At 38.4% G+C, this 50,942-nt stretch overlaps 4 protein-coding genes across 4 annotated transcripts; all 4 read left to right on the top strand.

Moving 5' to 3' along the window:
- LOC100152013 (trace amine-associated receptor 9) lies at positions 20,274-21,320 on the top strand. Its single transcript, XM_001925050.1, has one exon. It carries the CDS (start codon positions 20,274-20,276, stop codon positions 21,318-21,320), a length of 1,047 nt encoding a protein of 348 aa, XP_001925085.1.
- LOC100153216 (trace amine-associated receptor 8a-like) lies at positions 31,910-32,945 on the top strand. Its single transcript, XM_013988172.2, has one exon. The coding sequence runs from the start codon at positions 31,910-31,912 to the stop codon at positions 32,936-32,938; it is 1,029 nt and encodes a 342-aa protein (XP_013843626.2). The 3' UTR covers positions 32,939-32,945.
- LOC100155663 (trace amine-associated receptor 6-like) lies at positions 41,073-42,105 on the top strand. The gene is given in 3 exon segments (XM_001924993.2): positions 41,073-41,541; positions 41,544-41,609; positions 41,612-42,105. Coding segments are annotated over 3 exon segments (1,029 nt in total).
- Positions 47,033-48,117, top strand: LOC100154406 (trace amine-associated receptor 7a-like). Its single transcript, XM_001926059.4, has one exon. The coding sequence runs from the start codon at positions 47,033-47,035 to the stop codon at positions 48,062-48,064; it is 1,032 nt and encodes a 343-aa protein (XP_001926094.2). The 3' UTR covers positions 48,065-48,117.

Below are 50,942 nucleotides of genomic sequence, written 5' to 3'. Positions count from 1 at the left end.
TTGAAATATGGGGTAGTGAGCTTTTATGGGTGTGGTAAGTTCATAGGCTATTGAGTGGGAGGGTTATTCCAACTATTTCAGGGGAAGGGGTGGGATTTCCAGAAAATAGGCCACTACCCACTTTTGGCCTCTCATGGTTGCCCTTGGAACTGTCCTGGCCTCTGTGGGCATGTCATTTAGCATGCTAATATATTACAATGAGCATATAATGAGGCTCAAAATCACGGGAAGTTGAATCTTCTGCCATCTTGGACCTAGTTGGTTCTAACTGGTTTTTGTCTTATCCTCAATGGCTATGTCATTCTTTGAAGGTTATGCCCTCCCTCCTTCCCTCTTGTTTCAGTTTCAGCCATAAAGTATGAAAGCTAGAGAAAGCCTAACAAAAAATCTAGCTCTACTTCTTCATTTGCTTCTCAAAAGTGTCCCAGTTCAGATGACATATTATATGGTCACAGTCACCTTGTACACAAGAACCTACATAATCTGTTTTGTTTTTAAGATCACACCTGCTGCATATGGAAGTTCCCAGATGAGGGGTGGAATTGGAGCTGCAGCTGCAGGCCTATGCCACAGTCACAGCAGCACCAGATCTGAGCTGCATTTGCAACCTGCCCAACACCAGATCCTTAACCCACTGAGTGAGGCCAGGGATCAAACCCACATCCTCGCAGAGATAGCATTGGGTCCTTAACCCACTAATCCACAGCAGGAACTCCCATACAAGAACCTACATAATCTGGATCCTGCCTTTCTGTGCACTCAAATTATGCTTTGGAATATGCCAGTTTAAAGAATTTCTCCATCTCTTTCTGCTTTCACCTCCCTCCCACCAGCTCACAAACTGCTCATCAAGGGTTTTCTTATTTCTGTGTGTTGCTCCATCAGTTCCCTTTAATTGGAATATGTTCTTTCTTCCTCCCACTTTTTAACATAAATTCTATTTTAGGATAATTATAGACTAATGGAAGGGTTGCAAATATAATACTGAGTTCTCATTACACCTCACATAGATTCAGCCAGTGTTAACATTTTACATAATCCTAATGCATTTATAATCCTAATGCTAATGCATTTGCCGAAGCTAAGAAATTAACATTAGTATAGCAGTGTTGACTAAACTGTTGACTTGATTTGGATTTCACCAATTTTCTGCTACTGTCCATTTTCTGTTCCAGGATCCAATCCCACACTGTATTTATACAGCATGTTTCTTTTGTCTCCTCCGATCTGTGATCGTTTTCTGCCTTTTCCTTTTTTATCATGACCTTGGCGCTTTAAGAGTACTGGAAGGCATTTTGTAGAATGTCCCTCAATTCAGGCATGCCTGATGTTTCACATGATTAGACTGAGTTATAGATTTTTACCATGGAGGCGAAGTGTCCTTATCATGTCCTTTCAGGGAGTACAGGACAGAAGCTGTTTACTGATGGTGTTCATCTTCACACCTTGGTTAAAGTGATGTCTGCGCATCACTCTTTTTCCATTCTTGTGCTATAAGAAGAGAACCACTAAATCCAGCCTACAATCAAGAGGAGGAGAACTGAATTCTATCTCCAAAAGCAAGGAATATTAAAAAATTATGGACATATATTGAAACTACCACAGTAACTTACAAATATTTGGACAAAGATGCTTTGAGGCTAAACCATCAGAGATCATTGTTATTACGATGGAAAGAAAAGATTTTCAAGTGAATAGTTAAGGAAAGTACCTCCTCACATCAGATACTTGATGCTAAGATAGATTCTCAGGCTCAACTCTACCTAGTTTCTTAGGTAGAAAAACTAGGAAATTGCTGTGATTTCTTTTCTCAGCTTTATTTTATGTACATAACTATTTTGTTTTTGTAATATGGAATTCTTTTTCCATAGGAAGATCCTGACCATGAATGTTCCATCTAGCTCTTTACAGCTTTGAACCTCGATTCTACGTTCTTCATGTATTCTTTCCTCGTATTGTCCACCTGCCTAATTGCAGTTATTCCGCTGTGTTGTAAAGGTGATTTTCTATTTCCTTCAGTTCTTCTATAAGGAATATCTGTCACTTCTCCCAAATTTCTTTCTTTCTTCAATCATTTATTTATATCAGTATGAATTTATGGATTTTTTTTTTTTTTTTTTTTGGTCTTTCTAGGCCCACACCCTTGGCATATGGAGGTTCCCAGGCTAGGGGTCAAATCAGAGCTGCAGCTGCTGGCTTATGCCACAACCACAGCAATGCCAGATCCAAGCTGCATCCTCAACCTATGCGAAGTTTGTGGCAACACTCTATCCTTAACCCACTGAGTGAGGCCAGGGATGGTACTTGCGTCCTTCTGTATACTAGTTAGGTTCTTAACCCGCTGAGCCACTAGGGGAATTCCAAATAAATGGATATTTACTTTATACTTTAGATTATACTTGAATTCCCTCTCCACCATTTCGGATTTTTTCAGGGTGGTTCCTCTGCATTTGGGCAGGCCCCAATTTCTTTTCCTTAGCACTGTCTTATTTGTTAGTATTACAAGATACCACAGTTTACCTTGTATATTCCTTGCTCCAGCTCTAAAACCAGTCATTTTACTATGGAGCCATTGTTCCTTTTACCAGAAAATGCTATTTAGAAACCAAGGTCTGGGTGCCAGCTCCTGGGGTGTCATCACTTCTGTACCCTCTCAATGGCCAGGACTAGGAAATAAATGTCTGCCTCTTAACTCATGTATGCACATGTATCTATAATATTATCTGACTTTATTTTACATAAATATAACATGAGTTCATATAGATATTTCCAACTCTAAACCAGCATCACAAGATTCATTCCAGCCTTCTCTGCTTCCTTATTGTTAACTTCTTTGACAAGGGGGAACCTAGTTCCCTTATCTGTAATTCAATTACTTATTGGTACAACATAGTTTCAGAACAGACTAACTCATACTCCTGTGAAGGAAAAACATGAGTAGTATCTAAGGACAATTCTTTTGTTTTTGGTCTTAGACTACTGAGTCAAAACTATGTTTTCCAAAATTACCAAATCAGCCCTTTTTCCTCATCCCCTTCCCTGAAAGTATATGTTTGGATTGTATTTTGGTTCCTTTGTCATGTGCCTGTGTTCCATTTGGGCATGCACTGAATTTTTTTTTTTTAATTTGAGCGAAGTTCACTCTTTTTTTGGTTTGTTTGTTTTTAAGGCCACACCTGTGGTACATGGAAGATCCCAGGCGAGGGGTTGAATGGAGCTGTAGTTGACAGCCTACCCACAGCCACGGGAACACTGGATCGAGCCACATCCATGACCTATGCCGAGACTTGCAGCAACACTGGATCCTTAACCCACTGAACAAGGCCAGGGAATGAACCCACATCTTCATAACACTGTGTTGGGCTCTTAATCTGCTGAGCCACGATGGGAACTCCCAGAAAAAAAGGTTTTGTTTTGTTTTGTTTTGTTTTTATGTACACTCTGTGGAATTTTGACAAATACATGGAGTCATGTACCAATCACCCCCAATACCATACTGAGCAGTTTAATCTCCCCTAAAAATTCCCTTTTGCAGTAACTTTTAGTCAATTCTCTTCCATCCTTATGTTTTCTCTCTCTATTAGCTTTTTCCCTTTTCCAGAATGTCATGAAAATGGAATTATGCAATGAATAAACTTTAGAGTTTTAATTCTTTCATTTAACGATATGCATTTAAAACACATCCACAATGCTGTATAAGTCATTGGTTTGTTCTTTTTTACAGCTGACTAGTATTCCGTGGTCAGGATATAATACCTTTATTTATTTATTTATTTTTGGCTTTTGTCTTTTTAGGGCTGCACGGTGGCTTATGGAGGTTCCCAGGCTAATAGGAGCTGTTGCTGCCAGCCTATGCCAAAGCCACAGCAACACCAGATCCAAGCTGCATCTGCGAACTACACCACAGCTCATGGCAACGCAGGATCCTTAACCTACTGAGCAAGGCCAGGAATCAAACCCAAAACCTCGTGGTTCCTGGTCAGATTCGTTTCTGCTGCACCACGAAGGGAACTCCCAGGATGTAAGACCTTTTACTTGTCCTTTCACCTATTGGTGTTTCAATTTTGGCAATGATTAATAAAGCTTCTATAAATATTTGCATACAAATTTTAATACAAGTATAAATTTTCAATTCACCTAGGTAAATATCTAAAAGTGTGATTGTTGGGTTGTGTATGTTTAATTCTAAAAGAAACTGCCAAAGGGTTTTCTAAAGTGCCTATATCATTTTCATTCTGCCAGCAATGAATGAGGGTTTATATTTCTCTAATTCTTTGTCAACATTTGATACTGTTGGATTTTCTTTTTAAATTTTATCTTCTAATAGGTATATAATGCAACTCAGGGTTTTATTTTAATTTTCTTAATGATATTAGACATCTTTTTAAATGCCTATTGAAATCCATATGACTTCTTTACTGAAATATCAAATCTTTTGTCCTTTTTCTTTTTTTTTGGTTAGACTATCTCCCTATTTGGAGAGTTTTAGCAGTTCTTTATCTATTCTGGTATTTTATCAAACATGTCATTTACACATGTTTCTCCCATGTTGCAGCTTGTCTTTTTATTTTCTTTTCAGAGAGCAAATGTTTTTCATTTTGATAAAATCCAATTTGCCAAATTTTTCCTTTTATGGACTGCTTTTATTGTTGAATCTTTTCATTACCAAACCCAGAGTTACATATTTTCTCTTACATTTTTGCTTAATGTTTTATAGTTTTACCTTTTACATTTATGTCTACAAAACATATTGAGTTAATTTTTTTATATGAAGTATACACCAAAGTTTGTTTGTTTTGCATCTGGATGTCTTATTATTCCAGCACCATTTGTAGAAAAGACTATTCTTTTTCCATTGCTTTGCCTTTGCATTCTTGTCAAAAATCAGTTGAGGAGAAAGCTTAAAAACTGAGACTTTCAATTCATAAACACAGTAGATCTCTACATTTATTTAGATTTTCTTTGGTTTATTTTCTTTTTTTTTTATTTATTTATTTATTTATTGGTTTTTAGGGCCATACCCACGGAATATGGAGGTTCCGGGGCTAGGGGTCGGGTCAAATCAGAGCTGCAGCTGCAGGCTTACACCACAGCCACAGCAATGCAGGATCCAAGCCGTGTCTGCAACACATAGCACGGTTCACGGCAATGCTAGATCATTAACCCACTGAGCAGTCCAGGGATCCTCATGGATGCTAGTCAGATTTGTTAACCACTGAGCCATGGCAGGATCTCCTTTTATTTATTTTTAATCACTGTTTTATAATTTTCAGTATACAAATCCTGCACATATTTTGTAAGTCATATGTAATGTATTCCTTTGTTTTGGTGCTATTATAAATGTATTTTTTATTTCAAATTCCACTTGATCTTAACAAATATGTATAGATCATCCACATTTAAAATACGTTTGAATTAAATCTATGATAGTTTTGATATATTTGAATTAAAATCTACCATCTTGCTAATTTTGTCTATTTTTTACACTTATTCTTTCTTTATTCTCCTTTTTCTTTCTTCCTTGGGTTTTAGATATTTTAAATGATTCTATTTTATCTCCTCTATTGACTTTTTATATGTATTACTTTTAGAAATATTTTATAACTCTTTTTAAAATGAATCTGAGGCTACCTTCAAGTAATGTATTTCTAGAGATATTATAAGGGTGTATTCCCAAGTTCCTCCTCTCGTTCCTGTGCTATTGTTGTCATATACTTCACTTTTACATATGCTATAAAACATAATATATTTTATTATTTTTATAGAAATAGTCATCTATATTTTAGAGCAATTTAAAATGAGTGAGAAATTTATTTTACTTTCATATATTCCATTTCTGAATCTCTTCATTCTTTAGTGTAGATCCAAGTTTATTGCCTGTGTCATATTCCACACACTTTGATGACTCTTCATCTTGGAGTGAAAAAGGCAAGGAAAGCAGAAACTTTAAATAGGATGATTTGTACTTACATGTAGCAGAGGAAAAAATAACTTTTTCTCTGCCCTCTTAGGTTCCATAGCTGAGCTTGTGAATTAAACCAACAACTGACAGATTAATAGGACAAAAAGGTTTGTTTTTACGTGCATATTCGAGTCAACGAAAGAAGTCCCTGGTTTGTTAAATAGGTAGAACCTAAGGCAAAATTTACATCTTAAACCTTTTTAAAAATTAAAATATGTTTGACATACAATATTGTGTAAGTTTAAGGTGCACAACGTGTTGATTTGATACATTTATGTATTGTACTATGATTGCCATGGTAGCATTGGCTAAGGCCTCTATCACGTTACCTAATCACCATTTTTTTTTGGTGGAAATAATTAAGATCTAATCTCTTAGCAATGTTGAGATCCTTTCTAGGCCCAAGATGGAGACATTCCTGCATAGGAGACCATATCAGCCAACCAAAATTTAGATAACTTTCATGTCCCTGTAAATGCTCCTCTTGACCAGAAAAGCAGTGTATCCACTCAGTCAATCCCCAAACACCAAGCCAAATATGGGCCTTCTCATCCCAAACAAGGTTAACTATGTGGCCCCAGCCAATCAGATATTTGATATTTTCCTTTTCCTTGTTCTTTACTTTTTAATATATAATAGTTTTCTTACATATACACAATGGAATATTACTCAGCCATTAAAAAGAACAAAATACCGGCATTTTTAGCAACATGGACCTAGAAATTATCATGCTAAGTGAAGTCAGCCATACAATGAGACAACAACATCAAATGCTTTCACTGACATGTGGAATCTGAAAAAAATGACAGACTGAACTTTGCAGAACAGATGCTGACTCACAGACATTGAAAAACTTATGGTCTCTGGAGGAGACAGTTTTGGGGGTGGGGGGATGTGCTTGGGCTGTGGGATGGAAATCCTGTGAAATCAGATTGTTATGATCATTATACAACTACAGAGGTGATAAATTCATTTGAGTAATTTAAATAAATAAATAAATAAATAAATTAAAAAATATATAATAGTTTTCTGTCTTTGGTCCCATCTTTCAGTTTTCTGAAAATAAACTGTCCACTTCATGGAGTGTTAAAGTTTGTTTCTATCACCTAAATTGTCTTTAATCAATTAGCAGCAAGTTTGATATTTATTGTACAGTATTGTTGTCTAAAATCAATATACTATGTATTTGCTATCCAGGATTTGTTTACCTACTAGTTGCAAGTTTGTACTCCTAAACATCTCTCCTATTCCCCTCGCTGCCTCCCCAATCCCCCTTCCTAAATCTTTAGAATAATCCTAGGGCAGCAAGAACAAGATAAAAGGGGAATTGAGGCAGGAAAGGGAGAAGAACAAATACAAAATGTCACATCACCAGGAAAACATGACTTAGTCGCTTGGAACCATAGACTTGGAGCATCTTCCACAGAGGCCTTGTAGAATCACTGTTGGAACAAAATTGAGAGTGTGCTGGAAAGGGGAGAAGGGAGAAGTAGTCACTTTAGCTTCACTTCCTTCTCGTGATTCTCATGGACCAAAGTGAAACTGACAGCACTAGCAGCCTGAACCCAGCCAGAACACAGACTGGGGCTTGAACCCCCGTACCGGGATGCGAACCCAGCCTAAACCCAGATTGGGACTTGAACCCACAGTTTTAAATTAGAATCATTCACCCGGTGTCTGGACTTAACTGTGCTTCACGCCTTCACATAGAAGGAATTCAGCGAGAGACAGGCGATAGGCAAGAAATAGATTTATTAGGATAGGACACTTGTGAGAGAAGCAAGTGGGCAGGCAAGGAGCCTCTGCCCGAGGACTACAGTTACAGTTTTATCATCCAAGGGGAGTGGGGGTTGAAAAATACAGCCTCTTCCTTTCTGGGAGTAGTAGCTCCTCCTTAGCATCTGGTTAGGTGTGTATTCAAACCAGTGGAAGGTGGTCCTCAAATTCCTGTTCTTGGTCTGAATCTGAATGCAGGCCTCATCCCATCTCCCACCCAACATCTCTCGCCTCCATTAGTCAAGCAAACCTGTCTCATTCTGATGGCTTTCTTGAGCAATAATTAACTTACAGTGATCTCCCAAAGTCCCGTTGATTTCCCTTTTTATCTATGATCCTTTATTGGGATTTCTACAACTACCTATGCCTACCCTATCCCTATCAAAAGTTAACCTCATGGGGCATCAAGTCCTACACATTCAGATTCTCCTACCCATGCTTCCTAGTCAGATCCAAAACCTAGAGCTGAATATTGTTTGAGGGGAAATGTGGGGGTAAAATCCATAGCCTCTGTGGCTTGGATTAGTCTGGAATTGTGCACTAGTAATGCTGTGGCTCACTCAGAACACGTAAGGGAGGCCCTGCAGAAACCCAGATTCATGGTAGGGAAGCTGAGAGACACAGTGTTGGACTGTCTCTGGTAGCTGGATTTCCTGGAAATAAATGGCTGAAATAACCTGGGACTGAGTATATCTGGGAAGGTGTAGGAGAAAATGTCCCAATAAAATGTAGAAAGGAGAGACCCCAGCCATGATGACTAAGCAAAGTCTAGCCAACTGCCCCAACCAGTCCTCCCCCATGCATCTGCTTCTGTAAATTTGTTTCCGCATCTACTACCTTGCCTGATGTCACACCAGTCCAACTAGCCAAGCTTGGACCCGGAAGACGTAGCCCATAAAAGCCTGTGAAACCCTTCTTCTGGGCTCAGACTCTGGAGAGCGATCTCATCTGAGCCCGCCGGCATAATAAACCTGAGTTCTCCAACTCTCCGAGTGCTCGCTTGGTTTCTCGCCGGGTAAAAGAGCTGATCCACTATGGCCACAGAGTTACTGGAGCTGGTATGCTACAGCCACGGGGCTGTCGCCAGAGCTGATACGCTGCAGCACAGGGCTGCTGGGTATCTGCTGTGACAAAGGTTTCTAATCTGCATGAGAAGAAATCAAAATAGGTAATAATTATACTTGAAAAGCAAACAAGAGTACACAAGGAAAAGCAAAAATAATACAAGCTGCTTTGTTGTTGTTTTGACTTGGCAAATAAAAAACCAATCTGGACTTAGTAAAAACAGATTTTATTTGGAGTTATTGCAATGAAGGGAAAGGAACTGCTGCAATGAGGAGAGCTCTGACTGTAAGAGCTGCAAAGGTCTCAGGTGTTAGGCAATAGGCTTTTTCTTTAATAGAGAGGAGAAAATAGGATGAGATGAACTGGGTATGGGAACTCAGAATGAATGGGAGTGACAAGATCAGAAAGCCTTTTGTCCTGTGGCCAGTCTATTCTCAGGAAAGACTGTTAAGGAGGGGCTGGGCATGCCTTGGCTAAGGCTGAGGATGAACCAAAGTTCAGGCACCTGGGAGAAAGACAGACTCTTAATGAACCTTTGAACAAAACAAGTATATTATTTTATTTTATTTCATTTTTTTGGTCTTTTTTTTTTTTGGTGGGGGGAGCGCACCGCAGCATATGGAATTTCCTAGAATCAGAACTATAGCTGCCGGCCTACACCACAGCCACAGCAACAACAGATCCAAGCTGCTTCTGTGAACTACACCACAGCTCACTGCAACACCAGATTCTTAACCCACTGAGTGAGGCCAGGGATCGAACCCATGTCCTCATGGACACTAGTCAGATTCATTTCAGCTGCACTACAATGGGAACTCCAAAACAAGTATTTTATTATAATTGATCTGTAGAGATTGGAAGTTCAACTAATTATATTTATGAGACAGAGAATGGGAATTTGGCCTAGTCTGTCTGGCCTTGTCATAGGTAAACAAGGAGGGCATCTATGGGTCTTATCTGCATAAAAAGTAGCTCAGGTAAAGTTCAACCTTGTCAGACATGACAGACTCAGAATATGAGAAAGATTTTGATACTACACAGTGCCGATGGCGGTAAATACAAGGGGATATTCTCATTCTCGTATAAGAGTGGCAGCTGTATAAGTTGACGCTGCTTTTCTGCCAACCTTTAAAGGCAGTGTATTAACTCTTTAGTTCATCAACCTCATGTTTAGAAATCTATACTGAGGAAATACCTGGATAAATGTGCTTAAATGACATATATCACAGTATTATTTTAAATATCAAGCATTTGGGAACAACATAAATATCCGTCAACTGGATTCACTAAGGATATTTGCACACACACAACAGTGTAGCTTTAACAAAGATAATTGAGAGGTAGAGCGTATTGTGGTGAATAAGAGCATGCTCTTTGGAGTCAGGCCACCTGGGTTCAAATCTCAGCTCTAGCACTTAGAGATGTGTAATCCTGGCAACTCACTTAACCTCTCTGTGCCTCAGTTTTCTCATCTGGAAGATGAAGATGTATCCACTTCAAAGGATTGTTGGGAGGATTAAATGAATTAATATATGATAGCATATAGTGCCTGTATTGTAATATAAATGAAATATATAGCTAGTAATTAATAGGTTTATATTATTGACATCCAAATGTGTCTGCCATTTATTAAATATAAAAGTGCATCTACAAAATGCATGAGACATGGTCTAATATGTGTTCTGAGACCCTTTTTCAAATAAAGATATAGAGAGAAAAGGAGAGAATGAAACAACATCTAGAAGGATATAAATGCAGAATTTAACTTTTAAAATTTTACTTTATATACTTCTGAGCTGTTCATTTTTTTCTTTTAAAAAGTCCATTTCTCTAGAATGCAGTCTTTAAAAGTTTAAATTTCAAACTATATTACAAAGTTATAATAACACAGTACGGTATCATCATAAAACAGACACATACACAATAGAGAGCCCAGAAACAAACCCATCCATGTACAGTCAATTAATTTACAGCAAAAGGTTCAAAAATATACAATGAGGAAAGGATAATCTCTTTAATAAATTATGTTGTGAAAACTGCACAGCCATATACAAAAAATTGAAATTAAGACCCAAATCCATAAAACATCTGGAAGAAAACATAGTGGGTAAGCTCCTTGACATTACCCTTGGCAATTAATTTTTTGACTTGACACACAAAGCAAAGGCACCAAAAACAAAAATAAACAAGTGGGACCACATTAAACAAAACAAAGCTTCTGTGCAGCAAAGGAAACCATCAGTAAAATGAAAAGGTGAATGGGAGAAGGTATTTGCAAACCACATACTTGATAAGGTGTTAATATCCAAAACATATAAAGAATTCATACAACTCAATAGCAAAAAAAAAAAAATTCAATTAAAGTACGGGCGGAAAATCTGCATACACATTTTTCACAAAGACACACACATAAAGACGCAGGTACATGAAAAGGTGTTCAAGATCAGTCACCATCAGGGAAATGAAAATCAAAATCACAATGAGATATCATTGTGATACCTGTCAGAATGACCATTATCAAAAAGACAAAAAATAGCAAGTGTTGGGGAGGTGGTGGAGAAAAGGAAATGCATGCGTGCTGTTGGTGAGAATGTAAATGGGTGCCGCCACTATAGAAAATAACATGGAGCTTCCTCAAAAAAATTAAAAACAGGGAGTTCAGTCGTGGTGCCGCAGAAACGACTCTGACTAGGAACCATGAGGTTGTGGGTTCGAGCCCTGGCTTCGTTCAGTGGGTTAAGGATCACGTGTTGCTGTGAGCTGTGGTATAGGTTGCAGATGCAGCTCAGATCTGGCATTGCTGTGGCTGTGGCGTAGGCCAATGGCTACAATTCTGATTAAATGTCTAGCTTGGGAACCTCCATGTGCCGCCGGTGCAGCCCTTAAAAAAGATAAATAGACCAAAAAAATAATAATAAAAAAAATAGGGCTACCATATGATCCAGCAATTCCATTTCTGGATATTTATCCAAAGGAAAAAAAAAATCACTGTCTCCAAAAGATATCTGCACCCCCTGTAAATTACAGCATTCTTTACACGAGCCTAGACATGGAAATAACCTAAGAGCCTATCGACAGATGAATGGATAAAGAAACTGTGGCATACGTATACAATGGGATATTATTCAGTCATAAAAAAGAAGGAAACCCTTCCATTTCCAACAACATGAATGGACCTTGAGACCATGGTGCCAAGTAAAATAAATCAGAGAAAGACAAATACTGTGTGATCTCATTTATATCTGGAATCTAAAAAAATAAATTGACAACAACCAAACTTACAGATACAGAGAACAGATTGGTGGTTGCCAGAGGAGGTGGGGGTGGGACTTGGGCAAAATGGGTGAAGGTGTCAAAAGATACAAACTTTCAGTTATAAAATAAAGTCTTGGAAATGTAGTGTACACGGTGACTATAATTGACAATACTGTACTGTATGTTTGATCTAAGAGTGTAGATCTTCAAAATACTCCTCACTGGAAAAAAATGATAAGGATGTGTGGTGATGATTGTTAACTAAACTTATTCTGATAGTTATTTCACAATCTATACATCAGATCATCATGTACACTTAAAACTAATAACATGTTATGTCAATTATATCTCAATTTTAAAAAGCTGTATTAACTGGAATTAAACATTACTGAAGATTTTTAAAAAGCAGTATAAATGTTGGGAGCTCCCGTGGTGGCTCAGTGGGTTAAGAACCCAACTAGTATCCATGAAAATGTGGGTTCAGTCCCTGGCCTTACTCAGTGGGTTAAGGATCTGGCCTTGCTGTGAGCTGCAGTGTAGATGGCTTGGATTCCTCATTATTGTGGCTGTGGCGTAGTAGGCCATAGGCTGGCAGCTGCAGTTCTGATTTGACCCCTAGCCTGGAACTTCCATATGCCACAGATGTGGCCGCAAACAAACAAACAAACAAAAACTGTAAAGGTTAAAAATACTGAAGAACTTCCTACAACAGTCAATCGGTTAATTCACAGTTTAGGAAATAAATCAGCTGAGTGTTGCTATTCATATTCCTAGTTATGAGCTTCAGTTGGTATCGGTCTTCTAAACTTGCTAAACCACTTCCCCTCCACCGTCTTTTTTTCTTGCTGAAGTCATCACTGTAATTCACTGGTACCTCACGTCTCACAAGCCATTGAATTAAGGAGGATAGAGAAAGAAGGGACTAAAAGGCTGTCTTGAGGTAGCATACAGAAAGAGAAGACAAAGTATGTTTGAATCCTAGTTCTACCAGGTTTTTTTTTTTTTTTCCTGTGAATTTGGATAAATTACTCAAAGTCTGTGCACCTCAGTGTTCACGTGTCAAGTGGAATTTGTTATATTACCTCATAGAGTTGTGATGATTAAATGAATTAACATTTGATCTGGGGTTAGTAGATGCAAACTATGGCATTTGGAGTGGATGAGATCCTGCTGTATGGCACAGGGAACTACATCTAGTCACTTGTGATGGAATATGATGGAGGATAATGTGAGAAAAATGAATGTGTGTATATATATATATGTATGTATGACTGAGTCACTTTGCTGTACAGCAGAAATTGACAGAACATTGTAAATCAATTATCATAGAAAAAATAAAAATCTTTAAAAAATAATAAATCTGCTTCTTCCACCTTAAAAAAAAAAAGTAAAACATTTGTGAGAGTTAGTGTTAGTTCTCACTATTACGTAGGAGTCATGGGCAAGATAAAAACACCATGTTTAGATGATGACTTTGCTTTAGGAAGGACCTTGGAGGACAAGGTTTTTGTGATGCTGGGCTGTAGAAGAGGAAGAATTATGGAAATGTGGAGGTGGGGCTGGGGAATCACTACTTGTTCTCAGTTTCCCGTCATCCTTCCTTTGGGCTTTCTGTCCTTTGCCTTTCACTCCATCTCGGTTGCTCCCATTCCCCTAGTCTCATGTTATCTCGTTCTATTTTCCATTTGGACCCTTGAGTTTTACCTGGAGTTCTATAATCAATGACAAGCTTAAAAAAATGCATTATAGGTTTCCGTTTGATAGATTATTGTGAATGATTAATGAAATACAATGAACGGTTAGGACCTTATCTGTTTTAGTTGGAGGAATAGCCAACAGCTCTTCCTAAGATATCTGGATGGCATATGTAAATGGGACCATAAAACTCTGGGTGGGAACTATATTTGGAGCTAGTGAATGACATCTTGAGGGCCAGCTACTGTACCTATTACAAACAGTGTGAGTGTAGAAGGCAAACACACTGTCAAGTAAAAGTTAAAAGCACCAGAAACAGCCAAACATGCCTCTAAGCAAGTGTATACATCTACATGTATATAATCTGTCTTTTTCTTACATAGACAACAAAGTGCAACTCAGAGAGTTTGAAAATATTTCAGGGTCAGAGAAATTAGAAACTTGAGTGCAATCTGTCCTTACTAACTTGTTTCAGAGTCTCTCTGGAGAACTTTCTACAATAAATACCATCAACCTGGCTCTCCCAACCTTCCTCTCTCCCTCAAAGGGCTCCTTCTCTCTCTCTCAAGTTCTTATCTCAGGGCGCTGTAATTGTTTGCTTGGCCCCTCCCAAACTAGACTCTGAACAGGCTAGGGATTGTGCTTCTGCATTCGCAGCACCCAGCATGGATGCCTGGCACTAGAAGGCTCTTAGCAAGTGTGAGGGAGGCTAAATGGACCGGATTTTTCTGTCTGGGTTTAGAGCTCTGTCCTTTCTAACAGTGCTGCTTCCCCTGGGGCAATATTTCTGAAAAAGTGGTCAATGGTATTCCGGAATCTCTTGCAGTGCTTGATTTAAAAAAGCACATTTCACCTCAGTCCTAGAAATCAGAACGTCTGAGTGCAGGGGCTGGAAATTTAAGGCATTTCATGATTCTAATGAAGACAGCTTCAAAAACCTTGCTTTGACTAGTTTGCATGGAGGGGTAGCGTGAAGAGGGAGGAAAGTCACCTAACTGGCATGCTTTCAAAGGGTGAGATATGGGGCTCATTTTGGAAGAGTGGTGGGATGTTGGCTTTTTAAAAATTTTATTTTTATTTACTTTTTTGTTTTTTGTTTTTTTTTTTTTCTTTTTGTGGTCTCTTTAGAGCCACACCTGCGGCATATGGAGGTTCCCAGGCTAGGGGTCCAATCAGAGCTATAACATCTCGCCTACACTACAGCCACAGCAATGCCGGATACAAACCACTCTGTGGCCCACGCCACAGCTCAGGCAATGCCTGATCCTTAACCCACTGAGTGAGGCCAGGGGTCGAACCCGCGTCCTCATGGATGCTAGTCTTCATGGATGCTAGTCCTCATGGATGCTAGCTCGTTAACCTCTGAACCACCAGGAGAACTCCAGTGGCTTTTTAAAAAATGCAGTTTCCTTCTGGGCTTTCACCTAATTAGCTTTTGTTGGGTCAGCCCAGTATTGCTCAGAGTGACCACTAAGGGGCAGCAGAGCATGGAGAAAAATGAGAGGCTCATAAAACAGAATGGAGACAGTCTTACCTTTGAAAAGATCAGTAAGAAAAAAGGTGTTAAGATGCCCCAGTCCCTTTTGTACTTTTATCTCATATGTTAGGGTGATCCTAGATAGCTGAGGAAATTAAAAGGGAAAAGAAAATGAACAAGAGAAATAAACAGGGTAACTAACCCAAGAAAGAACAGCAAATAATGTAAAGAACATAAGACATCCATCTTTAAATAATTCTTGTTATTAGTCATAGAGAGATTCAAGTGTGGACTGCATAAACGGAATGAGTGAGCTGCAATTAACGATGGTAAAATCAGGTAACACAGGAAAGTGCTTTGACAGTAACATGACTGCTGTGTTTCTGTGAGTCACTGGGTAAGAACAACTATAAAATTTGGACATAATCAAAAAGCAGCTACCTGAAGGCAGTGGAGGGTGACCAGAAACAGGTTTTGATGGGAAGGACATGGCTTGGCACGGGAACTTACAGGAAAACCCAGTCCTTCTGGCCTGGAGATCCAGGGTAACTGTGGTCACTGGGGAGAATGTGGGAATCTCAGAAAGAAAAAAGCCAGATTGGGGGATCTTTAAATTCTGTCCACCCACAGCTCTGGCAGGTGCCTAAATGACATGTGTGCCAAGCAAATTAAAATAGGTTAGATAGAGACACTGGATCTGAATTAAGACGAGCTACCATCCAGGAAATAGTCTACTAAAACGAAAGTGCTAATACTCATCAGAGAAAACAACTCAGTCTTAAAAACAAACAAAAAATGGAGACCAACCCTGAAAATTCCCCGAGAAGACAAAACCAGTTTAGTTATACAAACTAACTTGACCTGGGTTTTTCTTCCTTATGCCTCTGGGAAATCATAAGCAAGCAAACTTGAACTGGTTCCAAAGTTGATAATGTGGTAACTGCTAACCACTTCCCTGTCGTTTCAGAAAATTCTACTATCAAAACCAATCACTCTGAAGAATAAAGTCACTGCCTTCTCCAAAAGCTGCTTCATAACAATATATTCCTGAGCCTTATGCCAAGTTGTGGTTTGAGTTCCTGGCTCATCAACTGTTCTTGGGTATGGCCACAATAAATTCTTACTAACCACTGCTTTGGTGATTTGTTGATGGTTTGACTTCTGCTATTTCTAAAGTTGTGACAAGGGTCTCCAGAACTTAATATTCATAATGTCTAGAATACAATCCAAAATTATCCGACATACAAAAAGCCAGAAACATGAGACCTGTTTTCAAGAACAAAGAAAACCAACCGTGTGATTGTTGTACAACTATAAATGTAATAAAATTCATCGTGTAATAATAATAATAATAATAATAAAAAGAAAACCAACTGAAACCAATCCTGAGACAACAAACATGAACTGGGAGATAAGGATTGTAAGGCAGTTGTTTTAACTACCCTCCATGAAGTAGAACAAAATATGTTACCCATGAATGAAACATGGGAACTCTTAGCAGAGAATTGAAAACAGTAAAACACTAAATGACAATTCTAGAACTGGCAAAACTATAATATTTGAAATAAGAGATTACTAGATGGACTTAACCAAAGGGAAGTTACAGAGAAAACTGCAGTGAAGTTGAAGACAGTTCATGAAAAAATTATTCATTATTAAGAATAGAGAGGGAAAACATATTGGAAAAAAGAATGTGGCCTCAGAGAATGGTTATATAATCTCTAATGGCTTAATGTGGTGTAACTGCAGCCCCAGAAAGGAAGGAGTAAGATTACAGAGAAGAAACAAATATGTGAAAAAATAATGGCCAACTATTTCTCCCCATGCTAATTTAGGATAGCTAAGTTTCTAAAAACTGAGATTCTGAATAATTAAGTGCTACTATTTGAGTTTTCCTAAACTCGAGGTCTGTATTCTGCACCCACCTCCCGCCCCCAGGTCTGTGTTCTTAATTACCCCATTAGTCTGCCTTAATAGTAGGTGGTTATTAAATTAACAAATAAAGTAAACTCTGAAAAGCAGAACAAAATAACCAACATGGTTTTCAGGGCAAGAAATTCAGTTTTGCTAGAAAAATTCACCTAAATACAGATCATATGATGAAACTGATCTGTTTAAATTAAACCAAAGAGCTAAAATAGATCTTTTTTTTTTTTTTGTCCTTTAATTGTTGACCTAATTTGTGGAATATATTTGCAACTGTCCATGTATGAAGAGTTTAACCTAAATTTATTAAAATTAACTTTAAAACTCAGTTTCTCAATCACTAACTGATCACATTTCAAATGTTCAATGACCCCATGTAGCTAGTTGCTATCAAATTGGGTAGTGCAGATTAGAAAATGTTTCTTTCATCACAGGAAGTTTTATTGGATAGCTAGCTCTCTACTAGACTATTTGCTTTTTTTTTGTTTGTTTGTTTTGGTTTTGGTTTTTTTTTGCCTTTTCTAGGGCCGCACCTGCGGGCATACGGAGGTTCCGGGCTAGGGGTCGAATCGGAGCTGTAGCCACCGGCCTATGCCACTGCCACAGCAACGTGGGATCCCAGCTGCATCTGTGACCTACACCACAGCTCACGGCAACGCCGGATCGTTAACCCACTGAGCAAGGCCAGGGACCGAACCCGCAACCTCATGGTTCCTAGTCGGATTCGTTAACCACTGCGCCACGACGGGAACTCCTACTAGACTATTTCTGATTCAACTAAACCATGTCTTCTTCAAGAGCATTGAATCAAGAAGGGCACAGAATCTCGTCTCCTTTGATCTAAAGCTTCAAAAATTGTCCAAGACAAAACTCTACTTAAAAGAGACACATGCACCCGCATGTTCATTGCAGCACTATTCACAATAGCCAGGACATGGAAACAACCCAAATGTCCATCGACAGATGACTGGATTCGGAAGATGTGGTATATATACACAATGGAATACTACTCAGCCATAAAAAGAATGACATAATGCCATTTGCAGCAACATGGATGGAACTAGAGAATCTCATCCTGAGTGAAATGAGCCAGAAAGACAAAGACAAATACCATATGATATCACTTATAACTGGAATCTAATATCCAGCACAAATGAACATCTCAGAAAAGAAAATCATGGACTTGGAGAAGAGACTTGTGGCTGCCTGATGGGAGGGGAGGGAGTGGGAGGGATCGGGAGCTTGGGTTTATCAGACACAACTTAGAATAGATTTACAAGGAGATCCTGCTGAATAGCATTGAGAACTATGTCTAGATACTCATGTTGCAACAGAAGAAAGGGTGGGGGAAAAATGTAATTGTAATGTATACATGTAAGGATAACCTGACCCCTTTGCTGTACAGTGGGAAAATAAAAAAAAATTAAAAAAAAATTGTCCAAGAATATTTTAGGGAATCATTAAGATTTTTAAGCAAATTTTTAAAAATAGTGTAACAATATGGACCTGAGCAATACGGCATCCCTCCTCTTAGGGACACACAGTGTTTGTGTGCTGGCCTCTAACTGCTTTATGTTTCAGGGCTACTCAACAAACATCTGGCTTTCCTCGACTTTCTGTTATGCAATGAACATGTCCAATTTCTCACGCAGTCCCTATGCTAGTCAAGAATGGATTGTCTATGGAGGTAATGTGATACTAAATGTGAAAAATATTCTATTACATTGCTCCTCACACTTAAAAGACACTTTCCAGAGAGCTTTGCTGAAAATTTCCAGCATCCTGGAAAGTCAGAAAGAGTTTAAAGGAGCTTTTTATCACATCTTGTCAAGGGGGACTTGGTGGTATTACAGTGTCTGTGCTTTTCCTAATTAATGATTCCTATCTGTAGATAATTGTTCTCTTACAAATGTAACAGTTCAAAGTCCCATTTTTTTTTGGCCACGCTCACAGCTCCTAGTAGCTCCTGAGCCAGGGATGCAACTTGAGCCACAGCAGTGATCACACCAAATCCTTAACTGGTAGGCCACCAGGGAACTCCAAAACTATATCCATTTACCTAAAAAAAAATTATGTTAGAATATAGTTGACCCACAAATCTGTGTTAATTTCACATGTACAGCAAAGTAAATCATATTCGTATATATATATCCATTCCTTTTCAGATTCTGTGTATAGATTATTACACGCTATTGAATAAATTTCCCTGTGCTAAACAGTAGGTTCTTATTACTAGTTTATGTATAGTAGTGTGTATACTGTTTTTTAAGGATAGGAAAGAGAGATGCAGATGAGCTATTGCTTATTTTAGTAAATCTTGCTGATTTCAGACATCTAAAACTGGCTACTCACCAGGAAAATACTTACACACTGATTATATATTAGTGTCAATTTGGTAACAATAGTTCTCCAAATCATCTCAAGCTATCCAAACCACGAAGGAATACAAAAAACAAACAAACAAAAAACCCACAAACTCTGAAAATACAAACAATAGAAGATATATATTCCCCAAATAGGTTTAGCAAGATACTGAGAGTGTTTCCTCAGTCTTAATAGTCTATACTATAGGGACCTTCGAGGCTATAATTTGAAGGAGATGTAATTTATTTCTTCCGTCTTGAAAAAAATGAAGTACCATTTGTCATTACCACTGAAGTGACTACTCAGGGGAGATAACTTAGTAAATAAAACTCAGCCTTTGATAGCCTAATTATTTCTTAACAGAGGTGGTTACAGGTGAGATTTCAAAAGGTAAAGTATCACAAAAAGGGTTTTCTAGCGATCGGCTAATTACATTCTATAAAATATATCATTGGACTAAGTATATTGCCAGCCCTTTATTTATACTAAACATGACTACAATTTCAATAACTTTCTGCCACAAGTTCCCACTCTATGTTAAAAGCTTGGGAAATACTTTTTGGAAAGACCAAGAGCTTATAGTAAATAGCTCCCCTCCACCCCCCACCCCAATGGGAGAAGAGTTACTATCTTTTATTTTAACTAAAGATTTTGTTTCTCTTCCAGAAGCTTTTGAAATTGCCAGCTCCTCGTTGCTTTAAATTGCTGAAAAGAGGGAATTTGAGAACTTTTAAAGTAATTTGGAAAACAAAAATGGTGGATAATTTCTCCCAAGCTGAAGCTGTGGAGTTCTGCTACGAGAATGTGAATGGCTCCTGCATTAAAACCCCTTACTCACCGGGTCCCCGGGCAATTCTGTACACAGTCCTCGGTCTGGGCGCCGTGCTGGCGGTGTTCGGAAACTTACTGGTCATTATCTCTATTCTTCACTTCAAACAGCTGCACACACCCACGAACTTCCTGATCGCATCCCTGGCCTGTGCGGACTTCTTGGTTGGAGTGACAGTGATGCCCTTCAGCACAGTGAGGTCTGTGGAGAGCTGCTGGTACTTTGGGGAGCGTTACTGTAAATTTCATACATGTTTCGATACTTCCTTCTGTTTTGCTTCTTTATTTCATTTATGCTGCATCTCTATTGATAGGTATGTTGCTGTTACTGATCCTCTGACCTACCCAACCAAATTTACTATCTCGGTTTCAGGAATATGCATTGTTCTCTCCTGGTTCTTCTCTGTCACTTACAGTTTTTCTATCTTTTACACGGGAGCCAACGAGGAAGGGATTGAGGAGCTAGTCGTTGCTCTCACGTGTGTAGGAGGCTGTCAGGCACCATTGAATCAAAGTTGGGTTCTCCTTTGTTTTCTTCTGTTCTTTATACCCACGGTTGCCATGGTGTTTCTATATGGTAAGATATTTTTGGTGGCTAAATATCAGGCCAGGAAGATAGAAAGTACAGCCAGCCAAGCTCAGTCCTCCTCCGAAAGTTACAAGGAAAGAGTGGCGAAGAGAGAGAGAAAAGCTGCTAAAACACTGGGTATTGCCGTGGCAGCTTTTCTGGTCTCTTGGCTCCCATACATCATTGATGCTGTGATTGACGCTTATATGAATTTTATAACTCCTGCTTATGTTTATGAGATTTTAGTGTGGTGTGTTTATTATAATTCAGCGATGAACCCCTTGATATATGCTTTCTTTTATCCTTGGTTTTGGAAAGCAATAAAACTTATTGTGAGCGGCAAAGTCTTAAAAAGTAATTCATCAACAATTAATTTATTTTCTGAGGAAGCAGACGTAGATTGACGAGATTACTGCAGGGACTTTTACATGGAATTAAGGTCAAGTGCAAAATTAAACACTTGAATCTAGAGAGGCAAGTGTAATCATTTGCCATCTAGGAGGAATATTATGTTCAATAGTAGTTCTAAAGCATTTGTTATTTTCATGTATTTTGGCTTTTTTTTTATAATTTACCAAGAGATGAGTAAGATTTACTGATTACTCCTCATTTGATATTCTTTTATGCTTTTATGATTCTCCACCTTTGTCTCTGAAACTTCTCATTGTTTCTTCAAATAATTTGGGTTTGTAGATCTTTTGTATAGTATCAGTGTTCAGTTGTCTAAAATATATGGGGGGGATCTTCTGCCTATCTTGCAGTTAAATTCTTTGGGGACAAAAATCTTCCTTAAAATATATTTTGTTTGAGAAGTTAATTTAAGATCATAAATTTTTGAAACTTTGGTTAATCTAAAAGGACTTTAGTAAAAGCTGCAATGTGAAACCTCCCAGTGAATTAAAGATTAAAAACACTAAAGCTCTTGTGTTTTCCAAATCTGACAATGCTTCCTCTCCATTTTATGGACACTGTGTTCACACAGAATGTATACAGAGATTCTATGATTTCACTGCATTTTTCTTTTGGAAAACAAAATTTATTACCGTCAAATAAGCCTGTGGACAAGAAGATGGTTTCTTACTGCTTTTTGCTTTTACCAATTTAAAGTAAAATAAGAATTTTACTAAAAAGCTATTTCACATTAACATTTTTTTCACTTTCGTGTTCATTTTATGTATCAGACACTGTATTTGGCGTTGGAAATAGAAGGCTGAATGACCCTAATATAACCAAGGATTATTTTTCAAAATAGCAAGTACCCAAACTGGTATATACTCTAGGAAGAGCTTGTTTTCTCATCTGATAACATTTCTTAATCACATGAATTTTAATTCATTTTAATTGAAAATATATCTTGAGTGTTTAAGATAGAGTAAAAATTTGAAAAAAACTAATAGGGTGATTGGCCTTTTAAGTCTTTGAATCACAGTCTTAAATCTTTGTTTAGGTTGCTGGTTTTCACAGACTATTCTATAATAAACTTGTTTTATGAAATGAAAAAAAGTAAGTAAATAGAGTTCCATAAACATTATGTGCTATATGTTTTATAAATGAACCAGTTTGGAAATATTTCACCCAAGATTAAGCCATTTCGCATTAATACTTTTCAAATGGAGCTGACGATATTTAGGAGGAAAAAAGTGTAAAGATAAAAGAGGATGAAAGACACATGGAAGCCTTTGCAGCAGAATACCTGTGGGGTTCAGACCAAAGTGTACGGAATGGGTCTCCGGCCACCTTTCTACTGGAGTTAAGGTCACTCCCTAAGAAGAGCAAAAAACGTGTGTCCCTTTGACGGTGAGTCAGTAATGTTGTCTTCAAAGAAATGTGTGTGTTCCTTCCCTAATTGCAAGTGTAAACGACACTAACACTCGTAAATAATAAGGAAAACCATCGGGGAGACTTTATATATGTCCTATTTCTGTTCACCTCCACTGTGTAGTGTGTACTCTTTAGACGAACTGGTTGCGGAAATAAATACTGACCAGTGGTGTTTTTCAGCTCTTATTCACATCCACAAGTGGAGAATACACTTTGAATGCACTTTCCTGTTTATTTTTCTACTCTCCTAGAAGTGCTTCATAAAAGAAGGCTTTTGATTAAAAAAAGCATACCACTTGGCTATTCCCTGCAAATTGTCTAAGTGATGGTTACGGCACCACTCTTTTCTTTTAAGTCTCACTTATTTAGAAAAGGATCAGTCAACTCCTTAGCTAGATGCACACTAAATTGCTGCTGAGCCATGGGTATATTTGGAACAAGACACACTGAAGATGGAAGTAGGCCACTAATGCAAAGATGTAATTAATCCATTCGTGCCCTGGGTTGTAGACTTTATGAATACTATGTCTCTTACATATATGTACTATTATTAGAAATATTTATTTATTTATTTTCTTTTTAATTTTATAATGATTTTTATTTTTTCCATTATAGCTGGTTTACAGTGTTCTGTCAATTTTCTACCAGACAGCAATGTGACCCAGTCACACATACATGTATACATTCTTTTTTTCTCACATTGTCATGCTCCATCATAAGTGACTAGATATAGCGCTCAGTGCTATACAGCGGGATCTCATTGCTTATCCATTCTGAAGGCAATAGTTTGCATCTATTACCCCAAATTCCCAATCCATTCCCCTCCCCCCTCCCCTTCCCCCTTGGCAACCACAATCTATTCTCCAAGTCCATGATTTTCTTTTCTGTGGAAAGGTTCATTGGTGCCATATATTATATTACAGATATAAGTGATATCATGTGGCATTTGTCTTTTCCCTTTTTCTTCTTATTAATTTTTATTTATTTTTATCAATGAAACATTTAATTAAAAGCATTACTGAATTCATAATTGCTCTTGTCCAACATGTATTTTTTCTTTTTTTTGGCCATGCTCTGGACATGCAGAAGTTCCCAGAACAGGGATGGAACCCATGTCACAGCAGTGACCTGAACCACAGCAGCAATCAGGCCAGATCCTCAACTGCTGAACCACCAGGGAACTTCAACATGTATTTTTTTCATCAGTTGATACTAAAAGTACAACTACTACTTTAAAAAATATGTTGCATATTTTTTAAAAGTATGGAAAAGAAGTGTTCAGATATAGAAAGGTAAAAAGCAATTGCTGTCATTTGCCAGTTTTGGTTAGGATTAGAGCAAATTTATCATTTAGTGGCATTGCTGTGAATAATACATCACTGACAAATTATGAAGACAGAATTAGACCATTGTTAATACCCAGGTCCTCCTGGAGAGCTACCAATATCACTGGACATTGCTGTAACAGCGTTTCTTCATTTATTACTGATGTCATAATTGATGCTTACCTGAATTTCACATATTCCCCATATGTTTACAAACTTTAAGATGCTACTTTTATTTTTCTTCAGCTATAATGCTCTTGACATATTTTCACTCTTCATTTTTGACATATTACTATCTACTTAAACATCAGTCTTAAATAATGAATTTTTTTTTTTTTTTTGTCTTTTTAGGGCTGCACCCGTGTCACGTGGATATTCTAAGGCTAGGGGTCAAATTGGAGCTATACCTGCCAGCCCACACCACAGCCCCAGCGATTCAGGATCCAAGCTGCATCTGTGACCTACACCACAGCTCACAGCAACACTGGATCCTTAACCCACTGAGCAAGGCCAGGGATCGAACCTGAGTCCTCATGGATACTAGTTGGGTTTGTTATCGCTGAGTATTACATTTGAATTTGTGTTTTTTGCTTCTTTGGGGTTTTTGGTTTGTTCATTTGTTTTGCTTTTTAGGCCCACACCCTTGGCATATGGAAGTTCCCAGGCTAGGGTTTGAATCAGAGCTACAGCTGCTGGCCTACACCACAGCCACAGCAGTGCCAGATCCAAGCCTCGATTATGACCTACACCACAGCTCATGGCAATGCCGGATCCCTGACCCACTGAGCGAAGCCAGGGATTGAACCCAAGTCCTCATGAATGCTAGTCAGATTCATTTCCCATGCACCATGACAGGAACTCCCTGCATTTGCTAAAAACAGAAATCCACTTGTAATATTACCTTAAAAATCAAATTAATTGAAAGTGGGCCTTAAAGGGCAATTGTCCTTTGACACACATGAGATTTATTGATTACTATATTTTAAAAGTAAGTTTATTACAGTGTATTAGCGATAATGTGTAGATATTTTCAGCCTTTAGATGGATGTATTCTTATACTTATTACATATCAAGTAATTTGATGTTTACTAATGACACTGAATTGTTATGTACTTTTTACTGGCTGGTGACTATTTTTCCACATTATTACAATACCTATGACAGTGAAGCGCCCCCAAAATATTTTTAAGCAAATGATTAACTCTTTATTTTCAACCATCAAATAATTGTCTATTAAATATTCTTTTACATTAAAAATCTACCTCCTCCTTTAAAATTTGGTTTCCCAAAGTAGAAAGCTTTTAGTTATCAATGATTAGGAAAAATCCAGCTTTAGGCTATTGATAGGGTTTGTACAACCCAGTCATTTAAAAAAATTATATTTAGTGAGAAAAAGGCTAATACACATAAACTTTGATGATACCGAATCTCCTTACCTACAGTTGGGAATATATAAGGTGAAATCTCCGAGGTTTACTGTGAGAATTGCAAATGTCTAGTTGTTTTTGGAAACGTGCACTTTCTTTCATCTGTAAGACCTACATATAATAGCAGGGTCCAGAGAGACTAAAGCCAGGCTGCCCAGATTTGAATCCCATTTCCTAGTTTTAACCTTGGTTAAGTCACTTACCCATTGTGTATCTTTGTTGCTTACCTATAAAATGAAAATGATAATAGATCAGTCTCCCTGAGGTCTTGTGTAAAATTAGCATGATTTAAAATAAATCTGTAGATTTTGGATATCAAATAGCTAGTAAACACACCCCTATCACATCAGTATTTTGTGTTTCTTATTTTATAAATGATCTCAGTAGAAAGAATTTTATTATTAGGCTGTTTTATTTGAGACAGTTTCAGAATATGCCTTTATAAGATTGATTCTCTGAAGTCATACATTAAGCCTTTTAAGCAAAAGGGCACTTGGCTATTGTACACAGTGTTGGAAAAAACCAGATTATTTTATAATTAGTTCAGAAAAACCAACAGCATTTCTCAGAAATGAAAAGGCAGAGACTGCACTCCCAGGTATTACATAGCAGCTGACATTTATATTTTATTCTGTTCAAACACACACACACACACACACACACACACACACACACGTTATAAAGAAAAGTACTCAATTGTGTCTAATGTCAAAGGGCAATATTTCATCTGTTTCTAAGGACGATACAAAGCTAAGCAGTATAGACTATTCTAAAGATAACATATAAGGTTTCTGTTATGACTCATCTTTGTTAAATTTATGAGGTAGGCAAAATCCTCTTAGAGTCTCTCACCTGCCCTGTCTTTACTCCCTACCATCTGCTAGGAACTCCATCTCCTTTATATGAGCAGCTAAACAATAACTATTGGATGAACGGAAGCATTAACAATAAAACATCCCATTCTCAGAGGGTTTTCCCTGTTGAGTTGGTATGGATGAAGGCACTTGAGAAATTTTAGGGAGCATTCACAGAGAAGTAATTCATAAAAATGATAAAATGCCAATAACAAGTTTAAGAAGAGAAAATTATTCAGTTGGGATAACTTACTGGTGTCCCTCAATTAGTATCAATCAGTTGAAATTCAAGAACCTCTTATGGAGAAGAGTTCTGCTCCATTCTCATCCAAGGTCAATGCTGGCAAGTCTGTAGTGAAACGCCTATCCATTTTTTGTTTGCACCATATACTGGCCTGAGTCTGCTGGATAAATATTGGTACCTACTTCCCTAAGTATTAAATGGGAGATAGGATGCTGTCTTCCATGATGATTACATTTCAAAGGGATGGCTCTCAGGTACTTGAGAAAGACAGTCCTGGGATGTAAAACTGGCAAGAGGCTTTTTAAAAGATTTATATGTAAAAGATCTATATCAGCGGAAGCTCCTGCTGTGGCACAGCAGGTTGAGGATCCTGCATTTTTCTCTGCAGCTGGGGTTGCTGCTAAGGTGATGGTTGGATCCCCAGCCTGGTGCAGTGAGTTAAAAGGATCTGATATTGGAGTTCCCTTCATGGCTCAGCAGTTAATGAATCTGACTAGAATCCATGAGGATGCGAGTTCGATCCCTCGCCTCACTTAGTAGGTTAAGGATCTGGCATTGCGGTGAGATATGGTATAGTTCACAGATGCGGCTCGGATCCTGAGCTGTTGTGGCTATGGCTGTGGCTAGCAGCTACAACTCGATTTGACCCCTAGCCTGGGAACCTCCACATGGGTTTGGCCCTAAAAAGAAAAAAAAAAAAAATCTGGGATCTGGTGTTCTGGAAGTTGTGGCATAGGTCATAGTTCAATCCCTGGCCCAGGAACTTCCAAATGTTGTGAATTCAGCCAAAAAAAAAAAGATTCATATCTCAAAGGAACAGAGAAAGAACTTATAAGCTTTCTGAGGTAAATGATCTAAGAAAAGGGAGATTGGGGACCTAGAGTCAGGAAGAAGACTACTTAAAATTTAGTCAAGCTAAGGAGACCACTAAGGCCATCTTGATCTATTGTAATAATTATTAATATAAAGCAAAGATATCATTTTCATTGAGCCTCTGTGTTGACATCCCAAATCACCTCCAGTCTACTCTATTGTGAAGTACACATGTGTCTTAGCTCAGGCTGCTATTAAAAAAAAAAAAACCTTCCATTGATTTGTTGGCTTATAAACCACAGAAATTTATTTCCCACAATTCTGGAGGCTGGGAAGTCCAAGATCAAGATGCTGGCAGATTCAGGTCTGATGAGAATTTGTTCTTTCTGGGGCTTCTTTCATAAGAGCACCAATCTCATCCATGTGGGCTTCATCCTCATGACTCCTAGAGGCCTACCTCCAAATACCATCACATTGGAGATGAGGTTTCTACATATGAATTTCAAGGGGACACAAACCTTCAGTTTATAGCACTATGTTACCATGGATATGAAGTGAAAAGTATTGGGAGCAGAGACTCAAATCAAGGTGCTAAGAAATTATTTCCCAGAAGGAAACAACAGGTTCTAGTTATGGAAGTGTCTATACATTCCATCATGATTTAAAGGTTTCCCCTCTTCATCATATCAGGAGGTTACAGGTAGTTTCTCTGTACTTCCACAATCAACAAGCCTGTTTTCTCACTGAAATTTTCATGAGAACGAACTTCTTTGCTTGTGTACTGACTTATTTTTTGTCATGATTTGTAGCAGGAAATAGAGTTATGGACTAGATCCCAAAGCAAACCCAGACACCATTAGCCAATTAGTAGCACTCAGAGAATTTGCTTTCCTAGTATAGGGCAGTTCATAGCCCTTTGGCTTTAAGAAAACTCACCTATGTCTACTCCCTTGACCCTAATCTCCCAGAGCCTAGATTTCTGTTTTTTTTGCTTCCCTGCTTCTCAGTAAAGCTTTTCCAATCAGACCTCATTCTGTGGTCTCATAGTCTTCATTAGCTTTTCTTTAGCATCCCCAAATAAAAAAACAAATAAACCACATCAAGATAAAAATAAGTAGCAGCATTTTTGAATCTGTGTCTCTTGAAAGCCAATAGATGTCTCTTTTCCTCTTTACAGTTAACATTAAAATACCAATCATGGGAGTTCCTGTCGTTGTGGCTCAGTGGTAGGGAACATGACTAGTATCCATGAGGATGTAGGTTTGACCCCTGGCCTGGCCCAGTGGGTTAAGGATCCGGTATTGCCGAGAGCTGTAGTGTTTGTTGCAGATGCAGTTCTGGTGTGCCCCTTAAAAGAAAAAAAAAAACAAAACACAAACAAAAAAAACCCCAGTCATTGCCCATGGTTTCCTTGGCTTTCCTACACATTCCCATTCATTCTCAATCCACTGCGATCTGGATTCTATCTCCAACAGAAGAGATGGAATCATGCTCTTCGGCGATCTGGTTGTGAATGCTGAAAAAGGGTTCTCAGTTTTTATTTAACCTCACCCATCATCAACCTATGACACTATTGGTACACTCTCATTCGTAAACCTCTTTCATTCCTTGGGGGACTGTGGGACCACTTTTTCCTGTTTCCATCTATATTTCTGTCTACTATTTCCTTGCAGGTACAACTTTGGAGTTGGTGCATCTCCAGTTCCTTCTATTTTCACTGTATACCTTCTAAACCAGTCAACAAATACTTATTGAGTGTCTGATATATCCTAGGCATTATGGCACGTGTGTACCTGTCAATCACATTTACTCCTACGGCCTCAAAAATGTCATTAGACTAAGGAATCCCAAATGATTATATCTGGCACAATTTCTTTCCTGAATTAAAAATGTATCGGCTTGGAGTTCCTGTCGTGGCTCAATGGTTAACAAATCCGACTAGGAACCATGAGGTTTCGGGTTCGATCCCTGGCCTTGCTCAGTGGGTTAAGGATCCGGCATTGCCTTGAGCTGTGGTGTAGGTTGCAGACACGGCTCGGATCCCACGTTGCTGTGGCTCTGATGTAGGCCGGCGGCTACAGCTCTGATTTGACCCCTAGCCTGGGAACCTCCACATGCTGTGGGAGCAGCCCAAAAAATGGCAAAGACAAAAAAAAAAAAAAAGTATCGGCTTAACTACTCATTGAAGAACTACAGTTTTATGTCCCTCCAACCAATCTTAACTCATCATCTCCCTCCCACCACCCCCAGTGTACTCTCTTTCTTTAAAAACTGTATCTTCCTCGTTGGCAAGCTAGAAACCTGGGAATCATCTTTGACTTTTTTTCTGTTATGCAACCCTAAACTTCTACATCCTTTCAGTCTTTAAATTGTGAATGTCATATTTTCAGAAAAAAGTGAGGCAAGGTTACTGAATACAGGGTGGGGTGAAATCAAGTTAGGTTTGAGAAAGGAAAGAGGGGAAATGACAGCACTGTCATGAATTTGGTAGCTGGTTAACTGAATAATTGTCTTCAGGGCATATCTTTAATATCTGTTCTACTTTTATTTCAGGGTATATTCAATATCTTTATCTTAAATGATAGATTATACTTCTGTTTTCAAATGCTGAATATATTGTAATTTTTATCACTTCTTATTTAGTTTGTAGGATCACTTCCTATTTGCTTTAAAGCATCAAAGGTGGCTAGTTCCCTCAGACCTGAAATGCTTTAATGGGGCTTTTAGTGTTTAATCTGCCTCTCTAATTCTCTGAATTTCTGTTACTATTGCAAGGGCAAAACCGTGCATCAGGAAAGGCTGGTACTGTTGGAATGGATGGCCCTCAGCTCCCACACTCACCCATCAGGCAGTGTTACAGTTGCCTCCACTTGAGTTTCTTTGCTTCATCATTTTCTTGCTGTTGCGAAGAGATAACCTAACCTCTGAAGTGAACTAAGCAGGGCCTCCCATGGGCTTGGGACTAGTCCAGAGGCAAAGAATCCTGCTATTGGGCCTTGATGCCTGTAGTTGTAGTTGTGGAATTCTAAGTAATTCTATCTTTGAATTTGTGTTTTGTGTGTGAATTGTGAAGGGACATGGAGCGTGATCAGGAGGCTTGGAACCTGGAATCACATGACCTGGGACTGTCTTACATGAATTCACATTCTCCCTGTGATGGGGTCTCAGCTGGCCTACCCCCCACACATTGGCAATTTGGGTTCAGTCCAGCATCCCCTTCTCACCCTGACCTGCTACACTGCCATCCTTCCCCACTCTGTCCAAGCACTGGATGTGAGTCAGGGAGGGTTGAAGTCAGGTGCACACTCAGCAGTCTTGGCACAAGCCTGGCAGCCATCATCCCACAGCTGTAGGGCTACAGCATAAGCCATGGACTCAGCAGGTCCAAGTCTCTCACTCACCTCCAGTTCAAGTCTGAGTGGGTCCCAATGTGGAGGCTGTGATCCCAGGGGATTGCCTATCTGCCTTTGTGTGAGGGGGAGGCAGAGGAGATGGGCAGAGCCTGGCTTAGCTTCCTCAGCCCCATCTCAACATGGAATATTGTTTCAGTGATTGGAGGGAGGCAGAGGCTGGCAGTGCGTGGGCCACTGAGTCACAGGGCAAGGTCTCCAGTTCCCCTGCTAATATCTCCATGCCCAAGGGAGTAAGGCATCCCATAGCAAACTCAAACACCACTGCAGATGGAGAGAGACTACAGAGAAAGGACAAAGCTTGATACTCAAGGGCCATTTTTTCCATTTTTGAACTAAGATCTCCACAACTTTATTTTTCCCTGGACCCTGAAAATTAGGCAGCCAGTCTTGTAAGTGGGGAAGAGGTAATATTACCGTCAAATACTGAATGAGACTAGTTCAGGACAGGGGAACTTAAGCAATCTCTTGGTTGTGAAAATTCTAAGTGTTTCTACAAAGTAACAGAGCTCAGAGAAAAATATTGTGTAGAAGAACTTTTGAATTATCATTATCAGAAGTAAGTCCCTTTTAGGAGTCACACCTTACACTATAGGGAATGCTTGTGAAGAATTTATAATGGGCACCGTTTATTGGCTGGCTTCCTAAAGCATCTAGGTGTTAGCTTCTGAGATAAAGTGAAGGTAGAAGTCTTTGAAGAAGTGCCCTTTCAAGTGTGTAGTTATGATTTGTGATTATCCTTTAGAAAGAAGAAATCCAGAGGTGTAAGGGGCCAGGTATTTAAATTAAATTTCTTGAATTACTCAGATAAGGTGATTTCTGGGCTGATGCAAAGTCATAGGAGATTTGCTTAGAGTTAACGATCTATCAAATTCAGTCATGGCTATGGAAATAATTGTATAAACCCAGAAAGATACATTTCTGAGTTTTAAAAACTCTTTTCATCTCTCCTCATGATAAAAGGGGAAATGGATGTACTGGGAGGCAGTTTTTAAAAGTAGGACTCAAGTATGCCATTTTGCTTGACTTTTTGAAGTTTCAGAATGGAAACCCATTTTTCTGAAGGGCAGCAACACAGCAAGCATCAAAGTGCAGCACCATGACCAGCAGCAATCTTTCCCAAGCTGATGTTGTGCAGCTTTGCTTCGAGAATGTGACTAGATCTTGTCTTAAAACTCCCTACTCATCTAGATCGCGCGTGATCCTGTACCTAGTGCTTGGCTTTGGGTCTTTATTGGCCGTATTTGGAAACGTCTTGGTCATGACTTCAGTTCTTCACTTCAAGCAGCTGCATTCTCCAGCCAATTTCCTCATCGCCTCTCTGGCCTGCACTGACTTTCTGGTGGGAGTGACTGTGATGCCCTTCAGCATGGTCAGGTCCGTGGAGAGCTGCTGGTACTTTGGAGCCACTTTTTGTGCCCTTCACAGCTGCTGTGATGCAGCGTTTTGCTACTCTTCCCTCTTCCACCTGTGCTTCATCTCCATCGACAGGTACGTGGCTGTCACCGACCCTCTGGTCTATCCCACCAAGTTCACGGCGTCTGTGTCAGGGCTATGCATCAGCATCTCCTGGGTCCTGCTGCTTGTCTACAGCGGTGCTGTGTTCTACACAGGAGTCAGTGACGATGGGGTGGAGGAATTCGTAAGTGCTCTCAACTGTGTAGGTGGTTGTCAGATTGTTGTAAATCAAGACTGGGTTTTGATAGATTTTCTGTTATTCTTCATACCTACCCTCGTCATGATAACTCTTTACAGTAAGATCTTTCTTGTAGCTAAACAACAAGCTATAAAAATTGAACATACTGGCCGCAGAGCAGAATCTGAGAGTTACAAAGCCAGAGTGGCCAAGCGAGAGAGAAAAGCAGCCAAAACCCTGGGTATTACAGTCATGGCATTTATGATTTCATGGTTGCCGTATACAATTGATACATTAATTGATGCTTACATGGGCTTCATAACGCCTGCCTATATTTATGAGATTTGCTGTTGGTGTGCGTATTATAACTCAGCCATAAACCCCTTGATCTATGCTTCATTTTACCCATGGTTTAGGAAAGCCATAAAAGTTATTTTCAGTGGGGGTCTTTTTCAGAATAGTTCATCAACCATGAGTTTATTTTCAGAATAAATATGAGCACTAAGTTGAGAGATTCGAGGATATGTTCAACATTATAAATTTATAATGAAATGAGATATAAGAAATGAAGAAAGCCTTTCAAATTGGGGGAACATATTATTTTTTCAAATTATCCAGGAACAATGTCACGTAAAAGTCCTTTCATCATAAGATAGTGGAAAGACATATACATTGTAAAGACATTTACTGCACTAAATAAACAAATAATAAAGTGGTTTACCTTTGTCACCTGTCTCAATGCTCTGTACACATCCTGACCACATGCCCTTGTTTCCTCCAGTTTCATTGAATTCCGAATCTTGCTTTTGGCTGTGAAATCTGTAATCATTTTCTTATTTACACTCGACTCTCATTTGTCTTTGAATGGCTGTTCTTTCTCAGCCTTTTGTGACCTTACAGTATTTCACTAGGACTGTCATAACAAAGTGTCACAGAGTGGGTGGCTTAATCAACAGAAATTATTTTCTCCTAATTTTAGAGGTTAGAATTGCAAGGTCAAGGCATCAGCAGGGTTGGTTTCTTCTGAGGACCTTTCTCCTTGGATTCCAGATGGCTGTCTCCTCTCTGTGTCACTACATGGTCTTTGCTATATGGGAATCTATGTCCTAATCGCCTCTTCTAGGAAGAGCAGTCATATTGCATTAGGGCTCACCCTTCAAAGTTCACTTTAACTTAGGTAGCTTTTTTTTTTTTTTAAGATCTTGTGTCCAAATACAGCTGTACTACCAACTGCTAGGAGATAGAATTTTAAAATATGAATTTTTTTGGGGGGGGCATGATTCAGTCCCTAACAGACAGTCCAGGCTTGATGACATTACCTAAAAGTCTGTTTATTTGCTGTTCTCCTGGGACTATATCTCCCTGTACCTTCCTGGAGCTTCTGGATTAGCAGGTAAGCCTCTCCTGCTTAGTGGCTGGGCAGGATCTTTAAATGTTCACAGGTAATATTGTGGGACCAGTAAGTGTGCCTTGGGATCAAGAATTTGCTACAGACATTACACAGAGGTAGAAAATTGTGGAGAAATTTTACCATAAAAAGTCTGGCATAATGACCGTTAGCTGGCAGGAAACCTGCATAGGAAAGAATGATCAGTTATCACTAGCAGTGGTCATTTCTGCACCAGTTTTTCTCACTTGAAAAGAATGTGTAACTCACATCCCCATTTTTCCTCAGAAGTTTTCTGACTTAAATAAACCCTACTGTAGGGTGTGTTTACTTCCCCAGCATGTTTTACGGTAAAAAAAATGTGATGCTTTTACTGCAAAAATCCTCATATTAAAAAGTGTAGATTGGAGTTCCCGTTGTGGCTCATCAGGGTACGTACCTGACTAGTACCCATGAGGATGTGGGTCTGGTCCTTGGCCTCACTCAGTGGGTTAAGGATCCAGCATTGCCATGAGCTGTGGTGTAGGTCACAGACATGGCTGGATTGGTGTGCTGAGGCTGTGATGTAGGCCAGCAGCTATAGCTTGGATTAGACCCCAAGCCTGGGAACTTCCACATGCTGCAGATCAGGCCCTAAAAAAGGACGTTCTAGATCCCCAAAATACTGGTCTCTGGTTCCCAAGTCACAAGGAATCCAGACCTTGGTTACATGGGAGTCTACTGAGCTACACAAAAATAGGACCTATGGGCTGGCTGCCCTTGGCTACTGTCTCCCCAGGTCAAAATCCAAACCACGGAATGTCTACTCCTAAAACCCTCAAATTATCTTCATTGGTCCACTTCAGTAGGCTTTGAGCGAGTGAGTTCCCACCTTGAGTTTGGAAATGATGGGAGATGCTAGAGATGCTTGGCAACGACCTCAGACAGTAGGACCCCAGGGCACTAAGGCATCTGGTGGCCTTAGTGGTGGCTTAGGCAGAATAAGTGGTCAAGGGTGAGACGAATCTGAGGCTGCACACAATATGCCTCAACACAACATCCCATGGACAAGAAAGGAATTAAAGTGAAAAACAGAGAATATTATGAACTAAATAATGACAAAACAATACAATTAAAACAAATTTAAAATATTGTGAGAGGCAAGGGGGACATCTTTGGATGTTGACCATGATGAAACAGCTTATATCAAACCATTTCTCCCAACCAGAACAATTATAAGACCTCAGAGGAACACATAGAACAACTGCAGCATTGGAGAGCAGGCAAGACACTTTGGAATGGCTAGAACGAGATTACAGAGAGAAAGGAAAGACATTGAGGTGAGATGGGTCCTTTCCAGAGATCTTTGTATTTGCAACATCGGTTCCTGCTGTGAGACATAGAAGCTAGCAGAAAGTGGTGGCCTAAAGGCATCAATAGCCTCAGGTTGATGTTGGGGAAAAGTGCAATTTAGGGACCAAGGAAGCCAGTGTGTGAGGGGTCAAGAGCCAGAAGAAATGAGACTAGCAGGAAAGTGGGCCCAGCACACCGTGTTGTGTTTGTACTTGAGATTTTTTTCTGAGTTCTAGACTTCTCTGTGGCTAGAGTGTGAGAAGCAAAGAAGAAAGTAATTGCTAAGAAACTAACCAGAGCTTTGACAGTCTGGCAGACCTGGCAAGGCAAATATTAGAGGTCGTGGTTTTCCAAGGAGGAAAGATTGAGATATACAGCTCAGGATTACGGTTGAACCCCATAGAGGAAGGAAAATCAGAAATGGGACCAGGCTTCCCAAGTCTGAAATCTGAACTGGACCTATCACATTTCCTGATCTGCTTTTACTCTGCTTGGCAGAAGAAAACTAAATCCTGTTTGGAAGAAAACATCATCTATAATTTTATGTCCTATGACATAGAACTGAGTACTAACATCTAATAAAACATAAAACTTACCAGGATTTCATGTTATAGGATCTAAATAACTCAATAAAAATTTCCCCAAATAATGCACAGGTAATATAGATACTGGAAATACTGCATGTGGATTTAAAAAAAATTTTGTTTCTACTATTTTCAACAAAATAAAAGAGAAAGTTAAAAATCTCATCGGAAACTGGAATTATTTAAATAAAATGAAAATTCTGGGATTGAAATATATAACATTAAAATAATCAAGCACTTAATTACAGTCTAACAGCATATTAACAGTTGCTAAAGGCTGCAAAAGAAAGGATTCTTGAAAAAAGCAGGTAAGTAAAAAGTAGGTAAGTAGAACATATACAGAGTAAAGATCTAGGAATACATAGTTTGGAAAATACATAAAGAGCATGAGTCATATGGGATGTAAAGATCTAAAATTAGTACAATGTAAATTCCAAAAATATAGGGTAGAGTGAATAAATCAGCAACAATATTTAAAGATACTTCGGCTGACAATTTTCCAAAATTTATTTAAGATATCAAGTCGGTTTTAAGAAATTCTACCAAAACAAAGGAGAGTTCCTTTCAAGTGCACAAAGAAACACACACTCAGTGTACATGCGGAAAACAAAAGACAAGTAAAACATTTAAAAGCAGTCATAGAAAGAAAACACATGACCTGCAAAGGAGCAAAAATAAGATGCTGATCCGAATTTTCAACAGAAATGAGGGGAGCTTAAATACATTGGAAGAATACCGCTAATGTGTTCATATAAAATAACTGACAACCTTCTGGAGTCAGCAAATATACCACTCAAAATTAAAGGCAAAATAAACTAAAAATATTTTTGAGAGTCTTCACTGCCAGCACATGAGCATACAAAGGAAGGAAAGCGAGTACTCTGTGGAGAAGCAAACCACTTCCAGACTGAACACTGTAATGTAGGAGGTAAGGAAGGATATCACAAAGTATAAATACGAGAAAAAAATAAATGAATGCCAAAATAAAAATAAATGTATTTTGAAGCTTATAAATGCAAGATTTAAAAAAATGACAACAGTATCAAAAGAGAGATAAGGGAGCTTGGGCTTATCAGACACAGCTTAGAATAGATTTACAAGGAGATCCTGCTGAATAGCATTGAGAATTTTGTCTAGATACTCATGTTGCAACAGAAGAAAGGGTGGGGGAAAAATGTAATTGTAATGTATACATGTAAAGATAACCTGACCCCCTTGCTGTACAGTGGGAAAATAAAAAAAAAAAAAGAGAGAGAGAGAGATAAGGGAATTTAAGCATTTAATTGTGACCCCTAGCAATTTTTTGCATTGCATAGAATTGGTAAAATCATTAATTTATTGAAGAATTTAATTAATCAGGGATACAAAGTAAAATTCTAGGGGACCTGCCAACAGAATACTAAAAGTGATCAATTTGTAATGTACAGAAGGGAATAATTGAATCATTTAAAAAATCTAATTACAATCAGTCAAGAAGGCTAAAACGAACAAAGAAAAAACATGATAAATAGAAAAAACAGTAATACGGTCAATTTAAACCTAATAGATCAACAATCATATTACATATAAACACACTAATTATTCAAATTGACAACAAACTTGTTGGACTGGGTTTAAAAACTCAGCTCTAAATTCTCTGTTTTAGTTTACCCTTGGTTAGGACAGAATTATAACTTCATATAACTGGCCAAGAATTAAAGGACAGTTTCTCAGCAGAAATTTGTTTTCAGGACAAGACCTACATTTAAATGAAGAAATTGTGCTGTGTGGGGCAGTTTCTGTTTCTTATGGCGTGGAATACAGCATGGAGTATGATATCCAATTTGGAGACAGGTGTTCCCCAGGTTCAATAGTACAAACATTGTTTACAGTGAGCTTCCTCAAGCATCAGCTACAAACATGTTTACAAAAGCAGTGAAACAAGGTTCTATGTCCTTACTGTTAGGATTTTTCAGTTTTCTATTTCCCAGCCTTCTGTGGGTAAATTTTTTTTTTTTTTTTTTTTTTGGGCATTTTCAAGGTTCACACTCACCTCCTGTTATTTTCGATGCACAGTTTCTTCTTCCCACTTTCTGTTAATGTCATGTGCTTTGGGTCGTTCCCTAGATCTTGTTTTCTCAACTTTCATTTCCGTGTCTTTGGCTGGGGCTCTGTTTTCTTAAATCTCCTCGGCTTCCACTGCTTCTATTCCATAGCAAGGAGTTTAGTCCTTCTTGGTCACCAATAGTCCTTCAACAATAAGGAATCAGGCCTTATTTTCAGATCTTGCATAAGCCGAAAATTGGCATTTAGGGGACATTCTCCTGGTGTAGTAATGACCATGACAAAATAGTATATTAACCACAATAATTTTCTTTCCAGCATGATTACTTCCATGGGGCATGTCACTTCACCACTTAAACACACAATGGGGAAATAGTTACTTGACTGTCATGATATGTCGCAGACACTGCTGATCATAATGCAACTTATGATGTCACGAGCTTATAGCAGAAGATGATATGTTCAAGAAATTGTGTTTGGACATTTAGCTGTCTATTTGGAAAAAGAAATTGTTAGATTCCTGCTCCCTCCTCTTTCTCTACGCGTATACACACACACACACACACACACACACACAGACACACATTGCTTCAGGGTAGATTGTAAAATACAAAACCATAACAATTTAGAAGAAAATACTGGAGACTATTTTCATAGATTCTCATGGAAAGATCGACAGATTAACTACAAATTTAAAATTTCTACATAACAAAAAAATGAAGTTGCAGATCAGATGAACTTGAAAAAACACTTTAGAACATCTATTCTAATTACTTAAGTTGAAATGAGGAAGAATTAGGATTATTTTTCTAATGCTTGAGACTCAAAAGGCCAGGCCTTGTTAGGACAGGAAGAGCTGATATTCAATAGCTTTGGGGGAGTTCTGGGCAATAGGAAAACTTCCCTGCATCCCAGAGTAAGAGTAGGACAAATAATTGGAGAATAAAAATAAAAATAAGTGAGAAAATAGCAAAGGTCTCTAGGAAAGCGTATCCCATCTCTCCCTGCATATGGTATGGGTTGGACAGGGGCTCTCCAAAGAGATCTACATCCTAAACCCTAGAACCTATAAATGCTAATCTTACTTGAAAAAGGAAATATTGGTGGATGTGATTAAGAATCTTAAAATGAAGAAACTATCCTGGATTATCCAGGTGGGTACTAAATGCCAGCACTGTGCATGTTCTTACAAGAAAGAGGCACAAGGCAACTACACACAGAGAAAAAAGGCAATGTGGCCCCAGAAGCAGAGATTGGAGTGATGCGACCACAAGCCAAAGAACACCGACAGCCAGGAGAAGGTCAAAGAGGCTGGGGTTCCCCCTAGACCCTCCAAAGACCCTAGTAATACTTTGATTTTGGATTCCATACTTTGGCCTCCAGAACTATAGGGAATACCCTTCTGTTGCTTCAAGCCACCAAGTTCATGGCCATTTGTGGTAGCAGTGACAAAATGAATTTAGTCAAGATGTTTGAAGGGAGAAGGCCCAGGTGTAGAGGGAAGTCATTCTCCCTTTCCTGGGCAGAACGCACTGAATATGAAGGCCACAGTGCAGAAATGGACACATAGGATGTCTCAGCATGTAGTGTGGGACAGCCTCACAGCGCATCTCACAGCTCTGCCACAGTGCAGGGACGGGAAAAGATTCCTGAGTCTCTGAGGGCAGCATTGAGTCATGATAGGTCCTAGAAATCCCCACCCAACCTTCCATGGTCCTGTGTGGCACCAGCACAGCTGAAGGATCCCTTGCTCTGAGAAGCAGTGTTCCCAACACCACTTATTGCAGAGACTGTTTTTCCCACATTTGGGTCATAGATTGCTGCTTTTGTCACAGATGGATTGACCATAAGTGTGGGGGTTTATTTCTGGGCTCTCTGTTTTGGGTCATACTGTACTGTTTTGATCACTATAGCTTTGTAGTATAGTTTAAAGCCAGGGAGCATAATTTTTCTTTATTCTTATTACTTTATACTTTTCATGTGTGTTAATTTTAGCTTGAAGCCCATTGTTGCTATTGCTGTCTTATGTCTGTCTCTCATATAACATGAAGACCCCCTTAGGGGCAGGCAATGTTTCTTGTTTACCCATATCTTAAAGACCCTGACAGAAATAGATGCTTAATGAATAAGCGAATATCAGTATTGTATACATGATTGACTGGTATACAGCTGAATTTACGGATGTCTTAAGATGACTTACACCCCATAAATCTTCTAATGCTTTGAAGCATCTCTGCCTTTTTCCTCGTCTTAAGGAGAATTCTCTCCACTTTCACTGTTGAGGATATCATATGAGGTAGGCCCTTTGTGTAGAGACCTTTACAGGTATAAACAATCACTTACCTTTTTAGTTAGTTAAGAGCTTTTGCTTTCAGTAATGATTCAAATTTGAAATTTGTCAAATACATTTTGGCATTTCATCAGATGGTCATAGAAGTTTAATCTGTTAAAATGGTGCATTATAGTAATACGCTGTCCATGGTTAAAGAAAATGTCCGTTCTGGGCATGGACTCTAATCAAAATGTATGTGTTTGTATATGCTGTGGGTGTTCGTTTGCAAAAGTTTACTGTTTTTGCATCTTTGTTTATGAGTGAGAGTGTTCTTTCATTTTCCTTGCGTTCCATGCTATTCTCCCTCAAAGAAGAACTTTTAACTAGAGATTGTCTTCTCCCTGTTCACACCCTGTCCTATAGGGACTCCGCTGTACATGATTTTGGACATGGGATTTGGCTGTGCCTCCTGGGGATAGTTGTATCCTGACCTTTTCAGACAGTCTTGTGGGGTGGGGAGTATGCGAGGGTGGGTAGTAAAGGTAACCAATGAATAGCAAATAACACACGTCTCACTAACTTGGACAAAGAGGACTCTCCCCCATATCCATATGTAAGCCAAGAAACAACAGAGTATGGATAAATTGTAAGGCAAGACATATTTTGTGGCTAAAGCAAATGTGCAAGCGATTTATTTGAAGTGAAGTTCTTAGCTGACTTCAAAAACCATGTGCAATTATATTCCAAAGTGTAAGAAAAATAACGGTAATCATAGCTAAGATCTCCTGGGTATTTAAACTGAAGCTATTGTTATTTCACACGTTCAGAAATTAAAACGAATATGGTTTGTAACAGGTCATGGAGATAATATTTGGGAACTCTGACAAAGGTAATGAGTTCAAAGAAATCTTTTCTCTCCCTTCAGGCAATAGCAAACTGCTCTATCTGGTGTGATTGACAAAGGGGCAGGTGTTGTCCACGGGTTAACGCGCTCTTTACAGCAGCAGCATGAACAGCCTCTCACCTTCTGCAGCTGTGCAGCTCTGCTACGAGAACGTGAACGGATCCTGCGTGAAAGCCCCCTACTCGCCTGGCTCCCGGCTGGTTCTGTACACAGTGTTTGGCTGTGGGGCTCTGCTGGCCATGCTGGGCAACCTCCTGGTGATGATTGCCATCCTTCACTTCAAGCAGCTGCACTCGCCCACCAACTTCCTCATCGCCTCTCTGGCCTGCGCTGACTTTCTGGTGGGAGTGACTGTGATGCCCTTCAGCATGGTCAGGTCCGTGGAGAGCTGCTGGTACTTTGGGCGAAGCTTCTGTACTTTCCACACGTGCTGTGATGTGGCCTTTTGTTACTCGTCTCTCTTCCACCTGTGCTTCATCTCCATCGACAGGTACATTGCTGTCACCGACCCTCTGGTCTATCCCACCAAGTTCACGGTGTCTGTGTCAGGGCTATGCATCAGCATCTCCTGGGTCCTGCCCTTGTGTACAGTGGTGCTGTGTTCTTCACAGGTGTTCATGCAGATGGGATAGAGGAATTAGTAGTGCCCTTAGCTGCGTAGGTGGTTGTCAGCCTGTTGTAAATCAATTTTGGACTTTGATTGACTTTCTATTGTTTTTCATACCTAGCTTTGTTATTATATTCCTGTACAGTAATATTTTTCTTGTGGCTAGAAAACAGGCTAAAAAGATTGAACACCTTAGTAGCAAAGCCAAAGGATTTTCAAGGTCAAACAAAACCAGAGTGGCCAAACGAGAGAGAAAAGCAGCTAGAACCTTGGGTGTCACAGTGGTAGCATTTTTGATTTCATGGTTACCGTACATGATTGATTCATTCTTTCATTCTTTTGGGGGATTCATAACACCTTCATATGTTTATGAGATATTTTGCTGGTTTGGTTATTATAACTCTGCTCTAAATCCTTTGATTTATGCTGTATTTTACCATTGGTTTAGGAGAGCAATAAAACTTATTATAACTGGCCAAGTATTAAAAGATAGTCCATCAACTATAAATTTATTTTCTAAAGAGACCTAATTTTCAAATTCAGGAATTTATTGACTTATTTGGAATTTCTCAATAACTATGACATGCAATGCATTTCATAAAATTGATGCATTCCAACTGGGAAGGAAAAATGATACCTCAATTTAGTAATATAACCTTTAAGCTTGTACTCTCTTGATGAGTGAACATCTTTAAGCATTTCACAGAAGTATATCTTCTAAAAATGCTTGACACAAAGTTGCTGTTTTCTACTTCCTCGAATCTGCACACTTCCTTGCTTTGTCAGTTGTTAATTATTTTCTTTTCCCAGGTTTTGCTTTCAAGCTGAAATTTTCTGTCATTTCAACTGCTTCCTGGTTCCAAGTTCCCTGTGAGAGTCTTGTTCTCCCCTTCTCTCTTTTTTTTTTTTTTTTTAACTCATTTAACTTTGCCTCCATTTTCAGACAGTTGTTTCTCAGGTGACAGTCTTCCAGGAGCATCTGAGGTCACTGAGTCATATACATTGGCAATTTCAGACTCAGGAATGGACTCATAGTTCATAATTTGTGGGGATTTTTTTGAAGGTAGGAGTTACCATAGATAGATGGTAAATTTCTACAGTGATTATCTTTTTATGATTATTTTTCTCATCCCATGAGGTATATTACTTTACCTTCCAGTCCTGATGGAGGGAAGTTTTTGTTATTTTTTTCTGTAAACACTGTCCGAAGTTTATTCATTGTTGATGACAAGAATAACAACGTATTGTGAGTTATGGGGAAAGGATGGATTGTTCGGAAATTGGTGAAGTGGCATATAGCTTTTTGGAAAAATACATCCAGCATCTTTTGCATTGTACCATTCACACAAACAAAACATTTTTTCAGATGTTAAAAATTTTATAAGTTTTCATTGGAGGACTCATGACTAAAGATCCATATAGATGTACACACTCAATTTAAATGTGTGATTAGTTATACAGACTTAAAAATAATTTTACTTAACATTTTTGGTAAGATTATTTTGCATTTGGGGCTGATTACTGCTTGTTTTCACCTCAGCAAAACTATGTACTATTTGGTTGTCACATTTTTTGATGATTTCAAGACTGCTTAGTACATTCAATGGTTACTAGATCATGTTAGAGAATTGTTGTTAATATTGCTCAGTGTGGTAGTAGTATTTTCTTAAAGCTATTTATGAATGACTTAATTAATGTCTAGCACTTGCTTCGTAATATTTGCAGAGGGAAAAAATGTGCTTAAGACACAAAAGACAGGCAAAATGCTGATAATTAATGAAGCTGGGTAATGGGCATATTGAGACTCACTGTATTATTTTGTGTTTCTTGCATGAATCTGAAAATATGTATAATAAAAAGTTTTAAAATTGAAAATAAAATAAAATTTTAAAATGCAACAGAAAGCAAAGGCTGGTCAAGGAGTCAAACTTGGAAAACTTTGGCAGCATATCAGATCAAGAGAGGGTGAATAGATTAAAAAATATAAAAACCTTTTAGAAAATAGTTAAGACAGAGACAAACACCCCATTAGACAAATGAGTAGGCAATTTCACAGAGAAAGAATACAATTGGGTAATAAATACATTAAATGAAAATTTATAAAAAATCAGAATACTAATAAAAGTAAGCAAATTTTCATATATCATGTTGGCAAGCATTAGAAGGATCAATAATATTTGACGTTTAGTGGGAGCTTGGGAATTTGAGCACTCTCATGAGAGTAATGCACATTCACACATACCTCCAGAAAATAAAATTTAATTTCTCCTTTCTGAGGGAATTTAAGCATTTTGATGAAAATTCTAAACATACATGTCAGTTGACTCTGTCATTCCATTTCTAGTAAGTAATCCTAAGAAAAGATACAGGCAAATAAGAAACATGACAAGGACTGCCAGTGTATAACAATCATTAACTGGAAAAAAAAACCACTAGATGATTTGGGTTAAGTTAAATAAATTGTGCTGCACCACATAATGGAATGTTACAAAGCTGCTAAAAAGCACTAAGTGCTATATAAACTGACATAGATAAATTACCACAATGTAATTTTTGACCTGAAACGACAAAACCAAAAAATTCTAATCTAAATTATAAAATGGTATATGTAATTTGGCTGCATATATGTATATACTTCTATATGCTTTTACAAAGTCTAACTATATGTATAAGGACAGTGTGTGTGTGTGTGTGTGTGTGTGTGTGTAGGAATTTTACTTTGTAAATTATCCTTATTATTTGAATGTTTATGATGAAATTAGCATACCAAAATGGACATTTACATTTCATATATCTGTCTTCTACTTGAGTAATGAATTTAGACTTGTCTCTGTGTTTGCTTGTTTTACTATAATGAGAATATTTTTCATGTGCATATCCCTAGTGTATATTTTTCCTACCTATTGAAAATAAATTGTAGCAGCATTGGTACATTTTGAGGACAACATCTTAAAAAGATTAAAGGATCTTAATGTTATTAAAATAATTTAATATTGTTTTGAAGCATGTCTTTAAGAGCCTTCAGTTCTCCCTTTCCTAAGGATTCATTATGTGCTATTTTGTGGGCTCTTATCAATACATCAAGCCTGATCCCACCTTCCACCCCTTCCACAGTGATATCATGCCATTGTGATCCATTCTCACATGTATTCCTTGGGCTTCTGTCAATATAGATTGGCAAAATCATGTACTCTTTTGTTCTGAGTTGTATGTTCTCACGGGTCACGCTTCGTAATTTATTCTTTGGGCTCTGCTGGCTCTGATTCTGCTTATAGGTTTAGAGATGAGGAAGGTGTTCTGGGAGTTCCTGAGGAAAGTCAGTGGTGCATCATAAGGCAACTACCTCAGGGGGAGACCTTATAGCTTCTTCAGTCAAGGGGAGACTGAACTCAGGTAATGGTTGGAGGACTGCAGGGATTGGAGGTAACCAGTTTCTTCAGATTCTGCCTATATGTTACCATCCTAATTTTGAGAATCCTTTCCCTTCCTAATCAATGCCAGAATTTTAGTGAAAGATGCTCTGGGAGTTTGAGAATTCTGTCTGCTTTGTAATTTGGCCTCCTAAGAATTAGGCTGGGAGTTTGGTTTCAGAAATTCAGTTTGTAGTTACTGCTACAGTTAAATATATATATTTCCCATATGGTCCAGCAATTCTACACCTAGGTATTGACCAAAAAGAAATAAAATAATTATACATGAATGTTCATAGCAACACTTAATAACAGCCCCAATGTGAACACGAGTCCAAATGAATATTGACTGGTATGTGAGTCAAATAATTGTGGTATATGCACAAAATAGATTGCTATTTAGCAAATAACAAGGAAAAAAACTCTTAATATACCCCATAAATGGATGAATCTCACAGACATTGAGCTGAGGTATTGGAAAGCATGTCTATCCTATACCTTGACTGAAGTGGTGGTTACACGGGGTGGATACATTTATCATAATTCATCAACCTGTATACTTTAAAACTGTGAATTTTTAAAGTATAAATTATACCTCAAAGGCAGAAAGCTTATTTTGTAAAATGGCCAGAAGTCATTCATCAGAGATATCTTTTTCAAAGTCTAAGCTGTGTATCAGTTCCAGAGCCCTAAGAGGAAATGAAAAATCTAATATATGGCATCAATGAACCTTTCCACAGAAAAGAAAATCATGGACATGGAAAAGAGACTTATGGTTGCCAAGGGTGAGGTGGAGGGAATGAGATGGATTGCGAATTTGGGGTTAATAGATGCAAACTATTGCCTTTGGAATGGATAAGCAATGAGATCCTGCTGTATAGTACTGGGAACTATACCTAGTCACTTATGATGGAGCATGATAATGTGAGAAAAAGAATGTATACATGTATGTGTGACTGGGTCACCTTGCTGTACAGTAGAAAATTGAAAAAAAAAAAACCAGTAAAAAAAAAAGAAAAATCATCAACAGTATATTCCAGAGTTAATATAGGGATATTCATATTCCAAAGATGCTTTATTCACGGTATTTCTCTAATATCTCTTCAACAGTTCCCATATGGAAAGAACAACACACCCTCTAAAATAAAAATCTTAGCAGGAACTGCCTTTTGGGTGTATGTACACTTCCTTCATGTATTTGGACTCTACACCTTACTTTGCCAAATCAGAATTGTTAAAATTAAACTTGAAACGTTATAAATTTTAGTATATAATTTAGTACTTAATCTCTTTACACAAACCAGTATTGGAAGGGATTAAGAATTTCTTTGAAAGAGTTTTAGTGACAAACAGGAATATCAATCAGTGATTCTTACAAAAATAAAAATGGAATCTCCTATAGTTATTAGGAATAAGAAATATGTCTTTCAAATTCTGGACCAAAGTTTTTAAGAACAGATGCTATTTCCATTTTATTTCATGAAAGGTCAAATGTCATCAGGAAATTAGTAGGGCCTAAACTTACTTTTAGGATAAACATAATCACTATTTAAAATGTGCTTTTTTTCCACACCTTCCACCATGGGGATTCAGTCTTAAGGGCTTGGTGTATTAGAATCATTTAGCTACTTTCCTGAGGGGAGAGTGTGTTTTGGGCGTTATCTTCACTCTGATAAATTAGGAAAAGAATGCTAATAAAATGTGGCATTTGAACAAGCATCACATAAGAGCTTCTTGAAGATTAGTGCTTCTCAGATATGAATACTAGGTAATGCAAATGAAGACTTTTTAAACATTTAAATAAACAGCATTTTATGTACTGAAATTTAACGGCTTAGTCATTTGGAAGTGGCTTATTTTACAAGATGAGAATATGAATCACTTTACAAACATGAAAATAAGGCTTTGCACTTAAAAAAGAGCTAGAGACAGCATGTACTGTCAAGTACTAACGTAGTTATCTTTTTTTTTTTAAAGTACTTTGAAACGTGAAATGACATCCTGGGCCATGGATGGTGGCAGTTTTTCCAGGTATCAAAACAGAATCATGAGCAGTGATTCGCCCCCTCCCGAGGCAGTGCAGCTCTGCTATGAGAACCTGAATGGATCTTGTGTCAAAAGTCCCTACTCACCAGGCCCCCGCCTGATCCTGTACACAGTGTTCGGCTTTGGAGTGGTGTTGACTGTATGCGGAAACCTCTTGGTGATGATTGCAATTCTCCACTTCAAGCAGCTGCATTCTCCAGCCAATTTTCTGACCGCATCCCTGGCCTGTGCGGACTTCTTGGTTGGAGTGACGGTGATGCCCTTCAGCACAGTGAGGACAGTGGAGAGCTGCTGGTACTTTGGGCAGAGGTACTGCCAGCTTCACTCTTGTTTTGATGCGTCATTCTGTTACGCTTCCATCTACCACTTGTGTTTTATCTCTCTGGACAGGTATGCTGCAGTCACTGACCCCCTGATCTATCCAACCAGATTCACCTCATCTGTTTCTGGCATGTGTATTGCCTTCGCCTGGCTTTTTTCGATGATTTATAGTTTTTCCCTTTTTGGCACAGGTACAAATGCAGCTGGGCTAGAGGATCTCGTAAGTGCTCTGTCCTGTGTGGGAGGCTGTCAATTTACAGTGAATCAAAGCTGGGTATTGGTCAATTTTCTATTATTTTTCATCCCCACCCTTGTGATGATAATACTTTACTCTAAGATTTTCCTCATCGCTAAACATCAGGCTAGAAAAATCGAAAGTATGAGCAAGGAGACTGGGAGATCCTCAGACAGCTACAGAGACAGGGTGGCCAAGAGGGAGAGAAAAGCCGCAAAAACTCTGGGCATTGCAGTGGTAGCATTTCTGATTTCCTGGTTGCCATACTTCCTGGATTCAATAATTGATGCCTATCTAGGTTTCATCACTCCCACATATATTTATGAAATATTGGTTTGGATTGCTTATTATAACTCAGCTATGAATCCTTTGATTTATGCTTTCTTTTATCCTTGGTTTAGAAAAGCCATTAAACTAATTGTCACTGGCAAAGTCTTGAGAGAGGATTCCTCAACAATAAATTTATTTTCTGAGTAGGTTCTGGTTTTATTTTGGGAAACTGTAAATAGACTCATGCTGGACAGATAATGAGGAGGAATTGATCATAAAAGTACAAAACTTTTTAATGTAAAATAACCAAATTATGGCTCAACCTTGATCTAAATGTTAAATTGAAGTTCATAGTTCTTTGGCAACTATAACATTAAAACCCATTTGTAATGGGAACAGGATGGCCTTGTAGCCAGAAATGCCTGGATCACAGTACTGACTCTGCCTTTTAACACTGTGATCTTGAGCAAATTAGTTTTCTCTGAACTTCACTGTATCTCTCTGGTTAATAACCTGCCCCTGTTGGGATTTATGAGAAAATTAAGGAAATACATGTAAAGGACCTAGGATATATTTGTTATTCTAAACCCTCCCTTTAATTGCTTTATCTTAGTTCAATCCTTGCCTCTATCTTCTCTTCCTTCCTGTAAAATGTGAATACAACCCTGAGATACTTAGTGGGGTGGTAGCTCCTTGCTCAGCAAGGGCAAAGGAAGTGTCTGTACTGTCAAGTGTTTAAATTTGCAAGTGTAAAAATGTGATTTCAGAGTCAGGTAAAAATCAATTAAGAGAGAGTTTTATTTACTATGAGATAAATTCAATTATTTACCACAGGAAAGATAACTAGAAACATAAATAACGTTCATTTATTCAGGGAGCTTCTTCCGGATAAGTAAGTCTGCTCATAAAATTATATTCAGAAATTTTACCCATTACCAAACGTTTAAGGCAAGGATTTTAAGATTGTTATTTATTATGTACTTTATTTTAAAATTAATTTATTTCGTATTCATTTATTGTACATTGTTCTACAAATAATTTACAGAGGCTTTTAAGAATATACATGAAATCATAACTTAAAAATGTATTCAAAAGAGGAAAGAAAATTGAAAGGAAGGAAGTAATGTGAAGTCAAGGCAGACTGCAAAATGCGCTTTGCCATGAACCACGAACTTGGTTCCAAGGCAATAAAGAGAAATGAATTGGTCACACAATTCACAGTGGGTAAACCAAGCCAATTATTTCAGAGAATTTTTCTTGGTACTAAGTGGGTGCTGTTATGTCCATGAACAACGTTAATTAATTAATTTTTTTTTTTTTGGTCTTTTGTCCTTTTAGGGCCGCACCAGCAGCATATGGAGGTTCATTGGCTAGGGGTCTAATTAGAGCTGTAGCTGCTGGCCTACACCACAGCCACAGGAACACCGGATCCAAGCCGCGTCCGTGACCTACAGCACGGCTCACAGCAATGCCAGATCGGATCCTTAACCCACTGATCGAGGCCAGGGATCCAACCGCAACCTCATGGTTCCCAGTCAGATTTGTTTCCATTGTGCCATGTGTGGAACTCTGTAAATAAATGTCTTATATCTTATTCTAGCTTTAATCTCGTTTCAATTAGACATTGAGATTTTAAAATCTTATTATATCTTTATTATGTCTTTGGGGCAGGAGTGAATATATATCTAACCATTCTTGCTATATTTTAAAAATGTCTAGCTTGATGTAAATCAGCGTTATCTATTAGGACATCATCCTGATTGTCACACAAATACTTTGAATTGGTAAACCTTTCTGGAAATAGTGTATTGTTTCTGATTACACTGTTCTTGTGAGAAGCTGTCTTATCTTTATCTGATTTTACAGATGATTAAAAGCACCCTAGCCTGTATAATATCAGTTTATCTACAATTCTTCAGTATACTAAGTACAATAAATTTATTTCGACTCCTATGGTTTCGGTACAGTAACTTTTTTCTTATCCTGTTTTGCAAGCTATTATTGGAATAAAATTAGTCTTTTGAGGTCAGGCAAGAAATTTAAGCATAGCATATTCCCTGCCCATATTGGGCTAATCTTAAGGTGCAATGTGTATCTACTTTATACGTTAACCAGACCTCTTCAAGGCAGGAATGCCTGATCGAATGTAAAGTTTTTTTTTTTTTTTCCTTTTTCTGATGCCAACAATGTAACTCCTTAGAAGGTAATCTTTTCCTAACTGTGTAAGGGGTCATGGTGACCTGTGGCTCATTTAGTATGTGCTTATCCAGACTATGTATCTTTGGTGAACTTTATATATAACATGTCAGTGTATCATTTTGATGTATGTTCCTTTGTTTCAAAAATATATATGACTGCACTTTCTGAAAGATGCTTCCCGAACTATAATACTCATGTTGGTGCCAATGAAGTCCTCTATTTCTTCCGTAGATTGACTATTTATTATTTTTTTCATGGACATAGCAGAATAAAAATGTTTCCTCTCCTTTAAAAGACAAAAAGGAAAAAAAAATCAGGGTTTAAGAAATCTGCTGAATATCATAAAACTTCTGGATTCCAATAAGCTCTTCTTAGGTGTTCCTGTTGTGGCTCAGTGGGTTACAAACTTCACTGGAATCCATGCGGATGTGGATTCAATCCCCAGCCTCGCTCAGTGGCTTAAGGATCTGGCATTGCTGTGGGCGCAGGTGCAGCCCTAAAAAAAAAAGCACTTCTCACATTTATTTCAATATACTTCTCTTTTTTTTAGTAGCCTTTTTTTTTTCCTTTCTTTCTTTTTTTTTTTTTTTTTTCTTTTTTAGGGCCACACCCAGGGCACATGGAGGGTCCCAGGCTAGGGGTCTAATTGGAGCAACAGCTGCCAGCCTATGCCACAGCCACAGCAACGTGGGATCTGAGCCGTGACTGTGACCTACACCACAGCTCAAGGCAACGCTGGACCCTTAACCCACTGAGTGAGGCCAGGGATCGAACCCGCAACCTCATGATTCCTAGTCGGATTTGTTTCCGCTGCACCGTGGCGGGAACTCCAGTAGTCTTTCTAATATATTAGACAAATCATCAAATTTTACCATTTACTGTCCTT

The sequence above is a fragment of the Sus scrofa genome, chromosome 1 (genome assembly GCF_000003025.6).
Source record: "Sus scrofa isolate TJ Tabasco breed Duroc chromosome 1, Sscrofa11.1, whole genome shotgun sequence".
Taxonomy (NCBI): domain Eukaryota; kingdom Metazoa; phylum Chordata; class Mammalia; order Artiodactyla; family Suidae; genus Sus; species Sus scrofa.
The sequence above is the reverse complement of the archived record's forward strand: the minus strand, read 5'-3'. Positions and strand labels throughout refer to the sequence as shown.

What these genes read in the sequence shown, in the direction of transcription:
- LOC100152013 (XM_001925050.1), top strand. Translation starts at nt 20,274, where the DNA reads ATGGTGGATAATTTCTCCCAAGCTGAAGCTGTGGAGTTCTGCTACGAG.
- LOC100154406 (XM_001926059.4), top strand. Translation starts at nt 47,033, where the DNA reads ATGAGCAGTGATTCGCCCCCTCCCGAGGCAGTGCAGCTCTGCTATGAG.
- LOC100153216 (XM_013988172.2), top strand. Translation starts at nt 31,910, where the DNA reads ATGACCAGCAGCAATCTTTCCCAAGCTGATGTTGTGCAGCTTTGCTTC.